This window comes from Pelecanus crispus, chromosome 21 (assembly GCF_030463565.1).
Source record: "Pelecanus crispus isolate bPelCri1 chromosome 21, bPelCri1.pri, whole genome shotgun sequence".
Lineage (NCBI taxonomy): Eukaryota > Metazoa > Chordata > Aves > Pelecaniformes > Pelecanidae > Pelecanus > Pelecanus crispus.
Window position 1 is genome coordinate 3,853,773 of NC_134663.1, and position 70,678 is coordinate 3,924,450.

The 70,678-nt window shown below is 47.6% G+C and overlaps 1 protein-coding gene across 2 annotated transcripts; it reads left to right on the forward strand.

The window, feature by feature from the left end:
* Positions 1–5,494: 5,494 nt before the first annotated feature.
* On the forward strand, positions 5,495–58,569 carry DPYSL2 (dihydropyrimidinase like 2). Of its 2 annotated transcripts, none has more exons than XM_075724169.1 (14): positions 5,495–5,845; positions 20,510–20,598; positions 21,941–22,125; positions 40,105–40,269; positions 41,421–41,482; positions 42,641–42,721; positions 43,620–43,688; positions 48,275–48,395; positions 51,904–52,060; positions 52,208–52,349; positions 52,568–52,738; positions 55,553–55,732; positions 57,196–57,361; positions 58,478–58,569. In XM_075724169.1, the coding sequence occupies exons 1-14, from the start codon at positions 5,495–5,497 to the stop codon at positions 58,567–58,569; spliced, it is 2,031 nt and encodes a 676-aa protein (XP_075580284.1). The 2 variants fall into 2 exon arrangements, with proteins under 2 accessions (XP_075580284.1, XP_075580285.1); XM_075724170.1 differs by lacking the exon at positions 5,495–5,845 and adding an exon at positions 16,873–16,911.
* Positions 58,570–70,678: the final 12,109 nt, after the last annotated feature.

Here is a 70,678-nt window from a genome sequence, read left to right on the forward strand (position 1 = left end):
TTAAATTGTGACCCACTGAAACTTAATTGAAGGATTGCCATTGACTTGAAAATGTCTAGTATTTCCCTTGAATTTGCTCCTGAGTGTGAATGTCAGCTGTGTTTCAGCTAGCGTAAGCCCGGGTTTTGGCACAGGCACCTAATTCATTTGTGTGGATAGCTGCAGCTTTCGCTGGTAAGGTTTTGACCTGTGCTCCTGAGGGCTGCTGTTCAGATGTTGGAGGCATCGAGCATGGGACCTCTGCAGCTGCGGACAGGTAAATCTCCCCTGTGCAGCGGGGCTTGTTATGTTCATGATTATCTGCCAGATATTTGGTTGCCATGAAAACCCCGGCCCTGGCTAGATCTTAGGGGCCCTGTCCTACGGAGGGTCCGGGCTAGAGTTCTGTAAGCCATGCCTTAAGATGGCACGGTGGCTCATACGGGTCTCTTTATTTGCTCATTTTCACTGGAGAATGTAGGTTTTGTGGAGTTCTGCTTTTTCAGATACCCAAATTTCAATGGGATCCTGCCTGGCATGATATATTTTGCACCCACTTGGAAGTATTAATAATTAATTACCTGCAATAGGAAGAGCCCCAGATTTGGAAGTAGTTGCTGTCATTTATTTTAATAATGGCAATTTAATGGCAGAATATACGGCTGTAATTTCTGGCTGGGTTCTTAATCTTTAAATAATGAAGAAAATTCTGGATTTGCAGCAGTTGTCTCACCTAGGGATGACAGGCAAATAGAGCAACATAGAGCCTATATTGCATTGTTTCTAGTTCAAGTTTGCTCGTTCAGCCTTACCCTGCACGTGTAAGTAACTATGGCAATGAAATGTAATAAAGCATCAGTCGTCATTTTATGCATGAGACATAAGCTGGCACATCTTGGCCAGATGGAACAGGAGATCAGAAATCGCTAGAGCCATTGATGCAGTGCAGGTTAGTGAAGGAGTCCTACGCCCCTGAGTTTTTCCTAGGCAGGCCAGAGATGCCAGAGCACTGTAGCACGGAGGGAGTATTAGTATGTAAGTAGAGAGACCTAATTTTCCACTTGTTTGATGAGGAGCCTGCCTACTTCATATCTTTTGTGCTCACATTTTACCCTCTATATCATTATAAAACTTTTTTGCAAAAGGATCCTTGTGAAATCCTTGTGCTCTTCATGCGGTCCTTTTTCTTGTCTTTGCCAGGGCAACTCCCCAGGCAGGGGCTGTCTTTTGTCGTGCGGTACGGCGGCGCTTAAGGTAGCGAGTACTTACGTCCCTTAGGACTTTTGTGCACTGGCATAAAAGAATCTGAAATTAAGCCAGTTCTGCCACCGCTTTCCTCTGCAGTTTCAGGCAGGCTGTGCAAGCTCTCTATTCATTACTTGACTTTTTTGTGGTGTTGAGATACTACTAGTAGCAGTCACTCGCCCAAAAGTGTCCACAGGCGTTATGATGTTAACATAACTGACGTGGTGATTCCACTCATTTTCCCTCTTTTGTTCCTATTATTATATGGTGCGTGGGTAATATTAACTGATAAAATTAGCTAATTTTTTACGTATTGCTAAACAGTTTATCCACAAATAAGCGTTCAAGTTAGTTATTCTACTCCGCATACCTGTTTCACTGTGATACTGCAGGAACCAATTAATGCTCATTACAGGGCCAGAATATGAAATCTGCTGCACGGAGGCTGAAGGCTACCAGTCCAACTCCAACTGGCCCAATTGGTTTCTCAGGCTGTGTTGATGTCACTGTTCGGTGTTTCTCCACCTTTGTTGTCAATAGGGCTAAGTACGAGCTGTTATCTGAGGAATTTTTCTTATTGATGCTGGGTTTATGAAATTCAGATGAGGGTCGGTGTCATTTCCAAAGTAATTTATGTGGTTCAGAATGAAAGGAGTTGTCCTATGGGATCATTAAGCACACGCGGATTATCGGCATCTGGTGATTTTTCAGCAAAATTTCATTATTTCCATGCTCGGAGCATGGGCATATCCAGTTGCTGGTTTAATATGTTACCACCGAGGAGTTGTGCCATGCTAACTTGCTGTAAACAAACTCAAACTGAAATGTGAGTTGCATCAGCCTATTCTCGTTTCAGGATAACAAAGTTGGTAAGGAGTCTCCTATATCTGGCTGGGAATTCTGGGATCTTAAACAAGACCTGTGTGTCGGACGTTACAGAGCCTCAGCGGGACTCACCTAGACAATAAGTTTCTATGGCTGGCCCCAAGGTCAGAGTGATTTTGGGGGTCTGAGTTCCCGGTGCGCTGGCTCGTTGAGCTTTACTCATGGTAGCACTCTTCCTGTAGGAAAAAGAGTATCCTAGGAATAAAGCTGTGGAGTCATGTAGGTGTATCAAAATGTTTTGCTTCAAGTATAACAAAAAGAACAAGTAGAATTTGCTACAACTGGACACTTCTCAAGATCTGATACTTGAGTTTCACAGGTTGGAATAAAAACTTTTGAAATTACCCCGGTATTTTTCAGTGTCCATAAAAGGACTATAAAGACATAGAGAGTACTATACAAACACCCTGTGAAATAGCCAAAAAGGAGAATATATTCAAAGGAGGATTCCTATTAGTAGTTCAGTGATTCTTTTGGAGTGCCTGAGTTTCCATATGGGTGATTGAAGTAATCTTTGGTTTGATACATGAGGCCAATCAGAAACTCCAGAGATCAGCCTGTGGTAAGGTGTCTTTGATAGACTTCCCGTGAGCACAACCAGAGCTGAACAGAAAATAACCAAAGACACTGCTGGGTGTGTCCTCAAGTGCGTGTGGAAAGGGGAAGTACTTGGAGATGGCTGTTCAGTATGTGATTGCTGTCCATGTCTTGAGGGTTTATTGGAAAAGAGTCAGATCTGTACGGTAGGAAACCTCAGCTTTTGGGGGTGACCTTTATCAGGTCTGAAACATTTGGAAGTTGCAGTCTTGTCTGCAGGATTTCATTCTTGTCTCAGCCACGTCACAGCCTCTAGGCTAGCTTTTTGGCAGAGCATTCTCTTTCCATCCCTCCACAGAAGCCCGTGTCCGTGGCCATCTGAGCTTCTTCCAAGGATGTGCCAAGTGGTGAATGAGCTTTATTTAAGGCTATCCCTGAAAGCCACTGCATACATTTCAGCAAACTGCAGAACGTGTCAACACAATCACTTCAAGGCTTTCAGCTTGCTGGAGCCTCTGTCAGCACTCTGCAGCTTCTGTGGGCCGCCCGATCGGTAATGCTATGACTATTAATATTTATAAACCTTAAATAATACAGGACTTCTGTGTACCTGAGAGACCATATGTTGGCCTCGCATCGCCAGCAAAGCACCTGAGATCAGCGTGGCTACAGCGCTGGCTGATCCACTGTCAGGGTCCCAGAAGGGGGAGGAGGTGGAGCTTTGCCCTGGAGAGCCTTCGGATTTCTCCCTCCTTCATTAGTTACCAGAGCACATCATCTTCCTCCTCCAGGGCCAAGCTGCAGGGTTATTTCTTTCCTTTTAGTCTGGAGTCTTTTATCACTGTGCTGTGCATTTATTACAGGGCTTCACTTGGTCGTGACCTTGGTTTTGGCTTTTTCCCAGTTTTTAGTAAAAATGCATTGATTTGGGTGTGGTTTGCAGGGAAAGAAGGCTCTGAGATTTTTATTATTATTTATTTATTTTTTGCTTTCGGTGGGGTTTTTGGCCTGAATCTCATGAAGGTGCTTGGTAACCATTTGGACGCAGATGCCTCGAAATTAACATTTAATGTATGCGTGTGCAAAGATGCAGATCGATGAATAATGCATAGTAATAAACAGCTTGGTGATTGGGTTGGGTTCAGAGCAATATTGCATATGGATTAGCCTTAAGGACCCAGATCAGCGGCGTTAATAACGTGTATCAGGTGGAGACAGCCAAGCTGAACCTATTGTGTGCTGCAGCGCTTACCTCTGTGATAAAAACGCCTCTGCGCGGTACGCAGCCTCAGCCGGCCTCGCAAGCCATTCCCTGCGCTCTGCTGAAACCAGCCCTTCGCCGTGGCTAAGGCAGCCCCCCTCCGCATCGCCGGCCGCCGGAGCAGTTTGTTTGGGTGCAAACCTGAGAGAATGAGGTTTAAAAAACAAAAAAAATCCCTGCTACCATGCAGCTATACCCGCCCCGAGGAGCAGGAGGGTGCGTTAGAGCCCGGCAGCTCAGGCGAGGTGCTGCGTGGTGGAAGGGGGGCTGGGGGGGGTGCGGGTGTTTGGACGTGGCCCTGACCCCCCCCGGGGCCGGCCTGACCCCCCCGGGGCCGGCCTGACCGCCCTCCCCCCCCCCGGGGCCGGCCTGACCCCCCTCCCCCCCGGGGCCGGCCCTGACCCCCGGCCCGGGGTGGTGCTGAAGGGACAGCGCCGGCGGCCCGGCCCGGGGGGGGCTCGCCCGGGCCCGCTCGCCCCTCGCCCCCCTGCCCCCCCCCGGCTCTCGCCCCCCCCGCCTTGGCTCCGTCTCCCAGCGCAGGGACGCGGCCGCACGGGCGAGAGCGGGGCGGCGAGGGGCCGCTGCGGTGCCTCCTCCTCTGGAGACCTGCCTGCAGCTGGAGCCGCCTCCGGCTGCCTCCCCCGACCCCGCAGGGAGGGGCTGGGGGCTCCTGCCATCGCGGAGGCTTAACCGCCCGGCCAGGTCACTAATTCCGGCGCCCGGGGGTAAGTCCTGGCTAAGGGCTCGTTTTCCTCTCCCCCTCGGTCCTCGCACCCCTCTCCCATCTCTCCGTCTCTCATTCTCTCCCCAGTGCCATCAGTCACCCCCCCCCGCAGAGGGTCCACCCGAGCCCCGGCACCAGCGATGCCCCCAGACCCAGAAAGCTGAGTCAGCGTTTTGCCTCCCACTCGCCCCGCTAACCCAGCCGCGGTCTCATCTGCTCCCCGCCCTCCGGCTGCGCTGCTTTGGGAAAAGTGAGGAACAATGGGATGCCCGGAGCGCGGGGGGAAGGGGCAGGGGTGGCGGGAGGGGGGAAGGGCCCCTCTCCCCCTGCCCGGGGGCGCGCCCCCGGCCGCTTGCGCCCGGCAGCACGGCGGGGCCGGGGCGGGGAAGGGGTGCGAGGGGCTGGAGCTCCGACCTGGCCGAGTCCATTTGCCAATTCACCGCTCGCATCACTTCCGGAGCAGTCCCCGGCTTCTGCTGCAGAGTGAGGATTTTTTTTTTTTTTTTCCTCTCTCTTCTCTCTCCTTTTCCCTCCCTCCCCATCTGGATGCTGGGAACTTGAAACCTCCTCCCTTGATTGCAGCAGGATCTGCCCCAACCTTCCCTCAACTTTGCACTGCATCAAAGAAACCGGAGCGAGCCACAGGCTGGCTGGTACCGATGGGGGCAGGGGACCTGCCAGGCACAGCCCTCTGCAATTGATGTTGCCGTATCTCTAGGACCCAGAGAGAGCTCTCCTTTTCCTTTTTTTTTTTTTTTTTTCTTCCCTTCCCCTCTCCTCTTTTCGTGTGTGCGTGTGTGTGTGAAGGATCCTCCTGGTTACCGCTGTTATTATTTCCCCTTAGCAGGGAGACCACACAAGCCATGGCTGAGAGGAAGCAGTCTGGCAGGCAGGGCGAGGAAGAAGAAGTGCCAGCCTTCTTCAAAAACCTGGGCTCCGGCAGTCCCAAGCCCCGGCAGAAATTCTGTGGCATGTTCTGCCCAGTGGAAGGCTCTCTGGAGAACAAGACCATTGACTTCGACTCCCTCTCGGTGGGCCGCGGATCTAACAAAGTGGTGGCAAAGCAGAAGGATGTCGCCCACCTGGGTCCGGATGCTCAGTCCGTCTATTCCAGGCAGAGCGGGAAGGGAGGGGAACCATCTGTTGATTTCGGGAGAAAGGTGGAGATCAGGAGTGCCACTGGGAAGGAGGCGCTGCAGAACCTGAATGACAAGGTGGGTACATAAATATATATATGTGTGTGTGTGAGAGGTGCAACTCGAACACGCGATAGGCTGCAGCAGGGATGTATCCTTTCCACCCTGCAGTTTCTCGCTTTAACGTCACTTGCATGTATGTGGCAGCCAATGTCTTCCTTGAAGAAGCAGCATCTCTCCTGCAGCCTTCTTGCCAGACCTCTAATGTTATCCGTGTGCTCTCTGCAGGTGTGTGTGTATGTGCGCAGGGAGGAGGGCAGAAGAAGAAAGGAGCCCCCGCACCCACAAACACCCTCCCTTTCCCCACCCTGCCTTCCTATTTGGTGATAGAGACCGACTTTTTTGTTTCTTAGGCGATTTCCCCCCAGCACAACGGTAGCAAGATGCCCCACCCAGCTAGTGAATGCAGCTCACGGGAACAGAAATGCAATTGTTAGCAAAAGAGCATCAATGAGCCTCCACCTACAGGGATCAAATCTCTGCAGGCTTCTTCCAGGGGAAACTCCTACCCCCTCCTCCCAGGGGAGGGCGGACCGAGTGACCCCTAGGAGCTGTATTTCCATACCAATTTTGATCAAGGCCTTTGGCTACAGTGGGAATTTTTGCCTCAGGAAGATCTGGGACTTTCACAGGAATGTGGCATTCTCTTAGAAATCTGCTGAACTCCTCCCAGTCTTTTAAGACTCCTGAAGCTATTTTCTCACTCTCTGCATGTGTCATGGTGCAATAAAGCCTGTCCTCTTCCTGAGGCACAACCCATTCAACCCATAGGTCTAGCTGATCGTGCACACTTGTTTTCCTCCATAAATAGATTTAAGCAAGCTGTATTCAGATCTGAGCCATGAAATATCTGTGTGTGTTCCTCTGGCAATGCTGGTTCCTATGCATAGGCTGGAAGAGTGGAAATGAATGAAGCACCGACCAGCAAACTGATAAACTTCTAGTATACTGGGAAAAGAGTTTCTGTGGGTAGTCCCCCAGTGGGTTTACAGAGCAGTCCTTCCTTCTGGAAACAGTTTCTGGGATGTGCCTCCTGATTTTTACTCGTGGTATGGATTGTATACACAGGGCAGAAGTCTGCCTGCGATTTATAATATGAGCTTGTTCGCCACTTTCTCCTGCTTTGACAAATGGGAAATATTAGTAGGAGTATTATGGGGGCTCATCCTCCCCAAATCAGACCCTACTCTGCTTTTTCCTACTACAGTAACCTAAGGGCTCCATCCAGCCATATTTACATGCGCGAACAACTGCCGTTTACGGTGAGATCGCAAAGGTAGGCCCTGATTTTCAGAAGTACTGCGCACCAACCTTTCATTAGGAGTGGGATGTGCTCCACGCCGCTTCAAACCTGATTTGCCAAACCCAAACAAAAGTTTGCCACTACAAACGTCTATGGTTTGATTTGACTATGTTGAAGTGTCTACTAATTGAGTAACTTCTCCATGATTAATTAGCCTTGTTGGACTAACCAAAGTGCATCTCAGGAGTAAAGGGTGTACACCTTTTCAGCGTTGCGAGTCAAAGGTTTTGCAATTCAGGGCATTTTCAGAACTAATTTTGGACAATTTGATGCAGTGATGTCCTGCAGAACATAAGTTTAAACAGGAGATATACTAATTCTGAAAAGATGAATTATTTTGTGATTGAAGGGTACCAGTATAATAAAAAACTGTAAGTACAATACGGTGAAAAATCAGAAGTCCACACAAAATATTAATCGCATTTTTTAAAAAGTGTGGTTTTTGGTTCTGTTTTTAAAGATTGTCATACTAATGTTAACTGAGGGTATGAAATAATGGGATAACACAAAACATTTGCGTTGTTTCTCATTAGCTTTACATAACACTGATGCCAATGGATTGTGTTGTGAGGGGTTGTGAGCATTTGGGTAAGTGCGGTCTTTTATTATAAATGTCTGGCTGTGGATTGGCAATTTATTGCAGCAGTGGTTTAGCTTTGATGGTTTTCCAGCTGACTGCATCTATAGCTTGAATCAATGGTTAGATCCTCAGCAGGTAAAACTGGCTTTACTTCAGTGTACTTAATAGAAATGCGTTTATGAAGATAATCAAAGCTCAACCTATTAAAAAAAAGGTAAAGAAAAATAACGTTGCAGGAGGTGGCATTAAAGGAAACGGTGCATTAAAAGAATTTGAGATAGCAGTTAAAAGCCTTCTGAAGTTTTACAACTGAATTTGGCCCATTATTTTCAAACCTCTGTCTTAAGCATTTAATAACACAACTGGAACAGGTTGTCCCTGGATAGACTGTATGCTGTTACCATGTGATAGGAATCTAAATCATAGTGGAAAGGAAAAATATGCTAATTTATAGGATCTTGAATTTGTAACTTGCATACATTATTTCACAATAGACTAGAAATCTTACTGCTTCTTCTTCTGTAGCTTGAGGCTGACAACAGTTGCGATTTTTATCAATTCGTGTAGCAATTGACATACAGGACGGTCCATGCTCTGTTTCGGCAACCAAAGGACCATATCGTGAGCTGATGGGAATGGGTGCCGATCAGCTGGAGGCAGTGGAGACAGGTGGAAGTGACTGGATCCAAAGTGGGTTTAAAACACAGTCCTCCTTTCTGTCACCATATAGAAAGATCTTGTATTAGTCTCCACTGAAATAATTAACAAAGCAGGACGGACAAGCTATTTTTTATTTTTTCTGAGGTCCAAAGTGTCCAGAGGATAAAAAAAAAGAATGTAATTATTCCACATTAAATTGTAATATATTGTTCTGCAGGCAAAGATAAGGGTAATCAAATCTCTTTGTGTCTCTCCTGTCTAGAGCATTCTGTAGGCATCTATCATGGCTTTGCTTTATTGCCTCTGGGCCACGCGGCCTCATAATTCAGAGTTAAGATCATCTCTAGAGGCACTGGGAAGGCTCTCCGCCTTGGTTTAAGCAGCTCTTTACAGTTAGGCCTCTGGAGGCAGTGCGGCCTATTCAACAGGTCTGCAAGTCAGCAGATCTCAGGCGAGCTCTGCCACTTCCCTGCTGGCCGGCCTTGGAGAATTAACTCTGCTTCTATTTCCCATCTTAAACTTTGTCATCATCCCCGTTTAGATGGTTAGTGCCTGCTCTTGGGGCTACTTGTTCAGTGTCTGAGCATTGCGTAGTGCTTGGAGGCCCTGACCTCAGCTGGGCCATCGCTGTGGTCTAACAGGAATGTCGCGTTCAAGCCCAGGAGTTCTTGAATGAGACAATAAACACTTGGCCCGGCTTTCATGAATTGCTGCGCGCGTGCAAGCCTGTTTCCTACAGTGGGATTTGGTATTCAGATAGCGTCAGGGCGGGGACCTGTGGGACTTACTCATAGCACTGCTTTGTAGTAGTCAGTGCAGAAGCTGGAAGCTTCCTTGTCTCAGAGCAGGGGGACTGATAAAATGGCTTCCCAGGGCATTAGTCCTCATTCCTTAGACGAACAGTCTTGAGACACGTGCATTTTGAAAAACCTTGGTCATTGCTTGCTTGACCTGGGCCATTTCTCTGTGTGTCTCCCAGACTTCCCGCATGTACAGTCAGTACTCCTCCTGTCTTGCTCATCTGTTGAAATTCTTCAGGACAGAGATGGTCTTTTGGGGAACGTCTATAGGCAAAAGCAAGGTTTAATTGCAAGAGGGATCAGGAAGCTGGGGCTTGCTTTAGTCTAGTTTGCATAGAGAGCCCGAGTAGGTGCTAAGACACTTCAACACAAGTACAAGCCCTGGGATCCCAGATCTCTTCTTAACTTGCTAGCTAAAGTTCTCACTGCCATCTTGTCGTTACTCTGGTGATTCAGGTGGTTCCCCTGTGTGACAAACGTTCACCTTTCTATACCTTTTTTGCACCCCTTAGAAACAGTCCGAGGACCTTTGGGAAGTGCAGAGCACTGGGTGTAAACTACTGGTCTAAAACAACAAAGCTACGTCCTATTGTACTAAGATAAGTAACAATAATGAACAAACAGAGACTAGGAAAATATTTTTATTTTAGAATTGACAGGAGAGGAATCGCTTGCAAAACACAGTTTCATGAAGCTTTTGACATGACCTGCCTTTTTGCTAAAACCTCAAAGCTCTCAAGATCATGGTTGTTCGTTCCTGGAGAGAAATAATGAATAGCAGGGTGTTGTTGAGAGCTCAGATAATCATAGACTCTGGAGCATTAATGGAACTGTTTGTGTAAAACACAGAAGCTGTTCCAGACAGTAGGAAATGCAGTTCTGAGTTTAATTCGTTACAATGCTTGTAATTTTTCTAGCCTTGTTTCGACAATCATTGCTTGCAAAATAATCATACAGGAGGATGACTTGCATGTTCTTCCAATGGATTACAATAGTTTGTCTGACTACTGGGGAAAAAAAAAAAAAACACCATAGAGAAAGTAAAAATGATAAGCACAAATGCCAAATTCCTCTTAACTTCTTAGATCCCTCTCAAAGCCATCAATCTGTGTAGCTGGAACGTGATATACATCCAGCGGGCGTCTTGCGGAGTGGTCTGTTAGGGTTCTATCAGGGCTTTACCAATACCGCTCTGTCTCATGCAGGAATGAGCAAGGGGCTTTGATACAGGGCCAGCTTATTGTTTGGGCTAAAGACTGGAGGGAAAACTTAAACACCTGGGGTCCGGTCTCCCCGCCGTGTGGAGCTGAGCCAGTTCAGAGGTCTGGTCTTTCAGCGGCACCTCGCGATGCAGGCTTTATCTCGGGGGATAGATACAGTCCCTGGCACGGTGAGGCTGGCAGCTTTGCGTGCCACGCTTATACCAGCGCTGTGGCCATCCTTTGACAGGAGCCATCTGGTTTCAGCAGGTGCTGAGCAGTTGTTTAGGTCTGCCTGAAATTTTTTACCTGCAGAACCATGTCTAACTCCCCATATCACTTGTCTGTCTTGTGGCACAGTAAATCTGAGTCTATCTTCTGTGGTGTTGTTACAAAGTTGGGAAATGACGTAGGCAGCAAAGCTCACGTGAAGTTGATGTGCGTGTTCTGCGTGAATTCTCTTACCCTAAAAGGGGATGGCGTCTGGGAGCAGAGCTGTAGGAAATCTACCCAGAATCAAAACCTCTTTGCACTTCTGTGTGAATCTTACAGTAATGTCCTGTTCTTTGGTCACCTCCCAGAGATCTGGAATGAATCTTAGGGTGGGAGAATAGAGGTCTGAATTTCATTTCCTCGTTGTCTAGAGTAATGGTTGTCCTGTACATCAGAGGTAGGCAAAGCTGGCTGACACAGGCAATGACAGCAATTGCTGAGAGCCTGACGCTTTGCCCTGTAGGTTTTTGGGGAAGGAGAAAGGATTATTATGTTAAGAAACAGTGCAAATGACTGTGAAAATAGCCATTTCTTAGACCCTATCTATGTTTCCCATGGGCCTGGAGATGCTAAACTCTCTCCCCTGGATGAGAGGGAGGAGCAATGACAAGGATGCCCAAATGTCCCATGCCGTTGTTCTAGAAATGCTGTATTTAACTATAGCGAAGGTCACAGCATGAGCGTAGGCTCTAAGCTGTTTAGAGAGGAGAGCACATTTTTGCTATGTGACAATGACAACCCACGGCAGAGCAATCCCTGTCCAGAACCCTGAAGAGGGCTGTTGCTTTCCTGATAACATGATGTGATAGTAAATTAACTGTGGAGCAGCAGCTTGGGCTTGTTTAAGGACAATTAAGATTGTAGCGCACCTGAAATGCTCAGGACATTTCCTCTAAGAAACACACTGTAACAGTAACAGTCGTCTTAGGAGGTTATTTCTGAACTTTCTCAAGGTTTCCTGGGATTTCAAAGAAAACAAAATCAATTGGAAGGTTAATTTTAATTTGCAGATCAAATGTACATTTTTATCGACCTGTTTGTGCGGCTACAAAGTGAGCCTCCCCCCTCATGATCTCAGTCTGTATTAAAAAAAAAAAAATAGGCTATTTCTCTGAGAAGTTGTATGATTTTACCTCCTCACAGTAGCACATTTGACCTCTATGGTCATTTCCATATCATGACACTTAATTTTGTTTTTTCGCCTGTAAGATAATAAAACAAACCAAGGATGCCCATTGGAAAGTATAATTCCTCTCTATAATTTAATTTATAGTGATTAATAATGGACAGTTCTTTCATCACCTTTTGGGAAGGACAGATGTACTCTTTCTGCCCTGTATCAGCCTGTATTTAATTCTCCCAATGCTTCGTAAGATGCAGGGGGTTGCTGGATCCATGGGAAACTCCTTTCAAGTCATTGAGACTCGGAGCTGATGCAGCAATTGGCATGGGCAGAATCACGACAGAAAATTGGGGCCTGACCGGTGAAATCCCGAAAGCTCTTTTGGCCCAGTCCTGCTGCCTCGGATCGCAGTAGCAAGAGCCTCGCTGACTTTGGCAGGGGGTGATTCCCCAGTAGGGAGCGGGGATTATGAGCATCTAACAAGCCTAAAGGGAAATCTAGAGCTTGTCGATGCTGTATGCTAGAATTTCATGTACTTCCAGGAATGCTTTAAATCCATCTCTGATCCCTCTTTCCATTACATTTTTAAATGTATATTTCCATTTGCAGGTTTTATGATTTCGTAGCAAAATGTCCTTGTGGATAAACCTTTAAGAATTTTGTAGGAGTAAAAGTGATTGGGTGTTGGCAGAGATTCTGTGGGGTTTGTTGCAATTACACTAAAATTCTACAGAGAAAGAGGCTCTTTCAATTGTTTTTTTTTTTCCGAACCATCCTGTACCTCCACAGCAGGAATAAAATTCCCTGCTAAGTGCGTTATGGTAGTTCACAGAATCTGTAAAGTTAAGCTTCAGAGCTGATTTAAATTGCCTGTGATGATTTATTTTAGCATAGATTATCGCTATACAGAGATTCTCGTATTCTTGTGCCATTTTCCCTCTAGACCTTTCCAGAAGACAAATTTAGACATAGACGTTCCTTTAACACGAAAGGCATGTTTTGCTGCAAAGAGCCTGCACGAGCTGTCCTACGCCATGCTGTCTGTGCAGAAACGACTGACCAGCAGTCCTGTGGGCCCAGTGGCCAGCACAGCCCCAGCTGCCCTGAGCCGAAGGAGCGGCCGCAGACGCTCAGCCAGAGCAGAGCACAGCTCCACAGGTGGCTGGAGCAGAGGCTGCCAGTGCAAACGTGGCTGTAATGCTCGGTTTTGTGCATTTCCTCCCCTGTTCTGCCATTTGGGGAATGTTGTCAGGGCCCTCAGAAGTGCTGATGCGGCATAATTGAAGATATTGATGTTCTTTTGCTGTTCCTCCACCACTGATGTGACTTGGCTGCAGCAACCTTGCTGGTGCTGTCGTAGCGACTGCAGTCAGGAGGCTGGGCTGGCCAGCCGTCCTTCATCGCCTTCCTTCCTTAACATTTGGCAAGGAAGATTCGGCAGTGCTCGTTCTCTGTAGCACCTTCTAATTTTAGCCTGCTCAGCCTGCCGTCTGCATTAATAGACCTATGGAAGACAACGTGCATCAACGTTAGCCAGAAATCCCATCCCGACCTACCTTGGCAGGTAACGGTGCCGCTGTACGACAGCGGGACTGGATACAAACCTGCAAGGATTGAAGCGAGTTCAGCTCTCTTCTTTTAACCTAGGGCCTGACTCCTGCCCCTGACATTTCATAAGTAGTTATCTTTCTTCACTTAACTTACAGGGGGAGTTCATACATAAACTATAGCCTTACCAGGGGAAGGAACCAGCTTTTGTAAAAAAACCGCAGGCATACCTCTTGGTATTTTCTGACTCTGTTCCCCACTTGTTCTCCTCCCAACATTGTCCTTTAGCTTTAATAGCTCTTCTCCCTCCCTCCTGATCACCTCTCCTCACGTGTGTTTATACAACAGATAATACCCATTCCTTGCCTTTGCTTAGCAAGGCTAAATAAGCCAGTTTGCAACTACATTAATAGTTTCTAAATCATTTATTTTGACCACCTTTTAGCTCATTGCTAAAGGGAAAGAAAATTGGGCCATATTGGCAATTGGTAGAATGGAGCTAGAAGATACACCTGGGAGCTCAGTTCCGGTCCCTTGGGTACACGCTAAATCATACAGAAGTTTTTGAAATTGGGTGCTGTGTAGATGTTGAATATTGAACAACCATGTCTTTCCGCCCTTTAATCTCTTCATTTATTTTATTCTGTACTACTTAGGTTCTTGTAGCATGGTGATGGGAAGGAAAAGCTAAGTTTCACCTGAAGATTCGTTATGACTTTCTTAACCTAGTCACTATTGGATTCAAGTTATGGAATGTATTCCAAGTTCAAGAACTGCTGTTCTGAATTAGGCCCCTGTGCAGTAAGGATTGCCTGTTAAAAAAAATGTGTTTTAAATAGCTATCTTTGAGCAGATGAGAGTAGCTTTAGAAATACTAGCGTGCTGATGATATCATCCCTTTAAAGGTGCTTCTATTTCTTCTACCAGTGCTGCTGCTCCACAGCTTCTAGCATAACGTGGAGCGACGACCCGCCCAAGGTCAGGGCGGCGAGTCGGTGCTGGAGATGAACGCTTTCCTGCGCCCATGGTTGCGGTCGTTCCTCCGTCATCACTTTGCTGCTGCCAGGGCAGGATGTTGAAATGGTAGCTGGACCTAGCACAGCTCAGATCAGCTGCCCAAGGGCCTTGATGCTGTCTCTCAAACCCTTAGGCAGCGTTTGCTTCCTCTTTGATAGCTGAAGACACTCTTTTACCTGGCAAGCAAAGGCAAGAAACCATTCAGATACAAAATTGAGGAAGAAAGCTAGCATTAAAGAGGAAAAAAGGAATGGTTGTGCTGTCTAAATTTAGAAATCTGATGTAGATGCTTTCTTCCATGTTCTGAGCAAAAATATGCTGAGGTTTCAAAACTTCTTCCAGCACAGATCAGTGGGGCAGGATAACTCATTTAGTATTGTCTATTCTGATCATTAAATCAAAATAAAACCCTACAGGCTAAAAGATCATTTTGCTACTGTCATGAGCCACTTTTTCATTTGCTACTAATTGGATATTAACTGATTGGCACATTGGCTACTTAAATGTTGCCTGATGCCCTACCTGTGCCCAGGAAAAGCTCTTTAACTCTTTTCCTTAGAGCCGCCGGTGAACTGATGCACAGGAGAGGTCCTGATAGTCACCTGTTTGAACAGGTGTTGCCTTTCTAATGATTTACTGGAGTAGTATACTGAAGGTTTTAATTTCTTACGGGCCGTGCGCAGTGTGTTTCGCAGAACTGTTTGGGTATCTAAAGATCGCTCCATTTTGTGACAGGAGAAGCTTGCAGTTTGCTTTGTGTGACGTGAAATTCACCCATGATGGAGGGAACAAGGTAAGTCTCTGTCGGTCATTAATTGTCTGTTATAACCTTCACGCAGAAGTGGATTTGTGCTGTTCATGAGTTCTCCAAAAGGTGTCTTGCTCCTTCCTCCGGAGCACCCCGACCTAAGAGGCTCCGGTGTGAACAGATGTCTTTCGAATGGCCAGCCCACGCTCTGGCCGTGAATCCTCTCTCTTCATTGCACTGGGGCAAGCGCACTGTAGATGGTGAGGAAATATTTCTGCCGTTTAATGCGTTTCTTTCCTTGAAGTACCAGCTTATGGAGTTCAGGGACTGAGACGTTTAAGACTCCGGGTGTGACTGAAACATTGAATGTGGAGTTTGCAACAGTGGCTTAGTAAGGAATGGCCGGAGTGCCTGGAGACGCCGTGCCCGTGTGTGTGGCTCTGAGCCCAGATTCCCTGGCACTAAAGCTCCAGGTTAGTGACCGCAGCAGCGGGGACCTGCATTTGGGTTTTCTGGACGAGGAGGTGTGGGAGAAGGCAGTTAGAAAGCATGGCCGACACGCTGGGAAATGAAAGGGCCGGGAGTGGCTTCAATCCGATTTTTTTTTTTTCCCCACAATTTGCTAACGCTTCCCAACAGCTTTCCGCTCCGGTAGCGATAAGCAGGGCGGGGTGGGACAAAGAAGATGGAGGGCAGCGCCTTTTGCGGCGCCCCGGCTGCCCGGGCAGCCCCCTCCCCGCCCGGGCAGCCCCCTCCCCGCCCGGGCAGCCCCCTCCCCGCCCGCCGGGCTGGCAGCCCCCTCCCCGGCCCGGGCAGCCCCCTCCCCGCCCGCCGGGCTGGCAGCCCCGCCGGGGGCAGCAGCAGGGTGCCCGCACCCCCGGGGGGCCGCCTCCCAGCGCCCCGCATCCACCGCAGGTGCCGGGCCCCCTCCCGGCTGCGCTAAGCCGCGGCTTTGCGGGGCGGGGGAGCGGTCGGTGGCGGCGGGGGGAACCGGAGGGGACGGGGCGGGGGCCCGGGGGGGCGGGGGCCCGGGGGCGGCCGGTTCCCCCCCCCCCCCCAGCGCTGCAGGAGCCGGCGCGCGCGGCCCCGCGCCCGCCCTGCCGCCTCCATTGCGCCACTTTGCATATCGGCTCCGCCCCCTCTCCCCATTGCGCGGCGGCCGCCTCTCATTTGCATACCCCCGGGCGCTCAGCCAATGGCGCCCCGAGCTGCGCTGCCCGCTCCCCGGCCTGTGGGGGAGAGGGCGGGGGGGGAGCGGCCGGGCGCGCATGCGCGGCTGCCGCCCCGCTCCGCCGCCGCCGCCGCCGCCGTTGTTGTTCCTGCGGCGCTCGCCCCCTCCCTGCGCGGCCGCGCCGGGCTGGGCTGGGCTGGGCTGGGCTGGGCTGGGCCGGGCCGGGCTGGGCTGGGCCGGGCTCGCCGGGGCTGGGCTGGGCTCCGGGCAGAGGGAAGAAAGGAGACGCGCAGGGCTGGCTGCTGCTGCCCTTCTGCCGTTGCGGAGAGCAGGGCTCGCCTCCCCGCCGCGCCGCGCCGCGCCCTCCCCGGCGGAGCCCCCGCGCCCTCTCCTTGTGAGCGCACCGACTGGAGCTCGGGGGGGGGTATTTCTTTTTTTTTTTTTATTCTAAATTTTTTTTTTTTTTTTTTTCCGGTGGAGGGGAGGTCGGGGAGTTGCTGCACGGGAGACAATAGCGATACAGCAGCCGCCCCGCTTCTCCAAAACAAAACCCCCAAAAACCCCAAATCCCCCCAAGCCCCCCCCAGTTACTAAATAAATAAATTGGGGAGCGATTTCCCAAGATGTCTTATCAGGGGAAGAAAAACATTCCGCGGATCACGGTGAGTGGAGCGCCCGGGGACACCGGCGGGGAAGGGGAAGGGGGAGGGGGGATGGAGCCCTTTGTGTGCGCGGGGGGCGGCGGGGCCGGGGCCGGGGATGGGGCCAGGGCTGGGGCTGGGGCTGGGGCTGGGCCGGGGCCGGTGCCCGGCGAGCGGCTCCGGCGGTTCGGCGGCGCTGGCTCTGCTGCAGCGCGGCGGGGCCCGGGGGGGCGGCGGGGGGCGGCGGGATGCGGGGTGAAGCCGCGGGATGCGGGGCGGGGGGCGGCGGCGGCGGCTGTCGCCGGGCATCGCCCGCGGAACGGAGCCGTGCTACCGCTGCGGCCGCCCCGGGAGGGCAGCGGCGACGGCGGCCCTGCCTGTTGGGGGGGGGGGGGCTGCCCTGCCTGTTGGGGGGGGGGCTGCCCTGCCTGTTGGGGGGGGGGCTGCCCTGCCTGTTGGGGGGGGGGCTGCCCTGCCTGTTGGGGGGGGCTGCCCTGCCTGTTGGGGGGGGCTGCCCTGCCTGTTGGGGGGGGCTGCCCTGCCTGTTGGGGGGGGGGGCTGCCCTGCCTGTTGGGGGGCCGCCCTGCCCGCCCTGCCTGTTGGGGGGGGCCACCCTGCCTGTTGGGGGGGCCACCCTGCCTGTTGGGGGGCCACCCTGCCTGTTGGGGGGCCGCCCTGCCCGCCCTGCCTGTTGGGGGGCCACCCTGCCTGTTGGGGGGCCACCCTGCCTGTTGGGGGGCCGCCCTGCCCGCCCGCTTTGTGCCCGGGGGGCTGCGGGGCGGATGGGGCCAGACCCCCCGGCCCCCCCTGCCCCAGCGGCTCGGGGGGGTATCGGCCGCAGCCCCCCTGCCCCGGCGGGCTGGCGCTGGGGATGGAGCAGGATTTCCTCTGCTTCCCCGAGAAGCTTCTCGCAAGGCGCAGGCTTCGGTCCGCTCCTCGATGCAATCCTGGGGGAAAAGGGACGGAGCCGTTACATAAACCCCTCCTTGATTCCGTTCTTGTGGGAGCCGATTTAGGGCAGGTATCGCAGCTCCAAGGATACAAACTTTTCCTTACGTAAGGCGAGATACCCGCACCTAACGGGCTGTTACGGCCATTTATTTTTTTTGACACAGAGTTTTTCATTATTGGCAGCGGCTCCTTCTCCCAGCCCCACGGACACACCCATCCTAGTCCTTCCTCAGCCTCGGAGGCAGAAAAGTGAGCTCTGAAATGGAGCTTTGAAGTGTGACATTTCTGCAGGAGCCGCTGGGCTGTGCAGTTAGGTTTTAAACCACGTTTAGGAAATGCAGGGGATGCGCAAAATTGGTACGTGATAAAAGCAGCATCCTCTTCTTTGGGGGAGGGTGGGGGGGGAATAGTTTCCCTCCAAAAGTCCAATAGTAGAGAGTTTAAAAAGATGCCTGCGTTTAAATAACGATGAAGGTTACTGCTGAACCGCTGTCATGGGCCAAAAGTAGTATGACGCATTTTGCTTATGACTGAATGCTCTGATTTGTGTTGTGTGCACCCGATGCAATTCTCTCGTAAAGATAAGGGATAGAAAAAAATCAGATTCTGGTTTTACTTGCTGTTGTATAAACCCAGAATTGATCTACCGAGACTAATGCTTGAAGAAGGAGGATAATCGATGCCTAGCTGTCTCGTTTTGACTGCCTAGGGAGGGCAAATACACACGGATTTAGCAGCAGGCCCTCGCAGGGTTGCAAACTGCGTGCGCTTTTGTCTGCAGGGCGGTTGAAATGGGCAGGAGGATTCGCCCTGATCTCAGAGCCTACCCTTCAGCCGCAGTGGGAGAGCTGTTTACTAGCCCAAGCGTTCAGAGCATTGTTAAAACCGTCCAGGCTGCATTTTTGTGGGTCACTACGTATTTTTTTTTTTTTCCCCTTCTTTCCTAATTGATGCCTGGTGCATTAGGACTTGCGCTGTCAGTGACATCGATGGCCAAACTAACCGATTTCAGTAGTAGCCGGCCTTCTTAATAGCACAAGGAGCCTGCACTAGAGGTGGGCATAAATACTGCAGTGTTTCTGGAAATGGTAAACACGTAGGACAGTTTGCTGTAGAGGCTGGCGTTGAAAGACAAGTGGGTTTTTCACGCCCCAACTGAATTCATTCAGGCTTATTGGCATTCACAGCAGATCCTAAATTTAAATCTTGGGGTTTTCTTTCTTTGGTTTTTTAAATGGGTGGCGTTATTCAGGGAAAGTCTCCATTGCAGCAGTAGGAGGAAGGAGGGGGAAGGAGAGACACTTAACATCTCGTAGATGTTTAGCAGTTACATAAAAGATGGTATAGCGGTATAAATCAGTAGCCGATGCAATTCATGTAGCCCTTTTGGTGTTAAAAGAGCCATGTCAGCTTGTGTCAGCTGAGAATCGGGTGCTCCAACTCTTCGATTTTATTATGAGCTCTTTGGGAAAATGCCAGATTCTTCCGGTGGACCAGCGGAGTCCCGGCTCGAAATAAGGGCCCCGAGCAGCCCCGTCACTGTCGCGTACGCATGTGCTGCAAGTTCAGGGCCCCGCTGAGTTCAAGTCCTGCGTTCTACCCCTTCCCGAACGGGGCGCCTGGCTTCGCCAGCCTGGCTGTGCTGTTCCGGTGTGGCTTTGTGCTCTTCCAAAGGGGTTTTTGGGAGGAGGAAAGGGAATCGAGCAAGTACAAGTGCCGATGTAGGGGCCAAGGCATAGTTTAAACTGAATGCTGCGTAACGTGTATGCGCTTTGCTTTAAATATATGCATCTGTAACATATGGAATGAAGGAACCAGAGGAACACAGCAGTCACTTTTAACTTTCCTCCCCATCCAGAGCTCTGTGGAGTGTGTTTCACTCTTGTTTATGACTGCTGCAAAAAAAGATACGTTTCTTTTTGACCTAGGATCCTGCAAAAGCGAGGTGTAACCTGGGCTGTGACAAAAGCACATCGCTTGATGGCTGCCTTGTTATAATTACCTTTCTGTTCCTGCCAAATTGTCTTCTAATTGGAGGGAGTTTTAATAACCGTTTTTTAAATCCTTCTCTTAATTTGCTAATGCGTCTTTATTTCCATCTGATTATGCAGTAGTCATCTGGAAAGGCAGTAGAAGCATCCACTGCGTCGAAACATCACCAAGTTGGACAAAATGAATTTGTTTGTGTTGTGTAACCCGTGGCAACAGACTTTTGGTCCCTTGCCCTGACAGCAGTTGACTCGCAGTTAGCCAAGCAGTGACTCCAGTGTGTGGGTGCATATAGGAAATTTTGCATACGACCAAGGCAGAAGAAATAGAGATGCGGCTATTACGCATCCCTCAAAGTATTATTTAATGCTTTTGCTGTAGGTGATGGTGGCAGGCTGCAGGTATGAGCAAAGCTGCCAAGCAGACAAGCCCGTTGGAAGTCAACTCCTTTTCCGTTCTGATTTTTTTGGATCATTGGTGTGATGAAAGGACTTGCAGATGAAATAAAATATTTTATCTTTCCAGTTGAAAGTGCAGCAACTGACTTGTGTTTTGACATGCGCTTCTGAATAATGCAGAGGTTGTTCCCGTCTCTACTCTTTTCTCTCTGAAGTGACACTGCAGACTGTCAGCTTTCTCACAGAATAATTATGTATTGTTGTATGCTTCTTTGTTGCAGAGTGATCGTCTTTTGATCAAAGGTGGTAAAATAGTTAATGACGACCAGTCTTTTTATGCAGACATTTACATGGAAGATGGGTTGATAAAGTAAGTGAAGCCTGATACCGTGTTGTGATTGGAAACGTACAGAAGTATACTGCAGATTAGCAAGGAATAACTTAGTCTCAGTGAGCTGTATTAAATTGCAATGAAAAATGAGTATTTCATATATATCCCGGGGTTTGATGGAGGAACTTTAAAAACAAGGTGTTGAATTAAATAAACAGTTGGGCCAAAACCCCGCTGTTATTAATGCGTGGGTCAAAGGAGGCACTTACACGTGCTTAATTTTGGCCACGTGAATAGCCCCATGCTGAGATGACACATATGTTCGAAGTTTATCTGTGTTGTAACATTTTACTGAGTTATGATGTAAGATATTTTGAATCCAGAGTTCAGCATCCTAACACAGCTAGTTCTGTTTTAGGGTAGGAGGCTGGACTTAGGTGACCTCTTGAGGTCTCTTGCGGTGCTGTCTTCTATGATTCTGTGATATGAGGATCAATCTGAACCCCCTTAAAGTTAATAATGATCCTGCAGCGTAAGGATTTGAGGTTCAGATCTCTTTCCAGCACGCTTCTGTGTTTTCAGTCCCGAAACATGCGTTTCTGGCACATTAAATATATTACAGATTTCTTTGGAAAATTACTCTTAGGAAAAAATGGACAGCCAGAGGTTACAAACAAGGAGTTTTCCTGTTCTGGCTAAATGGTCAGCACATGTGCTTTGTTAATCAAGGTTAAAAGTTAAAGGAGCCGGCCAAAGACAGCTGATTAATTGCAATGTGTCATCCACTATTGCGTTTTTAAAAATACATCTGTGAAGAACTAGACTGGAGAGGGCTTTGGGGGTCTCACCAGGAGTTTGGGAACCAGTATCTGCATGGGTTTATATTTGTGCAGGGAGTACGTAATATTTATGCATGAAAGGAAAGTGGACAATATAGCGGCAAAAATTCTTCCAGCGCTCCCAAAACAATCCTAACACCTAAATCGCTGTTAAATGGCTGGAATCAAGTGTTGAGCAGCCCCAGTCCAGTCCCAGTAAAGCTGCTCGCAAGGCTCTTGCTGTGTTTGGTGCAGCGATCGCCTCATGATCTGCGTAGTCCCTTCTCCAGCTGTCTGCCAGTGTGGCTCCTTCTTTTCCTTCCTGTTAAGTCTAATATTGCCCCGAGGTCCTGAAGTAATTGCACACTTTGCTCGCAATTATGCAAGTGCTTCAAGGGGACGCATAAAATAGCATCAGCCGTATCTGCTGATCCTGTACATTGCTTTATATGGAAAAAGAAAACACTAGCCAGGTTAAGTAGCGCAAGGGTGTATGTTTACCGGCTGTTTGCCTTGTCTGATGTTTGTGTCTGACTTGCTGTTTGAAATGCGTTTATACCCAGGCAAATAGGAGAGAATCTGATTGTGCCAGGGGGAGTGAAAACGATTGAAGCCCATGGCAGGATGGTGATTCCTGGAGGGATCGACGTTCACACCCGCTTCCAGATGCCAGAACAGGGGATGACATCTGCTGATGACTTCTTCCAAGGGACCAAGGCTGCGCTGGCTGGGGGCACCACCATGATCAGTAAGCTGGCTGGTTTTTCTCTACCAAGAAAGCCTTACTTTTCTCTCTCTGAGATAAGTGCAGAGACTGTGGGCTGTGTAAGTCACGTGGTATTTTGGACCAGGTATCAGCAGTGGAGGGTTGCTGATGTCTGTGCAGGTTGCTGAGAAACGCTTGTGAAGGGGTGGGAAAAGGGGTGGAGAATCAAGACCCCAGGATTTCCCCGTCTTGCAGCTGCCAGTCATTTCACTCTTGTCTTCTCGGTTGGCAGGGCTACCTTGCTACTTGTGTGACTTTGCCAGGTTCTTGGGCCTGCTCCTAATGCAACCAGGGTCACTGGGAGCTCTGGCTCCGGTATGAGCAGCAGATTCTCCCCGTCCCTGTGCCTCGGTTCCCTTTCTCCTGTGGCTCCAAGAGGCTTGTACTCTTTCTTCTAGAGTTCAGCCTTTCTGGAACAGCAGTTGCCGCACATACAGAGAGGGGAGGGAGAGGTGCTTCATACAGGGTTGTCGATGGGTGGATAGATGTCCATCGTATGGTTCACACCCAGAAGCTTGATGCCAGTGCACTATGTGTCTTTGAAAATTGGGCCATTTATTTAAGGATTTGCACGTGCCCACTTATGTACGCAACTTCAGCACCAGGATTTTTGTTAGCGTGGTTCGTTCTGTGCTCATATCCTCTTTTGGAGGGAGAGAGAAATCGGGAAATGAAAATATCTCAAAATAAAATGACTGACTGACTGTTCTGCTGACACCAGGATTAGACACTCATGGTGTTCCACTCTGGCTCTAAAATGCCTCATGAATGACTCCAGGCTATCTGTCCCCGCTTGCGTTGGCTACAGATGCTTGGCTTGTCAGAGCCAGGACCTTAAAACTCCGTAAGTGAGTCATTGTTGTTAACCTCGTTTGAGCTAGAGAAAAAAATAAAAACCTCTGTTGCAGCTGATCACGTGTAAACTGTAACATGGCGCCCTGGAGTCTGTTGCTGCATACGGGAATCAAGGATAAAGGTGTAAAGTGATACAATATCTGAGCATCTTGCATTCTTTCATGTACTCTGAGGGGCTGCCGTTTCGCGGGAGGGGGGTTAAGGTACAGAGAAATAAAAGAGCGTGGTTCAGAACAGGTACTAGTGTCTGTTGTCCGATCCGGGGATGTGAAGGGATCTTAGGCACAGCTGGGAATCAGGCTAACTCTCCTCAGTTCAAACCTAGCTCCTTATGGACTAGAACATCCTCCTCTCTTAGAGGACGGTTATGAGCAATCTTTGATCCCTGACTCGGATTGATTGACACAGAGGTTGGCAGTAGGAGCCAGTGGTCCGAACACAGCTAGACTGACTGTGTTTCGGAAACAAATCTGTTCCTGGGTCTGGACCTTGCAAACAGGGTGTGTCTGGCCTATGAACTTGGTCTAATGCTTCAGATAAATAACCGGGCAAATGATTTTCCATAACGTTACCACTTTAGAGTATGAAGTTCGCATATGAAGATAACCTCACCCATACAGAGAATGTAAAGTGAGAGTGTAGCTGTGGATGGTCTCATTGTGCATACTGATGTCCAGTTTTTCTTCAAATCTTTGCTGTCAATTTAAATTAATAACACTGAAATGGTATTTTCTTTTCAGCTTCAGTTCATTGATGTGGCTTCATTGGTTCTTCCCATGTTATTAGTACACCTGCTTCACACTTGAATTGTCATTTTGTTCTTCCTTGTTAAGTTGAATTAGATCAAAATAACATTCTCTGCATCTGAGCTTTTACCAGCATTATTTCCCCCAATGGCACTTTTTAAAACATTTTAAGCAGAAATTGCGTAGGCAAAATTTTCTAAAATAGCCCTTTACTTTGGTTGCACAATTTTATCTGTGCAGAGCCTCATAGTTCAGAAATGCTTGGACCTTTCCGTGTATGTGTAGATGTGTATCGCCATGACTGTAGTATCTGAGTATCTCACTAATGGTGTTCATAACGCATCTCTGAGTTAGGGAAATTGGAGGAGAGTCCCCCATTTTATAACTTCTCATTTTACAGCTGTGATAAATTAGCACAATGCAGATTATGACTGTGGGCAAACCATGTAGAGGAGGCCGGTGGCTAAACTTGACCTTCCTGCCTTCCTGACTGTCTCGGATTAGGATACCAAAATATGCAATCATCTCTGAACAAAAAACATCTTCCTAAAGCGTAGCAGCAAGGACAGTAGTTGGACCGCTTAGGATGATGGAGAGACATTTCTGCTGGGTGGGTATCAGCAACTGGAGCTGAACAGTGGAAAGCAGAATAAGTAATCCAGCTAGACTTCAAAGCTTTGGAGGCTCTGCTCTGTGTCAGCTCAGCTGCTCTCTTCTTAGCAAAATTACAGCATTTGCAAAAATGTTTTTCCATAAGGAAGCGCGCAGAACTGCCCTCGTGAACATGCTCTTGGTGGGTGGCCTTTGGTTTTTGCCAAAGCAGGTGGGAGTCATGGTTGATTGCAGCATTTTTTCTTTTATGATAAATAGGACAATGTTTAGTGAACTAGATTCATGATATCACAGACAAATTGCAGCCTGAAAATGACACGCTAATGTTTATGTCATTGTATATTTTAAATGCTGCGCCTGGGACTTTTCAAAAGAGAATATCCTCCTCTCATGCAAATGTGTCTAGCTGTGGGCCTCCATTCTTCGGGTTTTTTTTGGAAAAGCTAGCTTTGTGAATGTGAACTTTGTGGAAAAAACCACCCATGTTTCTTTGTTTGTGCTTCAAGCAAACTGTGTTATTTATTTACAAACACCTTTACTCCACCCGTTTTTCTCTTTTATACATAGCCCTCATTTTGGGCCAGAAAACAGGTTAGTCAGCTTCATGCTTCAGTTTGTTTCACATTTTCGTGCAGGGGGGCACTTTAGGGCTGTTTACTTTACAATCACTGTAGGGAAATACTTGTTTTATGTACATTTTTCGGTGGAGTTAGAACAAGAATCTTGGATAGGTTTCTGCTGGTTGTTGGTTTTATAAAAACTGTGGGTGAAATCCTGGCTTGGGCAAAGTAACGGAGAGTTTTGTCATTGACCTCAGCGGTGCCAGGAATTCACCCTGTATGTCTGGTTTGGCTTCAGTGAACTTCATTTTCAGCTCAGATCAAATTCAATGTTGTTCCTTTAATTCTCATGGCAAACACATCCAAGGGAAGCACACAGGAGTTCAAGAATGTAACCTATTGTTTCCAAGCCCTGTTCTCATTTACTTCCGTTCCCCTTTAAAGTAAATTCACTACTACAGCATCAGAGAGAGGAGAATCCGACTCTCAACTGGTATCAAGTGGAGTAGCCCCATTTTCTGTGCGGAACCAATGGAGATTTATCCTGGTGGGAAGCAGATGTGGCTCCAGTCCGGTGCTTCCCAACTCATCCACTGGTCAGCTGGAATGAGGGGGCGTGGCGGGGGGTGATGATCTGGATCAGCCCGTTTCTGCTCTGCGTCGCCCGTGTTCCCGTAGGGCTCTCCGCTCCTTGCCTCCCGAGCCCTCCTCTAGGTTGCTTCACTCAGGAGTTAGGGCTGGTTTCTTTTTCTAGCTACTCGTTGCACAGAGGCCATCTGAACAGGACTTCCAGCTATGATCCTTCTGTCTCTACCCTCTTCAGTGCCAAAGGCAGGACTCCAGCTGACTTTGCTAACGTACGAAAAAATGTAGTTGGTCTTGCTGCACAGAGCTGAGCGGTGAAGTGACGTATTGTGATACGATTGTTTGTTTTTCTGAAGTGGCAATTTTCATGATCCTTTCTCTGTCCCTACCTTAAAACAATGTTAGTGTGGGTATGTCAGCTGAGGGCAAACAGCACTGCGCATGTTTTAGGATAACGTTACTCTGGAAAGAACTTGGATTATCGCCCTTTTAAAATGTCAGAATGCAGTGTTTGGGCATTAAGTTGAAGGGAGCGTTCTGGGATGATCCGCAGAAGACTTTGGAGGACAGAGGAGTATTAGGCTCCAGCTTGTTCAGGGTAGCTTCCCTCTGCTCCCCTGTATTCCATGGGAAGAGAACAGTCCTTCTGGAGTTCTGGAAAAGGACTCAGTCTGAAGTTGCCCTTTGCAAGAGGCTCCTTCTCATCCATGGAGCCTATGGAGCCACAGTTTTGTTGAGCTGAAGACAGCATTTTTGAGCCCCTACTGTCCCAGCTTGAGATGGGTTGATGCCCTAGGATATAAACCAGTCCCTGGAGCTGTTAGAGAAGGAAGATATCACTGCTAAGAACAGGGTGGTCTCTCCAAGTCTTGTGATGGTTTGGTCGCTTATTAACAGTGATGGGTGAAATCCCCATCAAAATCAATGGTAAAACTCCCCCTGATTTCAGGGTTGCCTTTCTCTGCTCCTCACCCTTTGGAAAGGATGAAGCTAAGCTGTGTGTATTTACTGGCACTCTGATCCTCTAGCCTGTTTAATGTCCTCCTGAGAACTGCTTCTATCCAGGCCAGCTCCCACACACATTTTGGGGCCCCCCCCTCCCCTGCCCCCACCAAGGACTGCGTTTCTTGCTGGGTATCTGCTGTCCTTGAGTGAAATCGCTTGCTGACATTGCCTGTGTTGATTCAGTCAACCACTGTTATAATCATAGAGAGAAATTACAGTGAGAGAAATTATAGCTCTTTCTGGCTTGGTGACTTGGAAGCCAGCTGCCTTTTGAACTTGACTAGCAGTTATCCTAATAACATGGAGAATGTACGCTAGGGATATGAGCCTTTGTATCTTGGGAGGTTCAGAAAATGAAGGGGAACTTCAAATGGGCTGCAGTCTGCTTCCTAATGCTTTACCCTGCTATTAGAGAGTTCGTGAGAAGGATGGCAGGGATTTTCAGGAGTGTGTTAGCTGCTTAGCTCCGATCAAATTTGTGGTGAGTTGACACCAGGTCTCCTAGGTCATCCTGAAGATCACCACCTTGCTAGAAGGAAACGTTTCCAGTCTAATATTCTTCCTCACCTCTTGGTTTTTGAACTGAGTGTGACTTGAGAGAATGGAGCCGCCCCGAAGGAGATCAGAGTCTAAACCGCAACATGAGCTTAGAGTAGGGTTTAGGAAAGGGCTAGGCAGAGTTCTGGGGCAAGGGCAGCTGGGCATGGGGTGGTGTTTAGGCCCACCGGTGAAGACTAGATCATATTCAGCCCTACGGGGTGCTGTTATTTTATATTATCGGGGTTAGCCCTATCCTGGAAGAGAGCAAGAGTCTAAAGGGTGGGCAGAGGAGGAGGATGGAAGCAGCCACGGAAGGAGGTGGCGCAGCGGTGGTTGTGCAGTAACTTGTGGCTGAGCTGGAAGCATAAACCCAAGTGTTTCGAGTCCAAGGGCAGAGACCACAGAGCTGCAGCGTCTCACCCAGTCTCTGTGGCTGTGTGTACACAGCACTGCATTGTTCCACAGACACCAGCCTGAATTTTGTTTCTTTTTGCACCCAGTAGCAGAGATAAAAGAGGAACTGTGCAGCTGGAGACTAGCGCATCGGACAGGCTGCATTGGGGTGTGTGGCTTGTTTCACTTTCTAGCAGCTGGTGGTGGTTCTTCTGCAGCAAAGAAATGTTCAGTTCTCTAGAAATGTAATGAAAACGTCCACTTGCTTGTATAGAAGATTATTGGTGATTATATATAGGTAGAGGCTTCCTTGAACTCTGTTATGAAGGGAATGGCATGACCACACAGGAGTGCAGGGTCCCTCTGGCCCCTTCGCTCCTCTCCCCAGCTCCCCCCGGTGCCTTTTATACCCCCACACTCTTCAGCCTCTGCACTGATTCACGCTAAATCTTGTTCGCTTCGCTGACTCCCAGCTTCCTGCTGATGTGTTTGTTGCTTTCATTCAGCGCGGGCTTAAAATCATTAATGAGAAAGTCGGTCCGTAAACAGAGACGGGCACTCCCCCGTTGTGAGCTACTCTTCTCAAGCTTTTAAACCCCTCTAAGTCCATTAGGCATCTCTGCCTGCAGCAGCGTGTGCAGCTACTGTACGGACGACAGCCTGCCTTGCTGGGGCCGGCTCTGCTTCCAGCCGTCCCGCGCTCTGCCGGATGGGATCGCCTCTATTGTTCTGATGGGCTTTCCAAAAGGGTCTCGTTAGAAGCGAACGAAACGAATCTGCCAAGCCCTTGATGTCTCTTGCCAGTTAGCACAGAAGGAAACAGCTGTTCAATCCTCAGCATACGTTGTGTGTTATTGTGTGCATTTTTCTTTTTTTTTTTTTCCCTTTGGGCTGCAACTATTGTTTGTCATCTCTTTGCCGCTGAGAGAACAGGCTCCTGTGAGGAACAAATGAGGACTTTGGGAGCTGTGTAGCTTTGCCTGAGGGTGTGCAGGAGGCCTGTGGTGTGAGTGTCTCTAACCCTGGCTGTCGGATATTCAGGCTGACTGCCCACCAGCTGGGCCATCTTCCCTTCTTAGCGCTGAGAGGTGAAATCAGCAGCGTTGGGTTTTGGGCCAGAGCCCCGTGAAACCACTGCAGTCCGGCGTGGCTTGTGTGTAAGTCAGTCAGTAGACTTTTCCCTGTTTTCCCATCTTCTGCCTTCCCCAGAGCTGCTCTGGATCCTGGCCCTCGCTCCTCTCCTGGCCATCTGCCTCTTTGGCAACCCTGATTTTTTTAAAGAGTGGGCGAGCGGGGCCCTTGCTCCGCTTCTCTTTTGCCCCATTCTGCTCTGGACCCGCTCCACCACTGTCGCTGCAGAGGAAGGAGCGGCTGGAGGCTGTCCTGCATGTGCTGGAGACTCTGATTTGGGTATGAACAAATGAATGTTGAAATGGCAACACCACTGACAGGGCAGCCGTCTTCCTGCAGATGTGGCTGACCTAGATTTTTCCATGCATCCAAAAAGAGGGATTTGGCACTCACTCAGGAGAAATAATCAGCGTTGTCTTTTCATGCAATAGCACTCAGGACCTCGTATTCCATATAATGGTTGGGATCAGTAGTGCTGCTTTCCCACTGCATGGAGAAGAGTTCCTGTTCTTTCATTTGAGGAGCTGGTTTTCAACGCTTTTCTTGCTTTCGCGTGTCCAGTGCTCACATCCCCAAGTCCCACGCCTTACGGGTGACGCGGGAGAAGTAAAGAGCTAACAGATATCACCAATGTGTTGTGTCTTACGTAGCCCCTCGCATCAACGGAAAAGGCATGTGATATTTTGAAGGGCGCAGGTGTAAAAGTTGGGTCCTCCAGCTAAAGCCTGTCTACTGTAGATGGAAAAGCAATCTTAAAAAAATAAAATACAATTATCCACCTCCGTTAATGTAACTTCATTAGCTGCCTGTGATAGGTTTTCAGGGCACGTGTGTTAAATCTTGCTAGATAACCTGTCTTAATCACCTTCAAGTTGAGACAAGGTCTAGAAGAAACAGCAGGAAATGGTGCCTCCAGCTCTTTTCTTGGCTTGTTTTTCTGGGCACGGATTTTTGCCTTCTTACCAGTGTTCAATCCCTTGGCTTCTTTTGCCTTCCCGTGAGCTTGACTCAGCAGAAGCCATCCTTGTCAGACAGGAACTTTTAACTTTCCACATTGGGAATTAGCTTCGCGTGTCAGGGGAAGGAAGCAAGTGATGCCTGAAAGAAGCGATGGCTACAACTAAATGCAGTATTTCTCACTTGGGGTGGATTGGGGCGAGTGCCGCCTGTAGAGTGGAATTTGACATTTTGGGTCAGTGGAGTCTCTTTCCATCTTTCCTTCAGCCACTGTGTGTTCAGTTCATAGATCCCATCTGTTTCTTAGAAACTGGATTTTTTTTTTTTTAATCTTTCTGGTGAGAGGGAGAAACATTTAAGGAATACAAATTAGCTCCTCCTGTCTAGTATGCTTTAATTGTGCTTATAAATTGCCAGTTGTTACCAGCTTGGGGCTGTGCCTGCATCTTTGTACCGCCCTAACTCCCATGGAAGCCGTGTGCATGTAAAAGGAATGCAGCGATGGGCACTTAAGAGTTACGGCTTCTGGGAAAGCTCGTTTGTTCCCTTGATACACTACAGTTAGCGTTAGGACTACCTCTGTGACAGTGGGTACGTCATTTAATTTCTCCATGCTACTTGCTAGCGGTCTGTAATGGGAGGTGGCTTTGTTGCCGAGGGGTTGTAAGCTTTAATTCAAATTGGTTAAGTTCACCTAGACCCTCAAATTAGAAGTACAAAACGATTATTTTTATGTAGAGCTGCCTGAGCACCCGACATGTGAAACGCTGGATGCCACCTAGCAATGGGACAGTCCCTGTCCCTCCCAGCTGGGATCCGTGCGGATGCAGACACCCGGTCCCTGCAGCTCGTGATGCACAGCTCCGGTAACTGTCGGGGTATGAATAAAAGTAAAAACCCGGTGTGAGGGCGGGCCGAGGTGAGCCCTGTGTGCGTAAAGTGCTTTTGGCTTCATGGATCCTGAAAGCCTTTTTTCAGTACTAGGAGGAACCGTTGGACTGTAACATGCAAATGTTAACTGGGAAATCTCTCGGTGAATTTTCAAAGCCCATCAAAAAGGGCCGTGCTTTTGGAAGTTCCCCTTCCTGACCACTTCTAGGGCGTATTTTCACCAGACTGCTTTGTTCCTGAAAGCAGTTACATATGTGCAGTGTGTATATTTTTGGAATCTGGGGGACTTTGTGGTGTTTTACATATGAATGAAATTCCCTGGCACAGCCTACAGGCAACGTGAGCTGGTAAAGGAGTTCCTTGAGAACGATCCTGTATTATTACACAGCTCTGCTTTTGTGCAAAGGAGAAGGGAGAAAATTCCCAAAGCATAGCACAGCAAGAGATAGCGTAACCCCATATTGCTTCAAAAGTCTCATTCCAGTTAACGATACTTCCCAACAGACTTTTCTTTATTTCAGATGAGATTTCTCAGGATTTGTATCAGTGTCCAAGGAGAAGAGTTCCGCTACTGATGGGGTACAAAGTACTTTTCAGACTGATGTGCAGACACTCTTTATCCACTGTGAATTCAAAAGTTTTGTAAAACCTTTGTAGCACAACGGTAGCTGAAGACAAATGTACATATGCAGGATGTTCTTACATGAAGTAGAACTAGGCCATGGTACCAAGGCCAGAGTTTGCTCCTGCTGCTTTGTGAAGCAGTCAGTCCTTTCGCTATGTAGACACTCTACAGAAGGAGAAAATGGCAGCTGTATGGAAGTGACCCACACCGAGCTGTCCCGCAGCGTGGATCCAGGGGCGATTCAGGCTATTGATCAGTCTGGCTTTCGTGTTTGAGACAGGAAATTAAGTTGAGGTCTAGGATGTAGAGTTGCCTGTTGAAGCTTAGTGCATGCAAGAAATAAAAGGCAGCATCTTGTATGTGTGAACTTTCCTAACCAGTCTGCTGTAGGGGTCCCGGACTGGAAGAGCCACAGGCTTGGTGTCCATCTTTGGGTTGGCCAGAGCAGGTGATGCCCAGGAGTGCATCCTTTTCTATCTCAAACATGGTGCTGTGCCCCCAAGCAAGGCGGGGTTTCATGGGCCTGGGAAGATACCAGACTGCTTCAGAGGCCGGACAGGGCTATTTCAGACCTGGAGGGAGGAAATTTGGCATTTGGGGACTGTGTCACAGAATTCCTATTTAAGGATGATCCAGTTAGGGCCTCCTACAGGTTATTACTACAGCAATCACAATAAGTATTTTTGCAGGCAATATTAGCCTTACAAAGTTGATAGAAAACTAGCAGAAAACTGACGTGTGAATGTGCGGCTTGATCTCTGTCCCACAATAGGTTTGTTAGAAAATAGGTTCCGCTGCATCTCCACGTCAGATCCCACCACGGTTTTCTCTATGGACACATGGACATTTGGGTCTGATTCAGTCCTTGCTTCCTTGTCTGTAGTTCTGTTTGACAGTCATCAAAGTCAGCGGTTTAACTGGGAACAGAATGGGGACTCTTAGTGTCTTACTAGAAGTGGAAATGATGTGATGGTGACTGATGAAGAGCTCTTCCCCAAAGCGTGATGTCACTTCATCACAGCCGTGAGAAGAGCAAGTGTCTGGTCCTTGTCCAGAGACGGGGGATGTTTCTGTGGCAAATACAGAGAGGGAAAGGACAGGTTCGCCAAGCAGATCTTCCGCCCGCCGTTTCACAGGGTGTTTAACAAAAAGAAAAACCAAACCTATTCTGTAGAATCAGAACTCTTTGTATGTAGTTTATTTCTAGTCTTGAAAACACAAAGCCCTCTCAGAACCATCACAACTTTCCGTTGTAAAAACTCCCATCCTGCAGTTGGGTTGCTCTTCATCTCCAACGCCCCCCTGAGACAACCATGGGTAATGAAATGAAGCTGCAAAGCCAAAATCTGGTCTTGGAGACAATGATGCAAATCCCGAATTGTTCCAGCTTCCCGGCTAGTGGAAAAAGCCTGATGGGCAGGGTGTATCTCCACTGACCTGAGAGGGACAGAACTGGCTTACGGCACTTGATCTTTTGTCCTCTTGTTTCTGATCAAACTTTTGCCCCTTGAATGTGTTGTTAGAGTTGTGTTTTGCCTTGACTTGAAATCCATGGCTACAAACAGAGGTTTCCTCAATCCCATTCCCTCAAGGTTTATAGGCCAATGTCTATGGAAGTCTTTGAAGTCCTGTATACTTTTTTTTGTGGGCTTCAAGTGCGGAGTATGCCTAAAAGAAAGAATAAATCTTGGAATCACATAAATTTCTCTTTTGCACTTGGCTCCCCGCCCCCTCTGTCATGGTGACCTCCTGAGATACAAGCATAGCTTGGATGTACAATGAACCTATAGTGTAAAGAAATGGAACCTTTTTTGATCTGATCTAAATATGTAGTAATTTCAGCTGCTGAAGAGCATAGTTAATGACTGTTTGGACATACAGGCCCCTATTCTTTACATTTGTGTCCAGCTGGCATTAAATTATTAATCATATTTTGGATCTGATCAGCTAAAAAGACAAGTGAAATATCTGTATGACATCAGTGAGGGAATAACAGAACATTGCAGTCTGAAAATGTAATCAGTGTAGCACGGATATATCTAATTCTTCTGAGCCTGGTCCAGCTTCTGATTCTCTGCATGGAGTCTAATAAACTGGATCTAAACTGACAGAAAACAACATGCGATGTCATTTAGGCTGCCTTTTCTTCTGTTAGCTTGGCAGACACGTACAAGCGAATGGTCCTGGTGTAGTTGTGTTAGCACGGTAAATGCTATTCTGTGCAGAGCGTTGTTACTCTTCAGAACAATCTCTATATTTCAGTATCTTTTCTTGGGGGGGAAAAAACCAACAACGGTAAAATAATGTGGGAATAAACCCCCAGAAATATGCAAAGCTGAAATCTGATTGCTGGAGCCAGGATGTTAAGAAAATTCTTCATTTGACTTTTCATTACCTTCAAGTGTACCAGCTTAGGTACGTCAGATGCATGAAATGGTGACCTTAAAAGTGATCTTGTAGCTATCCTTTCTTGTCCTAGATCAAAACCATGACCCGGAGTGTGGTTTAGAGGAAGAACTGGGTATGAAATCAGAACATAAGAGATGTGAGGCTCTTTTAGGTTACTTGATTTGGGATTTTTGAGCTCGGAAGAAATGCTGAGGTCTCTTTCTAGCCTAAATTGATGCAGAGCCGGTGAGCTGGCAGTTCTGTTTCAATACTTCAGGCAGAAGTCTTGTTGCTGGGAGGCTTGACTTTTGAACAACTCTGTTCCTGGACGAGGCAGCTTTTGGTAGCTCAATTTCTTGACACGTAAAAGGGACATAATGGTATATAACCAATAGTCAAAGGGATTGTGGTATTTTACTAGCTGAGCGTTTGAAGTCTCTGGATGAAATAAGGTCTGTGATTATGGGGTGATCTTCTGTGAAGCTTCTTGGGTCAGTCAACGGCCTGACTTTCAGTTCACATATATTGATTTTATTCCACTCGCTTTTATGACATTACCCCCAGTTCACAACCAGTGCCAGGAGAATACTACTGCAGCCATAGACTAGCAACAACTCCAGACTTCTAAGTAGGGAGCTGTGCAATTACCAGGGCTGAATTTAATTACAACCTTTCAATAAAATGGCTTGTGACAGAATGTACAACTCAATAAATTCACCAGATTTCATCACATGCAGTTGCTATGAAGATTAAGTAGTATTAAAAAGGCAGATGTGTTTATAGTGATCAAGCTGCTATTTAAAGTTTTGGGTAGGAGAAATCTGCCTGCTAACAGTTAAGCTTAAATGTTAAGGATTTTCACCTTATAAACTCCTCTTAAACAATAGGCACATTTAATGCTAGTAGGAGCAGGAAATAATGCGTAAAACTGCAGTTCATAATAGCAACTGGAACCCTGCATACATGGTTTTATTGCATGCACAATTTTTGTAACATCTGACCCTAATTCACGTTTATATTGTCCATATCAAATAGTTTTTCTCTTTCCTGGTAGTGGTGTTCATTAGCTGAAGATCAAGAAAAAAGTCGTGCATGCTTTAGATGACACATAATTAAACCAGCTGAAAAACAACCTTTACAGGGGAAAAGTGGAACCAAGGGCTATTAATAGAAACTCCAGGAAGGGGCTGTTAGCAAGCCAAGGCCTGCTCAAATGAGGCAGGATGCAAAAAAGAAAAAAATTAAACATGCCACAATACCAGGAAGCTATAAAACCCATTAATCCCCACCCATGAAGACATCCATCCAAAAAATAAGAGTTTTGTTTTCAAGGCAAGGCTCATAGCTGAATTCAGCTCTCCCACTGAAGCAGTAATTTCTCTTGAGCTTAGCGAGGGGTCAACAATATAAAGGCATGACTCTTAAACTGCATTTTTTTTTGAGAGCTTCAAAGTGCCAGGGAGAGATTATATGGGATTTTTTATGGCTTCAGTCTCAAAGCATCCTGCAGGCTGTTGGTTAAATTCCCCAGTCTCTGTGTGTGATCCCCTGTGCCCGTGCAGAACAGCTACCCCCGTTCTCAAACTGGGCACTTGGTCAGGGCGCGAGCGAGAGCTGCAGCTATCCCCCTGCTTCAGAAAGGCTCTTAAGGACCAGAAAGCCACACTGTATCCGAGTTTGTAAAAGGCAGCCAAGATGTGATGCAACGCTTTCTAAAGCCACTGTTCAGAGCTGAGATCGGCACCATTTTAAGTGTGCTGTGCTGCTCGAGGTCGATACGGTTTCAGAGTACGTGAGAAGATACAGCAGCTGAATGAAGAACAGAGCTATTTTGAAAGCCAGCCCTTAATAAGCGCAGTGATCGGTCGCGTGATTAGTAAATGCTAGTGCTTTACAAACTGATGCTGTCGCTTCTCCTACCTTACTTAGGGTTTTCGTGCTTATGTTAAAACGATACCACTTTATTTTCCCTGTACTTGGAAAGTTCCCTTTCAATGAATTCCTCTTTTTGCCTTCCCCTTTCATTTAACACCGAGTGCCTGATGCGCTGCTGGTTGTTATCCGCCCCACCCCAGCGTTCAGCCATTTCGGCTCATAGGATGCATGACATTTCAGCGTGGCTGGATGCCAGCTCTGGGATATTAAAGCCACACAGATAAGCGAGCAGTGGTTAGTGGCGTTGTCTCACTTCAGCGTATTGTCTGCCTTTAATCTGCAGCCGGTTCATCTGTCCAAGGACGAGCGGAGGATCGTGAGCGAGACAGGCAGAAAAACAGCCCTGGGTGGTGGGTGGGTGGGAGCTGAAATACTCGGAAGTGAAGAGCAGACGCACCTTGTAAGCACCGTGAAACTGTATGTAATGACGGGGGAGCAAAGCCGGGCCCATCGGGGCGGTAATTAAGAGTCTTGGTGGCTGTGGCTGGAACAGTCATGGCATGTTGGGTACACAGGTGCTCAAGTCCCGCTGCCTTCCAGAGGGGCGTGAATGCTCGGTTTATCTGGGAAGAAGATAAACAGACTATCCAGTAATTTTGGGATCTCATCAGTATTTTACCAAGGGAAAAATTAGATGATTTCTAGAATACAAAATTCTTTTTTAAATTTTTTTTTTTTTTTAAAAAGCAGTTACTTTGCTGATGTAGATGGGCTTGTTTGCTTCTAAGCCATACGCTGTTGCATTTTGGAAGGTTAAAAGGTAAATCTACAGTATATTTTCTGCTTATAGCTGAGAAACCACTGTAATCCTAACCTTGGCTCTGCCATGTAACTTCCTGAGAGCGTATGTTAAATAAAGAGAAACATTAGGATTAGGCCTGAAATTCACTCTGATTCAGGGAGCCACTACAAGGACCACAAGCTATTTAATTCCTCCTTTGAAGGTTTCAGTACTGATGAAGTGATACTTAAATGATCTTTTCCTTTTCTCTTTTTTTTTTCTTCTTTTTGTTTCTGTTTTTGGAGCAAGCTTTGAGCTTAAATTGATCTGGCAACTTCCTTTTCAGACCTCAGCAGCTGACATCATTTGTACAGCAGTAATCAACAACAGGAAGAAAACATCTGGGCTTGGAAGCACGAAGAGATCAAGGCTGTAGTGGTCTAGAGAATAAAGGGGTGACAACAGTCTGTGTTGCAACAGTTTGTCTTGAGTGCGTCCTGCAGACGTGAGGCCGCTCCAGCGGCTGTAGGAATTTCAGAGATGAAGGAACGGAAGATGGGGCAGTAAGCTGTTGGGTTCCCTGGAGAGAAGTGGTTCGGTGAGGTCAGGACAGCACACTGCTTTTCGCATGGGAAGCCTCCAGGGTAGTCTCCACGGCTGGGTTTGCTGCGTGCTCCGGTGGGTCAGAAGACCTTGTGTCCCTGGTCCTGTGGCAGATCATACCCAAGGGTCGTCTTGGGAGCCTGGGGCTGTGGGAATGCAGTGCATGGAGCTTTCATCAGCTGCTTTGTACTGCTCTGAAGCACAGCGACCTTAAAGAAAAAGCTTTTTGTTGTACTCTGAGCTGTGCCTGAGGACTAGAAGGAGAACTTCCTCTGAGCTGCATGTGGGCAATTCCTGTCCATACCGATAGGCAGAAGTAGTTGCAATGCTCAGTTCTCTTAACAGCAGGCGAAGAATCAGTCTTGACTCTTCTTCTTTAAAGGATCTAGGCTCATTCTTATTTGGGCTCCCAAAAACCCCAACCCTAGCATGTAGGGACGTAGGCCATGATCTTGCAATGCAGTCGCCCCTTTCTATTGTAGCAAGGGATGGTAAAATTGAGGAGACATTTGCATTTTTGTCTGAGTTACTTCTAGAACTAGCACTTAGGGTTACATCCACCTTCCTCATGCTCTACGTGCAGCCTCTGCTGCTTCTGCTGCCTCACCTGCAGCAGCACAGCTTCCTTCCTGCTCCAGGATGCCATGCGTCAGGCGTCCCATGGGAAGCTCTACCATGTTGCTCCTTCGTCGAGTCTCTTTGGACTAGTTAAATCACAGGCTTTTGAAGGCTGTTGGCTTACCTTGCACATTCAGGCCTTCTTCTTGCTGACTTCTTCCACGTGAATATAACAAAGTGGTTGATCAGTAATACTTGCCTGGCAGAGAGCTGCTATGGAAACAAACTGTGTTCTGTTTTGATGGGGATGATGGGCGATTTGGCTATCGGTGAGCTCAAGGGAGCTGCTATGAGATGTGTCAGCAGCACAGCTTCCATATGAGATATCCCTAATCCCCAGAGCTGACTTTCATGCACATATGCACCACTACCTCCATCCCGTATCCTTATTGCAACCAGCTGTGGTTTGACTTTGTCAAAGATCTGATAGAGCTCCCTTACCCCCTCTCCCACTCCCTCCACAAACTCCCATTAGTCATACTTGGGCAGCGCATGAAATAAGATGGTGATAAAGCTCTGATCCTAGACACCAGAGTCATTCCTAGGGGCTCCGTGCTGGGCTGTGAAGACTCCACTGTGTTAACCCCTTGGTGCCTCCAGGCAGAATTTCTTAATGCCCATAAGCCATGTATCATCTCAGGGTTGATAGGGCTCTTAGGGCACCTTTCATCTAAGCAGAGATGGATTTATTACTGTGGTGTGTTAGAGATTAAATGGGATTTTTTGGCTTTTTAATTAGTCAGTGGGCTGAGGAAGACAGCTCTTGTGTTAAGGCACTGGCCATTTGTGAAAACTTGGGTTTTCTCTGTATCCCATTGGTAATGCAGAGAGAATGTTATTTTTATCCTTGTTGTTCATACTACTTAAGCTAAAGATTAACTTTGGCAGAGTGACAAGGGGTTACGTACTGGACAAGAAACAATTCAGTCTGGAAGTTAGTGGAAGGTTTCTGACCATTGGGGAGGAGGAGCTCATGGAACAGAAATTGGATTATTTTTTTTAAAAACAGGACAGTTGATCGGCTGGTTAAATTTGGGTTGCTTTTCCCGAGGGTGGTGAGAAGCACATCCTTGATCTGATGCCAGCCACCAGGCAAATTTCAGAGCTTGCACTCATAGCATAGATTTCTCTAATGGGCAGGACACTGCTGTCGGAGCAGATGAAGACCACCAGCCACTCCTGAACCCCTAAGCCACTGCTGATCAAAGCTGCAGCTGTACTGCCCATGTATCAGCAAAGAACTGTGCGTCACATCCTTCCCTCTGCAGGCTAGCGTCGATACTTCGAGGGGCAAACACAACCCTTTTGGAAAAACACAAGTATTTTAAGCGCCGTTTTGCTGCCTGTCACATAGCCACCTTTGCGACGGGGAGAGAGGGTGGGCAGAGCTTTGGGAAGGGTGGCTGCTGGGGGTAATCCTTGGCTTTCTGCAGCGTTTGCACATCTCGGACGTCGGGGGTGTCAGTACCGACTTGGGTGGCTGAAGCTCGTGGGTCCTTGAGGAGAGCAGTGCTGCTTTTGCAGCGGGTCGAGAGCTCCCGGTGTAAATCCAGTTCTTAAGGCAGTGCAAAGCCAGTAAATCTAGGCTGACATGTCTGCATGAGGGCGAAGCAAAGCTTTGTACTCCACTGAGAGCGAGTAGGGCCCAAGGACTTTGTCTCTTATCCCAGTTGTGATTTAGAGCTAACTGCTGAGCTGATGGCAGCCCAGATACTCACCAGTAAAGTTAAAAATAAACTGCTTGAATTTCTCTGCTGATAATTGAAGCAGCTTTTTATTTTTTTTGTGTGATTTGATGTAAAATCAAGCCAGAGCGCTCTCCTCCTCCTCAACAGTGCCTGCCCAGCTTGTGACCCCTGAAGTCCCGCAGGCTTTTCCTACTCTCAGCAGCAGTTCAGTTTCTGAGATGCTGGCTTGCTTCTTTTATTTCACTTTGTCTAGTGAAGATCTTAGAGGTCCCGTGCATTCAAATAAAAATTTGAATGCTATTCAAATGACTGGGAGGAACACTAAACCTTCGGATCCAAATCTCTTTTGTTACCCTTTGAGGCTGTTCTGTATCTGTAGCACTGGTGGAGTATCCTGTAGCTGCCTGTGAACCCAGTTGCTGCTGGACCTGATGTGTTAGGCTAGAACGAGGATCAGGCTGAGCAGATGCCGGAGGTGAGCGGGACCATCTTGTTGTCAGGAGGTGCCTCTCCAGCCACGACAGACTGTTGGTCCTGCTTCTTCCAGTCCTCACTTGTATGCCATCTCTGGAAGGTGCTCTGAGTTGGGATGTGTCGCACAAAGCAGCTGCGATCCATGCGTGGAGTCCTTGGTTGTCACCGCGTACGTGCCGGCAGTGATACGTCTTTGCGCTCTTTGGACACCTCTCCTAGCACGCCCAGGGGCACTGGCGAAGTCACTGCTTGCACGTGAGGTGCTGAGTACTGAAAGCTGCTGACTGATGCTCGCAGGGGATCTTCCCTGTGTCACTGTTTATTTGTCACCAGACAGGAGCGGTGTTTATAGAGCTCTCTGCAGTGGTTTGTGTTCATTTGCCGCGTTCACAAACAATTGCAGTAAACAGGCTGTAGTAATTGAACTGTTTCCTTCAGCTTTGGCTCCGTAATCAGCTTCCTGGCTGCATTCTCAGATGCGGGGCTTTAGAAACCAGGTCTTTCAAACTTAAGTATGTTAAGGGAAGGGATGTCTTGGTTTTGCAGTAGCCTCTGCAAAGCATGCTTTCTGTCTTGGACATCCAGGAAAGCTACCGCACCAGCCGTTTACCAGCGCTTTGGTTATCTTTCCCAGTTGATCACGTGGTTCCTGAGCCAGGGACCAGTTTGCTGACTGCATTCGACCAGTGGCGAGAATGGGCGGACAGCAAATCCTGCTGCGACTACTCTCTGCATGTGGATATCACCGAGTGGCATAAAGGTGTCCAGGAGGAGATGGAAGCTTTGGTTAAAGATCACGGTAAGTTCAGTTACTGAAAGCTCAGAGAAGCCTTTCCCCTCTGTATTTTTTAGGACTGGCTCCCTTATTTATAGGACTGGCTCTTGTGAAATATTTTACTCTTGTATCTCAGTAAAGCTGTTCTGGGCCCTGAAATCTCCTTGGCCCACTCTGGCTTCTCGTGGAGGTTTGGGCAGTCCCTGCTGCAGAGGGCTCGGGGGGATGGTGCGCACTGCTGTCGCTGCAGCGTGTTCGGTGGGTGAGCGTTGATTTTGAAGAGGTGGATCTCTTGCTGCTGCCATGCAGAGGAGCGCGGCGGAGGTCCTTTGTTCGGTGGATATCCTTTGATTTTCGTTAGTGCAGGTAGGTGATAGGTTCGGCCATTAAACTGTTGTAAATAAGGGAAGAATCAGGCCCAGAAGGAACAATCCAGCACTGCTTGCTCAAAGTGGAGAAGAGCTGAATAAAATGACCTCATAGGTTTTTCCCCTCTTTAACTTCCTTGACGTTTCATCCTTAGGCTAGAGTAATTTTCCATCCTGTTTGTAGTTTAAAAAACCCAACCTTTTACATCCTACTGAGCGCTTTCCCACAGGCGCTGGTGAAGAGCTTTTACTGGTTCGGAAGGCAGGAGAGGGCGAGCCGACGTAGCGGCGCTCCCCGCGCCTCGGTCGGCGTGAACGCGGTGGAGGGCGTGCTTACAGACACAGATTGCCCATCGCTCTCGCAGGAGGGAGGGGAGGATCAGCCAGCCAGGCCCAGGCTCTGCTTTCGCGTGCGATGCGTTTTGCTTATTTTTTTACGCAACCTCCTGTAGTGCTGAACCCACAGAATTATTCTTCTTTCGACGTGAAGTGGAAGCCTAGGGGTTTAGCTGTCCCCGCGGCTGGAGCGCAGGCTCCTCCGTTCGCATCAGCTGTGTTCACAGATGCCTCGTGGCGGAGCAGATCCTGGCTTTACGCTGTGGTCTGTCGAGAGTGCGTGTGCCTGCGTGCACGCACGTGTGTGTACGCATTTCGCAGCAGGTTAATTTATTTGTCTGCCCATCATGACTGCGTGCAGTGGGGCTGATGGAGGGGGACGTCTCTCTATGAGGAGCGGGGTGTTTCGTAGCTTTATCTGTGCCTGCAGTTTGTATGTCAGAGATAATTCCGTTGCTCTCTTTCTACCAGGTGTGAACTCCTTCTTGGTTTACATGGCTTTCAAAGATCGCTTTCAGCTAACTGACTCTCAGGTAGGAAGGCTTAATTTTCACATGCTTCTGTCACTGCAAGCTGTGCATTAGTCTCTTATAAGGGTTTAATTTCAATGCACTTGGATCTGACATTCTCTTTTGGTTTCAATCTGTGTATGTACAACAGTACCTGAGACTTGCAACAGTACCTGGAGCTCTGGTTTGCGGATTTTTTTTTTTTTTTTTTAATTAAAAAAACCAACCAACAACAAACTCTGAAAGACTCAGCTGGGGAAAGCAGTGGCAAAACCCTCATTTGGAGAGATCTAAGGTTCTATTCCAGCTCCTTCAGTGTGGAAGCACCGGCAGTTTTATAAATTGCTGCTTGATGCCTAGGTGCAGAGCAGGACAGTGAGATCTCTGGCATAACTCTTCTGTGTGTTCAGAAGCTGAAGCTGATCCTAGTCCAGAAGTGGGATCTGGCTTTAGCATTAGAATCTCTGGGACCTCAAAAAGGAATTGCCCTCCTGTTTGCTATTCTAGTGGATACGTCTGGGTACATTTAATTGTTGAGTTGGGCAGTTTATATTTCTAAGTGTGGTGGGAGGAGAGGAATGCCTGGGAGTCATTTGGAACAGCGTAGGAGGCAGTGGTGTATGACAGTTATCTCTAAGGACTCTGGTAAGCATTTTAATGAGTGACCATTGCCAGAGCCGGCATCGCTTTTGGGTTATTCAACCTCTCAACCTGGTTGCTGGAGTGGGAAATCACACTGCTCCTATCCCAGGCAGCGAGAGGGGTGCATGCAGGTTCTCCGTGAAAATCAAATCTGAGGAGTTTTTTCATGCCAGGCACCAGTAAATGAAGGCATGAATAAGGGAAAACTCTGAGCTCCTTAAAATCACTCCAGATGTAGGCCTGTGCAGTTGCTGTTTCTTTCTCCAGTGTGGTAAATGTACCCAAACCTGGCTTTTGAATAGTGCTGCTTTGCCATATCAGTAGCATCTGACTGTACAGATTGGGAAATTTAGTTGTAGGCAGGAAAATGGATCATATCTATCCAGCAAACCACATCTTGTATTTCTCAATGCTTCTCTTTCTCTTTTCCGTTCTGCAAAATTCTGTATGCTGAAGGAGTCTGGAGTGTATACTGTATAATAGGTGTGTACCTGAGCGTACACTTGGGATATATTGTACTGTGTGTTTTCTGTCTTCCAGATATACGAGGTCCTGAGTGTAATCCGGGATATTGGTGCGACAGCTCAAGTGCATGCTGAGAATGGTGACATCATTGCTGAGGTTTGTTATGTTTATTCTGTGGATTATTAACTTCAAAATGCTGGGAGGGATTTAAATTCTAAATCCTACGTTGCAAACAGAAAATCGCCAAGACTTCTAAAAGCATGGCATAGCTGTATCAAGGATGCGAGCAGAGCTGTGCATCAAATCTCATCCCCTTCGTTGTCACTGATGAAGCACAGGTTTTCATGGCAGCTTTCGGTTTGTGGTGGATATTGGCCATCTCTGCCTTTCTCCCCACAAGTGAAAGACTGTGTCTGGGTGCCACTGTCACTGCGTACGATAAAATGTTCTGCGGTAACTAGGACCAGGGGGAGGGGAAGGGAAATAGCTTCATACAGTACCTGGGGTGCTGATGTTTGGGATCTGTTCATGCTTTAAAGAGCAGCAAAGAAGAAAAGTTGGTAATGTATTTGGATTTAATCTGATCTCCAGCTCATTTTATACATTATGCCTCGAGCATGCGTGTTCCATGAGGTGTTGCAGAGGATTTCTGCATGTCTGACTGGGGAGGAGCCCGCCTGAGCCTTTGAGCCCAGTCACCTGCAGTTGCAGGACGATACTGTTTTGGCACATCTTAGAGATTATTTTATAGACACAAATGAGTAGTGAAAGTTGAGGGGCTATGAACCCCGTGTAAAGCAAATCAAAATAAAAGGTTTCCCTGACCTCCTGTGAACAAATCAGCGAGGGTTTTGCGAGCTCTGGTTATTCTCAGCAAGGGAAGTTGGACAGGACTCTGGTTGTAGGGCCCTTGTGTAAAGCCCCATGTGATTATTAGTTGGCACAGATGCCTAGGATTTCACTTGTACCTCTTTCAAACAGCTGTGTTTGCTGCAAGAAAAAAATGCGTGTTGCTTTAAATCTTTTTTCCTGCTCTTTTTTCTCTCTGCCTTAGGAGCAGCAAAGGATCCTGGAACTGGGGATCACAGGCCCTGAAGGGCATGTGTTGAGCAGACCTGAAGAGGTGAGGACTTTGCTGCCTTTGCATTTATTCCCCCAATTTACAACGTTTCTGCATTGCCATCGAGTACTTCATATTGGCATGAATGTGGCCGGAAAAACCGATTTCATCCTGGCTGTAAACATTATTGCTGCATGGGGTAAGGGAGGAGGCTAAGACACTTCTAGGGACTAACTAGTACCTAGTCCCTTCTAGAGACTAACTGCTATGGGTACTTACAAGGGGTTGAGGAGCCCCCTCAGCTTCTGTGCTGGAGAAGGGGACGTCTCCAGGGAGTAATTCATCCAGCCTAACGTTTGATTCACCCTCTGGAAAAGCTCACCTCTTTCTGTGGATTATTGGAGGTAGTCTATAAAGGCTCTGCTCACACATCAGGAATTTAAAGTGAGGTGAGATGTGTCTGAACCACGGAGCCCGTGATAAGCGCTCAAGACGCAGAGAGCTGTTGGTACTTAGCACATCTTCAGTTCAGCCCTTTGATAGCCCAGACTGGAATCCTACATTAGGAGATGTAGAAAATGTTGAACCTGAAGCACAGGTAGAGTGCGGTCTACCTGAATCACCAATTCCTTGATTCAGCTGCTGCACAGGAACACTTTAAGATGGAGTCCATGAAAAATTACATGTTCTGATGATGTTGGTGTTTATGGAGCTAGACCCTGAAGTTCTTGTAGTTTCCCATCACTTTCAGTTGAGTTTTGCATGAGTAGAGACTTCAGAATTTGGGTTTATGTAGGCAGGGTTCTGCCACTGCCTTTTCTAGAGCCCATTTCTTGGGCTTCTCTCTCAGTCCTTATTTTATCCAGACTTCCTCTGAATCAGCAGAATTTTTAATATGTGCCCAAATCCTGACATTCTATCATGGGCACTTGCATAGCTTCCATTACCATAATATTTCATCATTTGATGAACATTTTACCGGTGGTGGATTTTTTACATCAAGGGGCTAAGTGGTTTGCTGAAGACACAGAAAGTATGTACTTTCTGTACAGGGGAGCTAATTCTCAGATTCTAGCCTAGCACTTTAATATAGTTAACCTCCATATTCCCCATTGATTTCTCTAGGGTCAAGGACCCCAATCCCTCTCACTCCCTCTAAATCTTTAAAATAAATCTCAAGAGTAAGAAAGAATCTTAAAACTTTCAGGTTGTTTTCCATTGCATTCTTCGTTTCCAGTCTTTCAGTATCTCTAAGCTAGACACCTCACCGTGGCGTTCTGGGTTTGTGAAGTCCATCGGTTATGTACAAGCAGTTCTTTTTGTTCCTCCAAGACATTGGGGCTTTGCTGACTGCCAGATGTGGCAGCTGGAAGCTGGGCGTGTGAGATCATCCACACGTGCCCCTCAAGCTCCCTCTCTATTTCCTCCCCTTGGTTCAGACAAGCAGCATCCAGAGACATTTCAGTAGGAATATAAATCATTCGGTTGCTTCATGCAGAAGGGGAAAAAGAATGCTTGACTTGGGCAGTATGTGAATCCTCACAGAATTTGTGTTTGGCTCTGGGAGCTGGGATCTTTTGCTTCCTCGAAGTTGTGAGCAAACACTTGCATTGAGCCTTCCACCCACCCACCCCTGCATTTTTTTTTACATAGTTTTTGGCTTGCATCAGGAGAGCAGGAACAGATGCTGACGTGACACTCGGGGCTCATCTGTGGAGCACCCCTAAACTTCTGTTGACTTCAAAGGAAGGCTGCTCCTTACCTTAAAGGTTCTGGCCGTCAAACTAGCCAAGTTTTGTCTGGCTACTTCAAAGCTCATCCTTAGCAGAGCAGGAGCTTTAAAGTGTGAACTGTGTGGCTCCCAGGTTTGGCTGGTTTGTTACATCTGTCTCCTGCACTTTGCAGAAATGTGTTCTTTCTCAGTGTAGCAAGGAAGGCTGCCTGAGGACACGTGGCCGCCCCAAGCGAGGATCAGCAGAGCCTCTCCCCAGTGTCGCTGGGCAGCCTCTGTGCAGCTGCTCTCAGCTGTGCTGTCTGCCCGGAGCGCAAGCACTTGATCCAAAATTCTCCTCCTTTAATGTCATAGGAAACAGAGCAGGAAACAGTGTCATCTGGTTCCCTCCCCTCCTTTTCTCCAATGCGGGAGTAACTTTGTGGTTTTTAAAAACATACAACTCCCTTTAAGCTGGCTGATGACGAAGGCCAGATTCTGAGGGTGGCAGCAGATCCATGATTCCTGTTGACTTCAGTAGGAGCGGATGTTTCCTGGTATCCCTCTGGGGTGCTGCTAATGCTAGAATTCGCTTTTCATGCTGCCCCTTACCGAGTGTAAAGCCTGTCCTAAGGACTTTATGATGGTTGTCATCTTACCGAAGAGCTGCTTAGTTCAGACCTCCATCTATAGCGAACTAGCAGGAGTTGTTGAACAAGTTTAAAATATTTATTAAATCAAAACTCCCACTCAATTCAGTGAGGCTTACGTCAGAATGAAGCAATCGGGGTCTGGCCATGTGCATTTGTGTCTTACTTGGAGCATACACATCTTCTGAATTCCCAGGTTGAGCAGAAGGCATGAATTAAGGCTTAAGTTTCCCTGCTGACTCATGGCTTTAGCTTGCTCACCTCAGTAACCTGGGTTGAGCCAAGGTGACGGTATTCAGCACGTTGTTGCAGCCAGCGAAGGGAGCCTTAATTAAGACATCAACATCCCAAGTCAGCATCGCCCATCACTTTCTGGAAAACTCTCCCCCTCATAGCTCAGATCATTCTGTGATGACTTGTCGCAGCGATCCATAATTTTTTTGTTTTTATTTTAGCCACAAAAACGCTGAAAGCACAAGCAGTCCAAGTGCTCCAGGAAATGTCTGTCTTTTTTTCCAAGAGAACTGCTGTGCTAGGGCTTCTAATGCATACTGGTAATTGCAAACATTCCCCTTTGGACTCGTCGTTGGGTTATTGTTATGTGCCTGTCACCATAGCATCTGGGCACAAGGCATGAATTCAGCAGCCTTGTTCTCTTCTGTGCAGAAAATATTCTCCTCCTGCCTAGCAGTTGCTCAAATGTCTTTTTGGTCAAAAGTCTGGAGGTGCGTGGTGTTTGATCCCTGCTTTGCAAGTGGGGAAACTAAGGCACAGCGTGGAAACGTGACTTCCAAGTGCTGCAGCGACAGAGCTGTGCGCAGGCCTGCTTTAAATGGGCAGTTTGCAAAGCGATGCCATTGCCTCGGAGCATTGGCCCATCTGAGTTCTCTCCTTGTCTCTCAGGAGGCACAAGTATGCTTTTCTTGGCTCTTCCTTTCAGCCTCTGTCTTCCCTGCAAGTGCTGCTGGCTGCAGCGTGCTCGAGTCAAATGTCCTGGAATAAACGCCCTTCCTTGCAGCCTTTTCCATTTGCGTGGGGCAGCTGGGCCATAAAACGTCCCCTTCGGTACATCACCCTGCCTGGGGAGGGTTAGTCACAAGCCCTGGCGTGGTGACAGGCTAGGGCTTTAACCCTTTTGGCACTAGAGACCAACCTGCTGGCTCTGGGGCTGGTTTTCTTTTAAAAACTCCCAGCTGTTGTGTTGTTTTTCTTGAGCAGTCCAGCTGCAGACAGCGTGGTGTTACAGGTGGGGGCTCTGTCAGTGTGAGCAGAGCCGTTCTGGGCACTCGGACATTGCCGTTTCCTGAGCTGATGGGTCCTTAATTTCAGGCACTTCCTTCATTGGTCACGCACGGCGCTAGGAGCCAGCAGGCAATGCGTTCTGATTCCGGGAGCGATGATGGTTTACGGTGCTTGGCCTGCGATAAGTCACTGTAGAGCAGATTTTGCAAAAGTGCTGAGCATGTGCCAATCCCGCTGGAGTCCATGGGAGGTGCTGGTAGCCTCTTGCATTTGGGAATCAGGTGGCTGATTGCTCTGGGGTTCAGTCTCCTCTGTTGTTCACTTGGAAAATGTCTGTGGTATTGCAGGCTCAGTTCTCCATGGTCGTAGGCACTATGGGCATTACCATGTCGTTAAATCTGTCCTCTGGACTGCTTTGATTAGGGCGTGTGATCTGTAAAAGTCTGCAGAGCGATTAAGTTCATTCTGAGACTGTAGTTATAAAGTGACCCTCAGTCCTGCTGAGGTTATCTCTCTACACATGCAAGAAAAAGTAGTTGATTTATGGGGTGGTTCACACTCTGTCAGATCCCAAGCCAGATACTGTAGTGGAGGGTACAATTTAGGAGGCTTGTTTGCAAACGTGGCTTACCAGAGTATGCGGCTACAGCATCTCTCTTCCGCGTGGGCTGGAACATGAATAGTTTTGTTGAGTCAACATTTAGTTGCTTATTTTTGTCTAGGTTAAAGAAGGGGCTTAATCATTCTGACCTTGAGCACCTGGAGTGTTATTCTAAAATAACTAAGACTTAGTCTGCCTGCAGAGAAACTTTGAAGCAGCCTGAGAGAAAAGGTGGTAATGAGAGGGGACTACAGCTTGATGTCATTTCAATTATCGTGATTACACTGTACATTTTTCTGGCTCAGAATCGGGGAGGAGGATAGTCTCTCATCTGGGCCCTGCACACCCTGTTTTCCCGTGAAAGCAGAGGCTGTGACCCTCTGAAGGTGAACGGGATACGCTAATGTGGGGATGCTTCTGACTTGCTGCTGACTTTGTTTCTCAGGTGGAGGCGGAGGCTGTGAACCGGGCAATAACCATCGCCAACCAAACCAACTGCCCCCTCTATATCACCAAGGTGATGAGCAAAAGTGCTGCTGATGTCATTGCTCAAGCCAGGAAAAAGGGTAAGTTATTTCCCTTGGATGGAAGCACCCTATTAGCTCATGCAGTTCAACTCCTTGCCAACATAAGCTTCATCCCTACAGGAGAGGTTTCTTTTTCCAGTGTTATTGTCCAGGCTCTTTTTTAAAAGGTCCCAAGCAACTGCTCTGTCTCATCTCCCACAGACAAATATTCAGTTGTCGTATCCGTGCCAAGAGCCATCTCTTCTGTTCAGCCTAGAACCTCTCTGTCTTCACACTCATCCTACCACGTTGAGCCGTGCGCCTTTGTGTTGCTGCAGAGTAATTCCATGCTGTCTCCATTTAATGAATCCCCCTGGAGACTGCAAGCTGTGTCCTCCTTCCAGCTGCTGCGGTCTTTCCTTGGTGCTTTCTGCTGAGCTGCTTCCTGGGGTCAGAAGTGATTTCCAAGAGTCCTGATGGAGGTCTCTGACTCAAAAACCCTGTTGGATGTAGGTGGAGTAGCCCAAGAGATTACTGATTCCAGCTATCCGCTGTGCTCCTTGCTTGTGAAATAGATACTCCTCACGTGCTGTAACTCACAGCCTGGCATCTGAACGGGAACTGGGATCAGTAGTCTGGGTTAGGCTGGGAATTGATAACTCTGGTAACTGCCTGAGGATGCTGCACGAGCAGGACTCAGACCTGCGGTGGGTGCTGGTGCCTTGTGTCCCGTCTCTCTCGCCGAGGTCTGTGAGGGAGCTGAGCTGCTCGGAGTGATGCAGTAGCTTCTCCTGAGTCCCAACCCTGCTGTCTCGCCCCCAAGGAGCAAGGGTTACAAAGCACAGTGAGTGCCTGTCTCCCTGCTTTATTCTGTGACTAAACCCTTCATTTCTATTTAAAGCAGTTCTGGGTGGGTGAGTAAGCAGGAGGGATGATTTTCCCCCTTCTTTCCTCACAAGGGTTGGATTTAATTTTATGCAGTCTAAATAAGCCTGAATGGATATACAAATGACATCACTTTCCATCTGGGTGTTTGGTGTAAGGAGAGCTAACTTCCTACCGCAGCAAACAGATTTGTGTTTGTGTATTGGCTCAGAAGTATTTTGGTCCCATGATTCCTGTTAAATGAGTTCAGAGTTGGTGTGGAGGACTGATTTCCAAGGCATCGCTTTCTGTTCGTGGCGTGGAAGCAGCTCAAGCTGTTTGGGATAAACCTTCCTCTCCTAGCACCATTAGCGGAGATCATGCTGAAATGAGAAGATGTGTTGACATGCAAAAGTGGCTGCATGTTGCATTACCCCAGAAAACAACTTGATGTGGCTGCGCAACTCAAATCCTGTAAGCCAGGGAAGCGTCCCTTCCTTTTTCTAGGTACAGTACTGGAGACATACGCACCGCAGAGACGCAGCAGCAACAAAAGCACCCTCTTGCTGTGCTCGCTGTCCCCTGCGACCACTGGCTGGCAAGTAGGTAGGAGCATTGGGATGAGGGGCCCTACGCTTACATCGCAGCAGCTGTAAAACACAGCCTGGCTTGGGTGGATGTCACCTGCCTGTGAAAGGTGCGGGGACTGTCCCAGATGAATGATCCACAGAACTGGCTTTGCTTAGCCTTCTGAGTGAACTAGCGTACGCGGTTTTCATTCAGATTGCGTTTTCTCCTTATAAGGAGAATTTGGGGTATAAATGGCACGCCATTCTCTGTTCCTTTATTTAAATAATTCAATGTAAATGCTGTGCAGTTACCCAACTGGGTAACCCAGGAGGGCCACACACACTAGCCTTGCCCTCCCAAGCAACAGAGGAAACATAACTGAAGACTATCCAAGGCAAAAACAAAACAGAATTGATTTGCTAAATGGAAAAGAGCGAATGTTATTTAAAGCCAGATGTTCCCAGTGGCATTTGTATGGAGGAGATTCCCTGCAGACTCTGTCGTTGGCAGATCTGGGAGCTCAAAACATCGCTCCCTGCAGAACAATCCTCCCAATGTATTGGCCCACAACAGGCCTCCCATTAATAGCCAGCGTGTGTTTTGCCTTGTTCTGATTTCATAACCCTGTTTGTGGCAAGTGATGTCAGACGGCCTCTTCCTCTGCCGTTGGATCCCCTCTGACAAAGGCTGTTCCTACACCTCCTGTTTCAGTGTGGTCCTGGAAGCAGCATGAAGCCAGCTAATGCGTCGTTCTGCCTCAGCTAATGCACTCTTTCCTAGCTAGATTGGGAGCCTGTAGACATAACGGCAGCTCAGACGATGTTGTGGAAGAAAGATCGTGGTTTTTTACTCTGCACGGTGAGGTGTGTAAGACCCTGCTGACCAATTCTGGGGTTGCCTTTGCCAGTCTTTTCTGACTGAAGTATTTGGGGTTAATATTTTAACTGCCCACGTCTTTTGCAGGCAGATACAGATACATGAAGCGTCTGGGCACAGAAGCCAGATGGATAGGCACTTTACAGAGATTTCAGGAAGGTTGCATTTGGTGAGCAGATCTGTGGGGCTACCAGCTTGCCCCGCTTTTGAAGTTGCAGCATCTTGCATCTGCTTGGTGTGCAGATGTTGCTGGTGCATTCCAGCTTGCAAAGTATCGTGGCCTTAAGGATCTGCTGTTCCTTCATGTGGTTCCAAAAATGTTGGTGAAGAGGAAGGATGCGCTGGTGGTTAGTGCACTGGACAGAGAGTCAGAAGATCCAATTTAATTTCCTAGTTCTGTCACAGATTTACTGTGTACCCTTGGGGGAATCACTTGGTTTCCCTGAGCTGCATTTGTGAACCAGAAACACCGATACTTCCTCTGCGATGGGCTTGCTTTGTGGGCAGGAAACTTTCCTGATAGGAGTTTTCTCTTATCTGATCTGTGCACAGAGCCCGCTCCAATAAACCCGGCTTTGTTAGATCTTTAATACATACACATTTATAGAAATATTGCAGGCACTATTTTTTCCGTTCTTTTTTTTCCACATCCCTTCTGCATCAGACTGGATCCCCCCACGCTCTTACAGTTCCCCTCAGCCTCTTTCATAAGGTTCTTGGCCCAGGATATAATACAATGAATCTTTACAGTAACCCTGTCAAGCACAATTAGTGAGCACTGACCTCAGCAATTGTGTAATGGCATTGTGCACGTTCTGCTGCTCCATGCTCTTATCAGTAACAGTATCTTTATTATTAACTCAGAGGTTTAGAGGTTTGGATACTTATTCCCAGGGACTGATTTTTGGAGAATGCTCAGTGTTTCTGTAGAGATCTCAAGATAGGCATGTAAAATTAAAAGCTTGCTTGTGAAAACATGCCCTTAGTAACATAATATAGTTTCAGAGGAGCATTGAACAGGCCAGGAGTTTAATGATGTCTGATCATCTGGTTATGCAGGCCAGCAAATTCGATCCAATGTTGTGTCTCTGTGATCGCACGCTTAAAAGGAGGTACCAAGAAACCCTGCAGCGTGCAATGCTGGCATAACTTCCCCAGCTTGTCCTATTTCAGAAGGTTGCTTTATGCCTGGAAGCCAGGCTGGAGATGCATGTTGCTTGGTGTTCACAGTGGATTTGCCTGTATTCCTGTCCTGTAGGCACTGTGGTGTATGGAGAACCCATCACAGCCAGCTTGGGTACCGATGGATCTCATTACTGGAGCAAGAACTGGGCTAAGGCAGCAGCTTTTGTTACTTCCCCACCGCTGAGTCCTGACCCAACCACTCCTGATTTTCTTAACTCGCTACTGTCCTGGTGAGTAGAGCTTTCTGTGTTCATACAGCGTGTGCTTCATCATGAGACAAGTCGGTGATAAAAATAATAACTGTTGTTGCTGGTTTATCTTTAGGAGTAGACCTGTGACAATAAAACACCTTAAATACCTATCATTGTCTTTTCCAGTGGAGACCTCCAAGTTACTGGCAGTGCCCACTGCACCTTCAACACTGCTCAGAAAGCTGTCGGGAAGGACAACTTTACCCTGATCCCTGAAGGAACCAACGGGACTGAAGAGAGGATGTCCATCATCTGGGATAAGGCTGTGGTATGTCACACGTGTCACAGGCTTAGGCTGCGACTAGACATTCAGAGCTGAAAGAGCTGCAGCAGTGTGTTATCTCCCCCCAGGTGCTTGTTTTGGTCCTTCCACTTGAGGTTTTTGCCCCTATAGAGATGACTGGAAATCTGCTGTGCTGTCAGCTCTTTGCTTTTGGGAGTGGTCCCCGCCTGGCTAATGCGGTGACTCCTTTTGTCTTTCCCCAGGTGACTGGCAAGATGGATGAGAACCAGTTTGTCGCTGTGACCAGCACAAATGCAGCGAAGATCTTTAACCTGTACCCGCGGAAGGGCCGTATTGCAGTGGGCTCGGATGCTGATCTGGTTATCTGGGATCCTGACAGTGTCAAGACAATCTCTGCCAAGACTCATAACATAGTAAGGGTGTTTTCTACGATGTGAGCTCTGCTGCTCATTTCTTCCTCTTTTCCTTTAATGCCAGATTGTGCTGCCAAGAACTAGAGCTCATGACAACTCAGGGCTTTGTTTTCTCGATGCCCCAAGCCCTCTCTGGTCTTGCACCCAGTACAGCTCAGTTGTGTGAGCAGAAGGGAGGACGACCGAGTCCAAATCTGAAATCACATGAATGCCCAGAGATTCCCCTCGGAGCAAAGAGATTGTCTGCTCTTTCTGAATGTTGGGTGCTTCGATCTGAGCACACAGAAAGCTCTTTAAGTCTTCTAAAATATCAAAAGGCTTCTTATCACAGTGTGTCGTTTATGACATTCTGGCTCACTAGCAGTGGGAATGCGAGCTGTCTCTCCTCTGGTTGGGGTCAGTGAAACTTGTCAGCTCGTGGACACCTTCACTGGAGATCTGATCCAGATCAATGAGTCTGAGTGGATTTACGCCACGGACCGATCTGGCACATGTGTGCGGAGTCATGCTTAGATGTGATTTTACTGGTGATGATCCCAGTGACAGCTGGCACAGGGAGGCACCAGGCAGCACCCAGACTGACCAGACCTTCCCCTTGTTTCTTCTGCGGCTTTGCGGTGGCACTGTTAGAGGCACTCTTTGCTTGTGGCCCACAGCTGTGTCCCATATCTTATACCTGGCTCCTACAGTGAAGAAGCTGTCCCACCCTGTGGGAAACTGCAGAATGGTCCCAGTGCAGAGGGCTGGTTGGAGTCTGCCTGTGACATTCGAGCACTGTCTCAGAGAAAGCAACCACTGTGTGCATTTGTTGACGACTTGTTTCACTGCTGGCGATGAACCTATGGAATGTTTCCCTGGAAAAAAACTCCTTGTTCTTTTTTCCATGAATGCTTTCATTCACTCTGGAGCTGAAGGAGCAAAATTTTCTTCCACACTTGGATCCCTGGGCACATTCACAAAGAAACTTTTTTTAAAGGTTTGGTTCACTTCCCTGTGACTTAACTCTGTGTCAGAATTGGTCACAGATGGCCTGGATTCATCCTGCCTGTGCTTAGACTTCTAACAGAGGCATCCCAACTCAGAAGTCTGATCGCTTCGATCACCTTAGAGGTCCTTCCAGACTCATCACACCTCTGGTCTGGAGAGGAATGACTTAGAGGAAGGAGCCCAGGGCCATACCGCTATTAGGTGCCAAAACCAGGTCTGAACCTGGTTTGTGCTTATGAATGGCTCAGAGAGCTGGAAGTAGCTTGCTGGATGAAGTATTTGAAAACCATTGGCATTTAATGTCTGTCTTTAGGAAATGAATTGGACTCTTTGAATTTCCTAACACAAAACTCAGAGACTTTATCTTTTGTGGATACACTCCAGTACAATCAGGATTGACTCCATGATTCTGTCATAGATCTGGGCTAGGCTGAAAGAGAACCAGATCCATGGAGCGACCATTCAGAAATAGTTTCTACGCTAAGGACTGCAGATCCCCCTGAAACTCTTGCACCGTGTAAGAGGCCTCAGCACTCAGTGATCAGCTATTGCCAAAGGCTGCATCTTTAAGTTGTGCCAAGACTACAGAGGATGAAGGGCTCTCGTTTCCAAGTGGTTTGTTTAGAGCTTGAATGGCTGTCTAAGAAATAGCAGCTTTTTTTCTTACATGTCCAGCTCTAACCTCTTCCCCTGTCATTGCGTTGCCTGTTATACCTGGCATTACACCTGTTGGGGTATTTTTTTTGTGTCTCACACTGTATGTGTGCCTTGTGTTAGAGGAGAAATGAGTGATGCCTTTAGAGTCAGCATCCTAGTTTGGTCAAGCATAAAACAAAAGCCCCTTTGAAAGTCAGGCAGAGCAGTTGCTGCGACACAGGGAGACGTGGTGGTTATGTGGCATCAGATGATTGTTACTCTCTTAAATGCTAGAGCAACATACGGATATTTTCCAAGAATTCACACTGCTCTTGCCACTGTCTGGCAAGGAAACGTTAGGAGCTAGAGAGGCAGATAGTGTTGTTCTTGGAGCCAGCTGAATTCATAAGCTTTTAACCAAGCCGCCTCCTTTGCCACCACAACGTTTTTTCAGACTGGACCCGGTTCAGCGTCGGTTTAACCACCATTCTGGCTAATTGTAAATCTGCAGTCGAGCCTACCCATGCTTATAACACACTTCAAGAGCAAACTCCATTATTAACTCGGTAAAAAAAGACCTGGATTTGTCTCAGAGATGGTCACTAGAGTAACGTGGTTGTAGCACATTGCATTTCAGGATGCTTCATGGGTGGGACATTACTAGTGATTCCTTCAAAACTTGTCTTTTTCCATGGTGTAATGTTTCCAATCCTGTTAATTGAGGATGAACAATCCCATTAGAGTTAAAGCAAGATTGTCCTGGTCCCTGACCCATCAACCAAAACACTGGTTTGAAATACAGCTTTTTGAAATTACCATTATTTTTAGTATGAAACTCAGATAAAACTTTATTTGGCTCCGAAATCCCCTGCAGTTCAGAAGAGATAGATGCCTAAATGCATTTAAACAGGTAGGCTTTGAGACTCTCATTTGAAACTGTATTTCCTCTTTAAGAATCTTGTTGCAATGGAAATTTTGCATCAGTAAATCCTTAATAAATTGAGACTGATAACAAAGAGCAGCCTTTCTTTTAAACCACGGCATATACAACTCAGGTGAATGCTGTTGAGTTTGCTTCCATCTGTCCTTAAAATTTTGGCAATTAGCACGACTGGTGCTTGCTAATTAAAGCACAGCAGGCTTTGCTGGGATGGATGTGTTTGCCTCATGTTGTCTCTTTGTTTGTTCTAGTCTCTGGAGTACAATATCTTTGAAGGCATGGAGTGCCGTGGCTCTCCCCTGGTGGTTATCAGCCAGGGGAAGATCGTGCTGGAGGATGGGAATCTCCATGTCACCGAGGGATCCGGACGGTATATCCCCAGGAAACCGTTCCCTGACTTCGTTTACAAGCGCATCAAAGCGAGGAGCAGGGTGAGTGTAAATGGTTGGATGCCCGTTTGTTCTCTCCCTGAAACTCCTGAGTTCAAGTGGGTGGAAAACAGATGCTATCCCCTGGCTCGCAGACACACGCTTCTGCATCAGAAAATGTTCCCTGGATAGGAGCCATATTTATCTCATTCCCCTTTCATTTTTGCTATTCACTTGAGTCATTACAGGAATATGCTTTGGCTTGAGCTTGGATTTGCTGCGAATTTTATTTTTCTGCTCTTTAATTCTTCTCTGTCTTGCGACACCTAGACAGAGCGTGTGTCCAGGAACTGTCCGGTTTGGGCATGAGCCAGTCTGCAGATAACCCGGCAGGCTTCTCCTGTCACAGAAGTACCAAGAGAAGTTACTGATAGCATTTATATGTCGAACCTCTCAGCAACAATTTAGAATTCTAATTTATTGTTATAGATCCATTATGCTGCTTTCCCTTCTGTCAGAGATGATCAGAAGCTCTTGTCTGGTGACTGGTGAGTCACAGGCACAGCCTACTGACTGTTGAAAAGTGAGAACTTTCTATTTTTAAGAGGCTAAAATGGTTGGAAAAGTGTTTTTGTAAAGCACACCCATTCAAAACAGAAACTGCCTTTTGATATGCCTTTAGTTGGTAAAAACTGACAGAGAAGATGACACTGAGCTCAGCTGCGACTTAGTTGCTGAGAATTTAGGCAGTTTATTTCTAGATGAAGTCAGATTTCTGAGGAGAAAAGTATTTTGGTGTTTGAAGCGTTGCCCTCTCCTGGACAAAACCAGAGCTGTGTTAGTTCTGCTGACCATAGGTAATCTTCACATTCCTTGCAAACGATCTTTCCTTAATTGTTCTTTTGAAGAAACTGCAGGTTATCAAATTACAGCCTCAGATAATTTAGCACTGCAGAGAACAGATCTGTGGTTTCTGTTGTGTTCTGGTCTCCCACGGAAATACGTGTCTGACCTATAAATCCAATTGGGCAGCGTCTCAACTGGAATAATTGCATTTAACCCCATCTAAAGCTCCCAAGCTGGTGACGTGAAGCTAGCCTGCCTCCTCTTTATGCAGACCTGCCTCCTCTTTACGCGGCATTGTTTTGCTTTTTGGGGATGAGTAATAAGTTTCATGTGAGAATTGTCAGGAGCCTTTAATACAACAGCAGGTAGGTTGAGATCATTAAAGGACGGAACCTGCGGTGCCGGGGACAGACTGGCTGCCTTCTGTAGGCTGCTCACGCCAGCTAGCAGCTAGCTGGAGCCACCGCGGTCCGGAGCGTGTTTCATTTTATGAATGCTGCTTCAGCGAGCAGCTACCGCCCGAGGGTCAGCACGGAGGCGATGATGTACGCTTTCAAATCCTCTTACCGAAGACAAATCCTGAAATGTGTGTCTTTGGCTTAGCAACATCTGGCCAGCTGTTTAGTTCTGTTTTGAAGGCTGGTTTGACCCTGAAGGCTGCCTGCTTCTGTGTTTTGCAGCTGGCCGAGCTGCGGGGTGTGCCTCGAGGCCTCTACGACGGACCCGTCTGCGAAGTGTCAGTGACACCGAAGACCGTCACACCAGCGTCTTCAGCTAAGACGTCTCCTGCCAAACAGCAGGCCCCACCCGTGAGGAACCTGCACCAGTCTGGATTCAGCTTGTCTGGTACATACTTTTATGGGGCTAAATTGCTTTGAAAGCACGGCTTGTTTATACTCCCATACTCTGAATTAATTCTGCTGAAATTGGAAGGCAATGAGAGAGACTGTGATGTGTTTTTAGCTTGGAGGTTATCCCTTTAGAAAGGAAGAAGAGCAGTATAGGAGCTATCATAAAGCCTTGCTTATATTCATGCCGTGGCATGAATGCCGAGTACAGGCCTTATGAGGAGCGGCTGAGGGAGCTGGGGGTGTTCAGCCTGGAGAAGAGGAGGCTGAGGGGAGACCTGATCGCTCCCTACAACTCCCTGAAAGGAGGGGGCAGTGAGGTGGGTGTTGGGCTCTTCTCCCAAGTAGTGAGAGAGAGGACAAGAGGAAATGGGCTCAAGCTGTGCCAGGGGAGGTTTAGGTTGGAAATTAGGAAAAATTTCTTTACGGAAAGGGCGGTCAAGCGTTGGAACAGGCTGCCCAGAGAGGTGGGGGAGTCCCTGTCCCTGGAGGGGTTCAAAAAATGGGCAGAGGTGGCACTTGGGGACACGGTTCAGTCTAGTCTACCCTTGATTGGCTTAGTGTGGACTTGGTAGTGTAGGTTAATGGTTGGACTGGATGATCTTAAAGGTCTTTTCCAACCTAAACGATTCTATGATTCTATACCCCGTTGCGTTCTGTGCTCGGTCCTCAGCCGGGTGTCTGGAGAGGGCAGATGGCACCAACTTCGGCGGAGCTTTGCTAGCTGAGACCAGCTGCGGGTCTGGTATGTGGCAGATTTGATTTCTCAGCATGCTGTTTCAGTGCAGTAAGGGAAAACTGTAAAAAGGAATGAAAAGGCTCGCGAAGGGAAGACCACATAGCCAACTCTTGTCTGTGCAGGGCTGGGTGGCTCAGGTGTTTGGTGTGGAGATACGAATGCAGAACAGGTTTCAGCAGAATTAAGGCACTGGAAGCCAGTAAGGGCTTTTCCTCCAAAGGTGATGCGTTTTGGTGCGCACCGTCGGAGCCTGGCCTGAGAGGACTTGCTGGGTCTCCATGCGGCTGTGCTCTCCCCACTCCCTCGCCCCGCAGCTCGCCCACCTCAAACTCTCGCTGGCCGCAGGGGACCTGACGTTGCTTCTCTCTCCCTCAGGGGCACAGATCGATGACAACATCCCTCGCCGCACGACCCAGCGCATCGTGGCACCGCCCGGCGGACGTGCCAACATCACCAGCTTGGGCTAAGGACCGACCCCTTCTGTGCCCGCCTAGCGGGCCGGGGGCACCTGGAGACCCTTCTTGATTCCTTTAGAGCCTGTGACAGTTACTGCGGGCAGCCAGTGAGGGGGGGCTGAAGTAAGGCGCCTCTTCCAGTCCCCTCAGATTCCCTCCTCATCTTCACCAACCCCTCTCACTTTCCCCCCTCAGCCCCTACACATTTAAAGAAATAAACCGTGTTTTGACACCTCTGACATGCAAAAGTAAATGTAAAGAGGATGTTTGAGATATGTGGCCTCTGTCCCATTCAGCATCTTTCTTTTAATAAAGGAAGGATAAAGTGAATTTCCCTGGAGCTGCCTTTAAGACACACACAAAAAAGGAATAAATAAATAATAAATGTAAAAAATAGCGCTTTTTTTTTTTTTTTTTTTTTTTTTTAAATTAGATGTCAAGCAGAACAGTAGTTCAAGGGTTTGAAACTGGATATTCTGTAGGGTTCTGTGTTCCAGCAGAATAGCTAGGCAAGCAGGGAGGGACAGGAATCCCAGCCTGTCTGTAACCATTCCCCAGCACCACCTTTGAGGTCACTGAATAGCTGTCTGCTGCCAAGGGAGAGAAACAGGACCCAGCACTAGGAACTGACAAAGCGCATCGCACCCAGCCATCGGGTGAGCTAGAATCGTTGGGGACTTTGGTTCTGTTGGTTTGTTTTTTCATTTTTTTTTTTTTTCCTTCTGGATTTTGCTGCAAATTAGGTCCTTGAGGAAACTTTTTTTTTTTAATGTTTGTGTATGTGTTTTTAATATGTTTGTATCATTGTGTTTACGAAGCCTTATCTGAGAACTGGGCATCTCCCTGTTCTTCCCGGTTCTTCCCAAACCTCATTCAAGTTACAGGCTCCCGCCAGTATCACTGTCACCCTGGTACTTCAGGTATTCCTAGGTTGCATCATTCCAGCCAACGCTTGCCACTTAGAGCTGCAATAGGAGGTCGCAGAGCAGGTTCATAAGCTATGATCTTCACTTCAGTCTGAAGATCAGGTCTTGAGCTAGTGCAAACAGAGGGGCTGGATACCAGCTGAGGAGCTGGGACAGAGTCTCTTGAGAAGTTTTTAGCAGTTAAGTTTGTCTTCTGTTCCTGGAGGTAGAAATGGATAAGCAGGGGCCCGTGGGCAAGGAGCAACATGTTGCTTGAAAGATTCCTGTAGCAGCCACGTTCCCCCTTCCTGGCCATCAACGAGTGGTTATTTAAAACTTTCTGAGAGCTTATCTTTAGCTCTCATCGAAAGGCCCGTCAGTTGAGTGTGTGCCTGAGCATCTGTGGCAATTCCAGTTTGAGTCCAGATGCCCAGCTGTTGCAACTGGGCACCTCAGAGCAGCTCGATGGGTCAACAGCAGCTGAGAATCTCTCGTACACGGCGCGCATTTCAGTCACTCATTCCTTCAGGAATCTGCCTTTGTGCAAATATTCGTGAGAAAGGCTGGTGGTTCCCCACCCTTCCTCAGATGCCTGCTGCCTCAGATTTGAGAAACCAGAGGCCATGAGTGGTCCTTGAATGAATTTTGGAGCCCCAGCTTTTGTTGCAGTCAGCGGGATCCGGGCATTTAAGTATCTTCTGGGATTGAAGGTCTTTTGGCCCTAGTACTGGAGGCTTGTTGTTTTCAGGACACGGAGAATAAATCTGCACCATTAGATTCCCAGTTAAACTTAGCTGGAGGGCTCGGCGGTCCCAAGGACTCGGTCTCTTAGCACAGAGAGCTTTTTTACCCGCAGCTAACACAGCATTACCTCCACTGTCTGGATGCCCTGGCACTTGGCTGCATCTTCTGCTTTGTCTTTTATTTGTACTTTGCCACGTACATTGACCTTGGTTTTCCATATTTGTGAGTATTTTCTTAAATGGTGTTTACAGGTTCTTTTAGGGAGAAAAATATGTATTTGTGAAGGCTTTTAAGAAACAAGTACCAAATTTGTTGTTATGAAGTATCAATGCTGGGATTTGCAAAGGATCTGGAAGCTATGTAGGTACCCAAACCCTCCCAGCTTCAGCACCTAATTCCTTTAGGCCCCTTTGAACACAACAGTTAAGAACAACATTGCCATACTCATCCATGCATTTTGCATTTAGGCTTAACTCTTGGGTCTTTTAGTTTTGCATAAAAGTTTGCACTTTGTTTGTTAAGTAATCCGTGAACTTAATATATATTGCAGCTATTTTCATTTTTTTTTCACTCATATGTTAAAATCAATTTGAACGAGTTGGGGAGAAAAAAAAAAGAATTGCAGATCCGTTTCAATTCTACGAAACACTTGCGGCTCTTCAGTATTCACTTAAGTCTTCCTTTTTTTTTTTTTCCTTCACTGACTCATGATGACTTTTTAGTTTTAATTTGTTCTTCAAAAGGAAAAAAAATCACAAAAAAAGATTTTTGCAGGCTGTGTAAGCATGTTTTTTCCTGTGAGAGCTCGTCCGCTTTGTGTCTGTTTAATGAATGTCATATGTAAATGCTTAAAAGAAAAAAAAGACGATGACTTAATTAATTAATTAACCGCAGTGACTTGAAGCTCTAAAAATAAAAAAAAAGTAGGATTTAATACTAGCTGGATTTAACCCTTGGATTTGTGATTGTGAACCATGAGTGGAGGAGCTGTAAGTGCTAAAGCTGATCATGTGTGTAGACGAAAAGAAGTACTGATATTTGACCATTGTCTCAATGGCAAAAAACCCCACCCCGACCCCAAGTCTTGTGTTTTATTCCTTAAGAACTCTGTGTTATATTACCATGGGAACTCCTAATAAAGACAAAATGTTGTTGTTTCACTAGGTGCATCTGCGTCTCGAGGCGATACGTGTTCTGGGTAGCCGCGTTCCTTGGCTGGTGCCTTCAGCGGGTAGGAGTTGCCTGGGCTCTGAAACCGGTGCTCGTGTGGGCTGGTGGTGCTCCTGTGTAGGAGCGAGGTGTACGGTGGCCACGCTTCCTTGGAAGGTGGCCATGGTAAAGAGGAATCAATGGTCCACAGTGTAATTTCCTTAGAGAAAAGCAAGGCTCTCCTCAGGGCAGTTGTCTGGTTAAGGCAGTTACTTGGCAAAGCAGAGACATTTGCCTGAAAACTCCTGGCTCCGCGCTGCGGAGATCACTGATGAAGCGCGAGCAAAAGAAGCTGAAACTATTGGCACAGCCCTCAGCCCTCCAACGTGTTTCTGCTTGGACCCTCGTAACAGCGCTGCAGGAGGGGAGAGAAAGCAGAGCCGTACGTAGAAGCCACACACAGATAGCTGAACGGGGAGGCTTTGAGCGGGCTGGGGAAGCGCCAGGGAAATGGTCAGTGGGGGTGCTTTGGGTTTGACGGCGTCGCAGAGGTGCCGCGAGGGAGATCGCACCGGATCGTGGGAAGGGCTCCGGGCGGGCCAGCGTCACTGTCGGCCGCTCGGACCGTCGGGCGCTGCGTCCCTACATCCACCAGATCCAGCCCTCTTGGTGGTCTTCCCCCAAATCTGAGTACAGCTGGAGTTCGCAACTGGCTTTGCAATGAGGTTTTGCTCTTGTTCATCATCTGAACAAAACTGCATGTATAATGTGAAGTGTAATTAGCTTTCTCCACACAGCTTTAAACCTGGCACCCTGACCGGTGGGAAGTTTTAAGAGGGTTTCCTTTTTATCTGTTGAGAAGGGGCAGTGGTCATCCACTAATAAAAAGACTTCTAGTTAATGTGGGGAACCTGGCTCTGTCACCAGTGACATGCGGTTATTTGGCTGCTGGCGGCTTAAATGAGGTATGAGCATACGTGCAATCAAACCCCATGGAACAGGGCTGGTGGGTAGCTGTGTATGATTTATTAGCTTGTCCCAACAATAATATCCTGGTGAAAGATGCATTCAGCCTAAAGCACTGGTGTTTAAACGCACATCTGCAGAGCCTCCCTTTGTTTTTATTTTATCATTATTTCTTCCTCCAGCGCCTAGATTGGAAAGAAAGAAACCTCTTCCCCAGGAAATCAATTCCAGGGACTCGGTGAACCTAGTCCATGCTGGAACAGGCCAAAAAAATATCAACTGAAGTGTACAGAGGTTTTTGAGGTCAGGAAGAAGTCATCAAGAGCCAGATCTAAACCTAGTGTGTACCGAGGAGCCGAGCCAGTGGGAAATCTCAGGAAGTTGCTCAGGTCAGTGGGGCAGCGCTGGTTTGCCGCTACAGGAGAGCGCAAGAGTAGCCGTATTTTGTCAACCCGTTAACCCAGGTAATTCCTTATGCTGCAGCATAATATAATAAGCATAATTCCTTATGCTGGTGGCAGCGAGGCCCAGCTCGTGGCTTGTTATGTATGCGCTGATTTGGTTCTCAGCAGGCCTCCCGGTGACTGGCCTGCGGCCACGCGTATGAGACCCGATACAGATCTAATCGGATCTTAACGTGGATACGGAATTAGCGGCTAAAAGGTGAAGAAAGCAAGCAGACGATGAATTTGACTCAGCAACCCGGAACGCTAGCTGTCAGCTCGTGAGGAGAGGTGGGTTGTCAGAGCTGAGGACAACGTGGCGCGCTTCATTCCTTCGTGGCAGGGTGTTGGGAGCAGTAATTGTCACTGGTCCTTGCATCTCAGCTCTCCTGCTTCAGCGTGTGCCGAGACCTAGCTCAGGATTTTCAAAGCCAAGGCTTCTGTAACCTAGGACTCATTTATACCTACAGCTTTATCTGCATTCTGTATACATATATAGAAGCATATATACGTACATCTCTCCAACCCAACCGGTTTTGCAGCAGACAAAGTTAATTTGCACTCCTTGCATTTCCTGCAGGCTAAAACCAGTGTTTGTGCAGCTTAATACCTTCCACCACCGTAATTTGAGGGTGTCTGAGCGCATGGGCCCCCAAGGCTCCTTGGCAACATGGACCTGGTTGCTTTGCACTTCAAAAAAACTGGCTGTTGGGTAACCCTCAGTGTGGGTTACCGTGACCGGCACCTTCACGTGGGCTGGAAACGTGGTATCACGCCTCTAACTAAGGCACTTTGTATGACTCTAGAGAGCTTGTGCAGCACTAAAATCCTATTAATTAATATGAAGTTTAATTAACTTAAATTTCCCCAGATTTTTATGACTCTAAAAATTAAAGCATTTGGTACTTTTAGCTGCTTCAGAACCGGTTTTCTCGCCTTTTTTAGCACAGAAGGTGAAGGTTGAGCTCACTGCCATTAGGTGGCAGCAGGACATGCAAAAATGGCAATGACAAACTCCCTCGAGGCACATGGATCATCCTAAGAATGATGCAGGATGTAATAAATGTAGAACATGCACGGGGCTTATGATTACTGTGACAGAGAGATGACATACACATATATCCTCTCTATTATATTAATATATTGGGTAGTATTTCAATGTTAAAAAGATATGAATCATCGGAGTGTATTCTGTTACAGTTTAAGCCAAACAAGACGCCCTCCTGTAATACAATACAGAGCAAGCCATAAACTTTATCAGTTTAGGTGCAAGGGAAAAAAAAAAAACCAAAACCGCCATTCTCTTTTTTAAGCAGATTTTGGCTTTTCTCCACAAAAGCATGATGTCCAAGAGCAGAGGTAAGGGACGTTTGAAGAAATGGCAGGGGTTTCCTTCCTCTGAACTGGCTCTGTTTCTTCCCTGCCATTTCCTGCCCCTCGTCTGTGGTTAACAAATTTTCTGGCTTTTGGCTTTGTGCAGCCGTTCCCCGCGTCAGAAGCTACTGGGCGGGGGCAGGGAAGAGGGAAAGAATGAACAGTTGTTTGCTTTATCATATTAGTTGCTTCACTCATTTCTCATTGAGAAAATAGTAAAAAACAGAATTACAAAAAACCCCGTAACGATTCTTCCTCTCTAAGCTGGAAAATATGCAGATGTTTTGCTCTGTTGTTTTTACCAGTAGCAGGACAAGTTTTCCCTTAAAAAAAAACCAACCAAACAAACAAACAAAAAAACCATACTCAGACAAAACCAAATAATTTTCTTCCTTGAAAGTAATAAAAGTGAACTCTGTTCAGCACTAAGCTGTGCCACCATCTCTTTCCAAGAGCTAGCTGCTGGCTAATATCTGCAGGGGAGTCATTTTCCTCTCCGCTTTGCTCCTATTCCTCTTTCTTCTTGTAAAACTGCAAACTTTGCCAGCTGACTGCTCTACAATTAGAGGAGATTATCTATTTTTTTTCTCCCATACAACACAAGCCAGAGAAGTTGCCCTCTGCTAGCTCCGGTAAGTTGTGGCTGACTGACAGCCTTGGCGCTCTCGCTGTGGATTTACCACTATGTACTCGAGCGTGTTGCTCTTTCCACAAGCATCTTCCTCAGCCATGAACCAGTAAAACTTTGCAGATGCGTTCTAGTGAGTCTTTGGGTGCTGACTTGCGAAGCCTCAAATGGCAGAAAATCCCTTGGTTATTTATTCCATGAATTAATCATCTTCATGGTTAATTTTTTTCCCCCGCTTCTGATTTGAATTGGCCTGCCTTTCATTTCTCGCCAGCACTCCTTGTTGTGCCTTCCCACAGCCGAGGAAAGATGCCTCGAAGAGCTGCGTGGGCCCGCTCTCTGGCGTGCTAGCGCTGTTGGAACCCGGGGGCTCGCGTGACGAGAGCGCCAGATCTGCAAGCAAATCGCGCTGCGTGTTTATAAGCCAATGTGTGCTGATGAGGGCTGCGATGCCTTCCCCTTGCTGAGCCTTTGCTCTTCGTCTGAGTTACGGCTAGCCCGACTTGCTGAAAGACTGCATTACTACGGAGGATTCGTAACACCGTCTAAAGCTGTGGGAAGGTCCAACCCGACGAGCCTGCATTCTTCAGGTTTTGGCTATGGATGTGGATTCCTGTTGCTGGTATATGTAAGCGCATATAGAAAATGAAGAACTACTTTTTTTGCGGCAGTCCTTTTTTTTAAATTGCAAATAAGGCCAACGTTTGCTTCGCCTAAGTGCGCTTTAGAATCATAGAATCATAGAATGCTTTGGGTTGGAAGGGACCTTGAGAGATCATCGAGCCCAACCCCCCTGCAGTGAGCAGGGATTGAACCTGTGAACTTGGCGTTATTAGCACCACGCTCTAACCAACTGAGCTATGCTGATTGGTCAAAAAGAAGTTTTAAATTGCTCATTTTCCCCATGTAAACCGTGAGTACACGCGTGATCACATTTAACCAATAGCGTTGAATTGTTAGGACTGGAATGTAGAGGATGACAAGAAATTTGTGCGTCTGTGGGCAAGCCAGACCCCGTACAGCAATTGAGGGCATTTATATTTAGTGTCGGTCATGCAAAACATTCCTAAGATATAAAGTAGCGCAAATGCAAGAATAAATAACGTAGATCGCAGATCAGTGTTACCTAGAGAGCTTTGGCAGCTTGTTCTGCTCTCTGAATTTCAATTCCAGACCGTGATGATTGCTACCCCTTTTTCTGCTTTGTTTCATTCAGATTTCAGAGGCGAGCGTTCAGAAACTTTACTTCAGCTCACACACTTAAATTCCAATTTCCTTTGTGCAACAGCCACATCTTGTCCTCCGCCAGTCCCTAAAATAGGAGGAAGCAGAGTACGGCGTTCCGATACAACCTGTTGTTTACAACGGCTCGGTGATAGGGGAATGGCGTGTGATTATGACGGCTCCTCAAATAATAAATCAAAGTATCTCAGTTGTTAGCCCAGAAAACCACGTCGCAGTTTTTCGGAAAATGGTTGGTTAAATTGCTAACTGAGCTCTCGTTTCTATCACTCTTAGCCTTATTCTAAGTCCGAAAAGTAATCCCTACCCCAGAGACTTTTCTGCCCGCTACAGCCACGCGCCCTTGGCGCCTTTCCTCCGCCGTGGCTCGTTTCCACAGGAGGGCACCAGATACGCGTGGCGAGGCCGCCTTCTCTCCCTTCCATGAGGCTGTTTCTCCTGATCAGATTCCTTCCTCCACAACGGATGCGGACCTGCTTAAATACCCAGTGCACCGGCCTTGGCATTGCTGTGTCTGTTACGCTTTCCAACCCAAAGCCTGCCCTATTTTACCTTGTCCTAGATTATAGATGCTGGTTCACACACAACTGAAATGATCTCCTTTTTTTTTTTCAAATCAAAATTGGCTGTAAGCGTAATAGGGAATCATCTGGTTTTTATTGCATTTTTTTAATTCATACAGAAAATTCTGCAGAAAAGCTGTAGTTTTACCAGTGATTTCCTGAGAGCCCCCATCAGAGTCACCCCATAGGCTTTTTCTGCAGATTCTTGAAAGATTTTTGTTACAAGTCGGTCAAAGCACGACGAAAGCTGCTGCATCTCTCTCCCATAATGACATCAACTAAGCAGGAAAGCGGCCTGTTACGTTTCTGCATCTCTCTGTAGCTTTTTCCTCCTATAGGACAGAGACGAATGTAGCGTGGGGGAGAGGGAGAGGTTTGGAGGTGGATGTCACCTTGGTGGAGCGTTGCATTTCTGGGGTAGGGAGGGAAATCTGTTGCCAAGTCAAGCAGCAACTGGGGGTCGGACTGGGACTAGATGACATTCAAATGTCACAGCTCATCAGCTACGCTCAGGCTGCTGCCTCCAAAGGCTAGGCAATTCCCAGGAATGGCTGGCTCTGTGTGATACTTTAAAAGAGCAGGCACAGCAGGAGATTTAATGTGGCTTTCCTTTCTGGGCCATTCCATATTACCTCTTGGTCAGAGGGAAATGTGAAGTCCCAGAGGACTCAGCCCAGCTGGACCTTTAAAGGCTGAGACCCAAATTATCTGAAGATTAACCCAAGCTCTACAGAAGACCCCGTGGTTTGCTCCCCTTTGCTCTCCTACCCTCTCTAAAGCTTGTCTGGTGACAGGACCAAGCTTTCCCAGGCTCTGGGCCAGTTCTGCAATGAACGACCATCCCCCATTTTTGCTTTAAGCCAGTTGTATTTGTCTTTTCCTCTAAGAAACTTGCAGCAGCCGCACTGCTGAGTGCGGGAAAGACCCTGCAGAGGCGAAGGGGGCTCCACCGTGACCAGGGCTTAGCAGTCAGTTTGAAATCTCCTGAGACTTTATATTTTAAGAAACACAGTGAAAAACTCTCCCTCTCATAGGATATCAGGGTAGGCATGGAAATGAGCCCTTCCTGACTCTGCTAGCATGGTGGCTTAGAGGAATCAGCATTAATTTTCCAGCCTCCTGTGAACCTCCCTCCTATAATTAGATCCACATATTGTGCCCGCGTAGAGACATAACTGGGGCTGGAAGGTTGCTTCTGCTCACCTCCAGACGCGTCTCCTGCCTCAGCCGAGGCAAATGCTAGGATTAACAGCTCCTCACAGGCAAGGTCATTCCAGCCATCCGCTGCCCCAAACAGCCACAGCAATGGCATGATTGCTTTGCCTCCGTCATGGATGTCACTGAGGTTGTGCTCGTGCAGATGACATTCTTTATCCCTCCAGTATGCTAAGGAGGAATTTGTTTGTTTGCAGTAGACTATTTTTACCCCACCTGAATTCATTAATCTCTCCAAAAATAACATTGAGGGCACATGCATAAAAGAGCGTGCTTTCAGCTTGCCACGGACAGAACGAGGCACCCCCAGCAAGCGCTTCACTGATGGCATTGATTTAGTATTTTTGCATGCATGCAAAATCAAATGCCAGAAAAGCACAAGCGAGTAAACTTCATCTGAGAAGGGGGAGGGAAAGGACCTCTTTTCCCTGAGCTACCATTGATTTACTGTGATGAGAGTTTTAATCAAGCCCCTGTACCTTTAAGCCATAAGTTATTAGAGAGCAGGGACAGTCTTTCTGAGGACTTGCTGACACCCTGAGCTTTCAAGATTATTAATCAAAATGTGGTATTGGAGGAGGGGGTTTTTTGGGTTTTGGGTATTTTTTTTTTGCAGGCACCACTAAACTGCGAAATAATGTCAGATGGCAGAGAACAATGTGAATCCCCCATAGAGATCTATAAATAATAGCTATAAACGTGCCTCATAAATTAGTCAAAGGGCTGTTTTCTCCTACCCGCATTCCCTCCCTCACGTTCAAATTCAATTTTATTCATCCGGTTCCTCACCCTGCGCTGCTGTGTGGGAAGCTTGGGTAGAAATCTCTAAAGGGACAAGGCTGGAGCTCTGCAGGGGAGATTTCCACTGTACCAGGCAGAAACTAGTGCTGCAGAGAGACTCCCAACCTAATGCCAGAGCTGGTCCCCTTGTTACACGTCCCCCAAAGATGCCACACACCCTGAGCAGCCTTTTGGGTCACCCACTGACGAGGTTTTGTATCTGAAATGAAATACAAACCATAACGGGCCTGAGTCACGCTCCGCGGAGAAAACCCATGGCACGACAAGGCGGGTTTTTTCCCCCTGAACAATGTATTGGTTTTGTGAAGGTCCTGGAGGGAGGGAATATTTCTGGTTTAGGCTGTTGAAGAGGACAGACGGAAGGTTTAAGACATGCAAAACGCAAGCTAAACAGTGACAATGGAGTGGAAAGGTCCTGCCCAGCATCCCAAAATAACTCAGTGGGACAGCCAGAAATACAGAGAGACTGTCTTCGTTAAACGGCGCGGTTTCAAGAGGCTTAAACCAGTCCATGGGCGGAGCGAGCCGCAGCTGGTAGATGCTGCGTACGTCTGTGTGCATGTGTGTATGCACAATACCTCAGAAAGGGCAATTGCTGTCCGCCCCTGCCTCAGTCAAGGTAACCGTCAAGGTAATGGCTGTATGTGGTTTAAAGTGGGCTCTGCTTATATGTAAATGTTACCACGTATAAACATGATTAATTGGCAGATTAGAATTGTGACCCCAAGAGGTATTGTTCTCTGTGATGAAAGACAAGCCTGGCCAAGGATTTACAGCCCAAGCGTCTTATTGCCATAGTAGGGCTGTGATTGCAGGCGAGGTTATTATGGTGAATGTTAATGATGACTGCATCTGGGTAAAAGCCTCTCCATCACCTCTTGCTGTCGATGCCTCTTCCGTAGCTATGGAAATGGCACCTTCTGTTCAGCTGCTGCTTCTGATTAAAATTCAAGTGGAGAGGGATGGGGAAAGAAAAGCCAGGGGACAAACACAGCCGATGAGCCAAGCAGCGCGGAGGAGAGGGAGGCTGCAATGTACCTGTTCAGCTTCTCAGAGAGCGAGGGAGGGCTGGGCTGTTACTCTGATGGCAGCAACTCAGGATGAGAGCCACTGTCCCGTTGGCCCAGCGTGAAGTCTAGGTGAAGCAAGAGCCCCTGCTGTGAGGAACTTGCACGTGGAGTACCCATAGGAGCGGCAAACACAAAGGCAAGGTGCTTTGCCCCAGCCGTCACCAACCCTCTCCCTTGCAGAGCCAGGTAAAGAGATGGGGGTTCCTGGCTGCTCATTGCTTCCCATGGTTTTGGCTGCTGATTAAAACCCTTCAGTAGTTTTTGTCTCTTTAAGTCTGTAAACGTGTTTGCAAGAACAATAGCAGCTTAACGGCAGATTTCAAAGGTCTGTCGTACATCATCTTCTAATGCAGATTTTGTGTAACTTCCTCTGGCTTCAGAAATTGGAATAAAGAAAGGGGCTCCTGCAGTATGTGTAGGAAAAGAACCACAACTTGGTTATTACAAATTCATGCTATTATGACTATGACACAGGGGTAGTAGAGGAACATCCAGCCAAAATTTGGGCTCTGCGTTGTCTAAGGCAAGCACGACCGTGCGGAGCATTAATAGGAAAGATGGGTAAAGTGTTATTGCCTATGACGCTCTCCGTTCTGCAGCTGGAGGAGAGAGGCGCAGGGAGATGAAGCGAGTCACCCCAGGTTATGCAGGAATCCTGTGGCAGAAGCAGGAGATGAGTCCATCTGCTGATCCCAGCCCAGCGCTGGGCTGCAGAGCACAGGTAAAGTGCCTGCTACCAATATTTAGGGTTGACTCCTCAGGCCAGCCCTGGCTCCTTAGCCTCATGTCCTGGAGCCTCACTGAACAACAAGGTCAAAGGCACACTTGGCAGCCTGAGGTTGGAGGGAGCTTTGGCGTTGTGAATGGGGCAACATCTGCTCGCTGAGCTATTTACGGAGTCAACACCTCATTTTTGACAGATTTACCACAAAGAAATAGAATTTGGAGCTGTTCCATGGCCCTGCTGTGCCATCTTGGATCTCATCCTCCAAAAGCTTTTAAGGCATAACAACATTCTTTT

Coding starts and splice junctions, on each gene's coding strand:
- DPYSL2 (XM_075724169.1), top strand. CDS start 5,495: ATGGCTGAGAGGAAGCAGTCTGGCAGGCAGGGCGAGGAAGAAGAAGTG. Junction 41,483..42,640: donor TTCAGCTAACTGACTCTCAG/GTAGGAAGGCTT, acceptor TCTGTCTTCCAG/ATATACGAGGTCCTGAGTGT. Junction 52,739..55,552: donor CTGCCAAGACTCATAACATA/GTAAGGGTGTTT, acceptor TGTTTGTTCTAG/TCTCTGGAGTACAATATCTT.